Here is a 70,008-nt window from a genome sequence, read left to right as displayed (position 1 = left end):
CTAGAGAAAATCAGAGGCATGTGGGGCAGATAAAAAAAAACACAGCCTACAGTGTAAGAGGGAAGCAAAAGTACAATGCAGGGAGAGAGGCACAGCTACAGGAAGTTTAGTCAAATTCACAAATCCCCTACTACTAAACGGAAAAGAAAAGTACGTTCGTTCAACAATGTTTTCTTTGGTGGAAAAGCAAAGCAATAAATCTTGCTGCTAACGAGGGCGTGCCAACTTTCCCTCCCACCTAGAGGCTCTTATCAGTTGAAGTGTTTTGGGTAAAAGTGTTGCATGTTTCACTAAAACAGTTTTTGTTTTTTTTAAGTTACGTTACTTTTTAAGAATATATGTTATAGACAGTAACATAACTGAAGTTAGGAAGCAGAAGGCATGTTAAAACTACCGTGAAACTCAGCAAGAATAGCAAGATGATTTGAGATCTACGCTCCTTAGCTGACAAATCTGTACCCCAAATACAATGGTAATAGTAGAGGAAAAGGAAAAAGCGATGCTAATCACAACAGAACTTTTTTTACTGAACTGGCCTATTAATATCTATATCAAATACCTGCTTAGTTTTACGCCCATCTGGGACAGCAATGATTAGAATTGAGTCCGTTCATCGTGTTCATTTATTTTGAGCAGAGATCTGGGCTCGACTTAAAGTAATGTAATCAATAATTGTATACAGTCGGGATGGTTCTACCTTTACCTGGAGCCTGCTTACGCTAAAAAGACATAACGCTGCTGTTAGAAACTGGGCGGTGATGCTTTGTGGCACAGGTGAGCGCGCGCACTGTGGCCACCACATGCACTCACCTCCTGGGGGTATGGTATGTACCCAGCGTAGGCCAAGACGAAAGTGCAAAACTTGTTAAAATCCTCCACGGTCCTTCTCCTCCGGTACGGCGGACTGAAGTCCTGCAACACAGCCACGGCACCGAAACATTAGCTTCATCAAGCCGACACATCCCGACATGGCGTTGACACGATCGCCTCACAAACTGCCACTCGGTGTTGGCTCGGTGTGACGCGATAAAACTGAATGAAACCTAAAGACAACCCGCCGACAAACACTGGCCAAAGTGTTATTAATAGCGTAAGGACATTTCCCCCTTCGCTGCCGCCGTGAATCCTCCGACCAACCCCCACCGATTAACCTAACTAACAACGACGGCTAGCGCTAGCTAGCAGTGGCATTAGCTTTAGCTTGACAGCGAATTAAGTGACTGATGCTAAATGGCTAGCAGATGGCTAGTGTCAGCGGAGTTGTCAGCAAAACTAAGAAGTCGTATTTTAGTCGGAGTTGAAAACTTCGTCAAATGGTCACAAAATGTCACATAAGCATCGGTGGTATCCAACTGACAGATGGCACCGTTCTAACGTTTAAATGGTCGACCGTAACGTTAGCATGCTTTGCAAGGGTGATGGAATGTATTCTTTTCGGTGAAACGTTGAGCTAACGCTAGCTTTAACGGCAGCAATATTACAAAGTTCCACGTGAAGCAACGACAATGACTCACTCTGACAAATAATGTCAAGATTTTGTAGCGATGGTTTACTGCTGAATGTGAGCGTGTCTTGATGGATAACGCGTGCGTTGTTAACGTGTCAAATTAGTAGCTAACGTGTCAACATTAGTACAGCAAGCTAACGCTAACCGACCAGCAGCTGCTGGACCGTGAGGTGACAACCTCGGGCAAGTTTGCTAACATAACCCTTGACTCCAAACTACTCGCTGCAAAACCGTCAAAGCCACACATATAACACTTACCTCAGATTGAAATGCATGGGATGTCGATGGGTTTATGTCACCCATCCTTACGTAGTACTCGTCTACCTGGCGTTTTGTCGAGAACCTGACAGGCGAGGGCAACTGTCTGCACGATGTCACCGTAAACACGGAGGGGATCTCGCCTTTGCTTGGCAGATAACCCAGTTAACGGTATAGCTAACGTTACCGAGGCTAAAACTCGAAGCAACAGTGTTCACTCAGTTTGCCATCAGCGCCAACGATAACATTAGTTGGACTATCGGCGTGAACAACCACCGAGCTAATCGGCTAAAAGTTGTAAAACGTGCCTCCCGTGAACGGCGAAGGTTGAGAAACGTCCCTACTGTATTTTCACCGAATTGTCCGATAATGTCTTCGTTAGAACCAGTTTACTGACTGCTGCTGTGGGGGAGCGGTTCTCGTCGGCTGTCATCAGGTACCGTCCCTCTTCTTCTTCTACCTCTAATGAGCGACAACGTGCAGCAACGCCCCCTGTCATTTCTAACTACTATCATATATTATAATATTTCTTTTATTGAAACTTTATCTTTGAATGAAAAAACGTGAAGTTATTTGTGTTAAAAATACAAGTGGGGGAGAGGTGTACGCGTGACTGATATGACAGCAAGCGCCACCAAGACAGAAATAAAGAGAGACATTAAGAGTAGTATAATGGAAAGCTACGCAGAGAGTGTTGTGCCTCACTACCCAGTCCAGTAGATGGCGGTAATACGCAAGTGCTATTGAAATCCAAAGAAGAAGAGACAGAACGGAAGCGCCTTACGTTCACGTGCACGCTCTACTAGGAATTGTTTTAAGGCTTGCGCGCGCTGTTCCCAGTAGTTCGAGAAGCTAGTGATATTTCGATAAAGCAAAAACTAGCGAAAATGTCGAGCACCAGACTCGGAGCGTTTCGGAGTTTTTTAACGGAGAAATTCATGAACTTGGCTGTGGAGTTATTTGAAGAAGTGGAAACTATTGTGGAGACGTACTACGAGGAAAACAAGCGTCAGAGGACCATACTACAGATGGCTCTGAATCCACAGATACAGTTATCAAAGATAGGTTTGTCACTTCAACAACAAGCTTACTAACGATGTACAACCTTAAATAACTTGTTAAATAAGATATATGTGCGCGCCAAACATAAGCGATTAGGGGCAAACATTTTAAGAAATATGACTTCTAACTTGCAGTTGTTAAGGTAAGATAAGAAAATCTTTAATAGTTCCACAGTGGGGAAATTACCTCACACAATAGTACAGATTAGAGAGAATACAGCGACAGAACAGTTCGTGTTGGAACAGTACAATGCAGTACAGTACAGGTAGCGTATGAGGTCTATGGGAAGCTTATTGCACAATAATGAAAAGGTCTTGTACCGGTTTGCACAGATGTTGCACAGCAAACTTGTTGCACATTGTGTGAATATGGAATAGATATGTAATAGTGCACAGAGTTTGCACAAATATTGTGCAGAGCAGATTACTAGGCAACCACTGAAGCAGTGGGTGAGTGAATGTAGTGGGACATGGTTATCAGTTCTGGTTATACAGTCTGATAGCAGCTGGTAGGAAAGGTCTGCTATATCTCTCCTTCACACAGCGAGGGTGGATCAGTCTGCCACTGAAGCTGCTCCAGACAGTGAGTCCTCCAGTGGGTGAGAGTCCTGGTCCAGGATGGATGTAAGTTTAGCCAGGACCCTTCTCTCACCCACCTCCTGCACCATGTGCAGCCCAGGACAGAGCTAGACTTCTGGATGATCCTGTCCAGTCTCTTCCTGTCCCTCACTGTGATGCTGCTGCTCCAGCAGACCACACCGTACAGGATGGCTGATCTTCAGTGTGGCCCCCTCACTCCAAAAGACTCAGTCTCCTCAGCAGGTAGAGTCTGCTCTGACCCTTCCTGTACAGTGCATCTGTGTTATGAGTCCTGTTCAGATGCACAGCCAGGTAATTGTAAGAGTCCACTCTCTCAATGTCCCTCCCCTGGACGTGCATCTGTGGGATGACAGCAGACTGTTGTCTGGGGAAATCCACCATCATCTCCTTCGTTTTCCCTGCAATGATCAGGAGATGGGTCCACAAAGTTCTGAGTGAGTCCCCTGTACTCTGCATCGGTGATCAGTCCGATGATCGCAGAGTCATCAGAGAACTTCTGCAGAACACAGCTGTCCGTGTTGTGTCTGACACCTGGCACCGGCTGGATGGTGCTGAAAGCACTAGAGAAAAAAAAAAAACACGATCCTCACAAGTGCTGCCGGGCTTTTCCAGGTGGGAAAGAGCTCGATGTAGGAGGAAGATGACAGCGTCGTCTACTCCTATGCCGTGTCGGTAGGCGAACTGCAGCGGGTCCAGGTAGGTTCCCACCGCAGAGCGGAGGTGACCCAGGACCAGTCTCTTCAGTGTCTTCATCAGGTGTGATGTCAGAGCCACTGGTCTGAAGCTGCTGAGGTCTTTGGCGTGCGGTGTCTTGGGCACTGGTACCATGCAGGAGGTCTTCCAGAGCTGTGGTACCACCCTCAGCTTGAGGCTCAGGTTGAAGACATGCTCCATAACTCCACACAGTTTACCTGCACAGGACTTTAGGAGTCTGGAGTTGATGCCATCTGGTCCGGCTGCTTTCCTGGCTTTGATCTTCTTAAGCTCTTTATTCACCTGGGTGTTGGAAAAGGATAGGGGTTAAAGGAGTGTCTCAAGGTGGTGTGTAGTGGAGGAGTGTTTCTGGGATGAGTCGATGGTCTGCAGGGCTGACGGTAAAAGCCTTTGTGTAAAGTTGTGAAGGACTGTGGGGGATGGTCCAGCGGTGTGAGGTGACAAAAGCTTTGAAGGCTCCTCTGTCTGTCTGTGTGTGTGTGTGTGTGTGGGGGGGGGGTAGGTCAAACCTATTGAAATGTCAGCTCTAGACCCAGCTCAGGTATTAACTCTGAATTAGTGAATTAGCCCATCTTTTAACAATCCAAGGCGAGGTCTTTGTTCCTGGGATCTTGTGCAAATCGGCCTTGGCAATTCAATACGAACACACAAAAACTGACAAATTGTCATATATAATTAAGTGTACATTTGTATCTTCCTCTGTTTACTGAAAACCAACGTTCTCATTTTGGCATTGGTCAGTTTTGTTTTCTGACCTTATTTGACCAGCATTTTTGGTTACTAACTTTTTTTTTTTAATTCAAAGTGATTCAATATCGATGTCTAATCTATAGCTGCTGAATATTAGTGCTTTTCTTTTTCCTTCTGGCAGATATTGGTCAACACACTGGAGCCACACCTAATGTCAAAAAGCAGCCACCACAGCTGAACACATTGGTGCAACCAACAAGAGCAGAACCACTTCCAAAAAAACATAAAGAGGAACAAATTGAAAGTGACAAAAACTCCAAAGCCGATGACTTGTTGACAACTTGTGTGCAAAGTGACCCAGGAGAAGAAGAGAACATAAATATGCCCTACATCGTTAACTCCTTCCACATTCCAGCGGAGGACCCCAAACCTGATTTTACAGCCAGTCATTCAGGTGATGAAGAAGTAATTTATGGACACAAGGACATCTTAACAGACTGCAATGTAAAAAATGTAGATGTTGTTGTAGAAAGTTTATCTCTGTGTCAGAGTGAAGGGGGAACAACTGAATGTGGTGAACCTCAAAACAGTCTTATTTCGGAAAAGACCAAGGTAAACGACAAAATGCTGTTTTCTTATTAATTCAACTTTAAATAAAAGTGCCAACAGTGGTTACTGTGAACCTCAAGTGTGAAATGCTTTCACCTATATCTGGTTTAACAGTCGAAGCATCTTTCTACCAAACGGACACCAACAAAACCCTGCCTGCAGGAAACCAAACTTGAATTACCAAGGTAAGACTATAATAATGATTACAGTTTTTAATAATGAGCTGCCAGTGCCTCTGTCTTTTAATACTGTACTCAGAGTTAAAATTGGAGAGTTAAAGATTTCAGAGTAGGAGAAAAGATTAAGTGTTGGTTTTATTTCACAGTGGTGTTGGTGAATCTCCTCAGACGTTTAATGATGCTCGGGTCACACTGCGCCCAATTGTTCAGTTAAAAAGTCTGTGCCATCGTTCTCCACATGGGCATTGTAATGGTAGGTTTGTCATTTTAACAACAACCTTACTAACAAAGTACAATGTTAAATTAACTGTTAAATTTCAACAACACAAATGTATGTGTAAACATAGGTAAAGTGAGCCTTTGACTCTACCGGATGCCAGCTCTTAGCTCTTTGCTGCGGTTGCTGGTTCCTTACGGGCAGCCTCGCCTTCCTCCAAACCGCGTTACTTGTTGGAGCTGTACTCTGGCTCATACAACTGACCACGAATATCAGACTGTGCTGTAGAACTCACTGTCTTCTAAACAATCTACAGTGGTACATTCAGCCATTGAATATTAGTGCTGTACGCATATGCAAGAAAAAACAATGGCGGACTGAGAAGTTGCGCTCCAGCAGGCTGGCCCCGCCCTCTTTCAGCATGGTCCCGCCCCCTCTGAGTCTGACCATTGCTGGGGCAGGTACGGAGGAGCGGCGTATTCTTATAGATTGTGTCCTGGCTTTTGTACCTGGGACCTTGTGCAAATTGGCCTTGGCAATTCAATATGTACACACACAACCTGTTAAATGGTCATTATGTAATAAGGGGTAATAAGTGTATATTTGAATCTTCCCCCGTTTACTGGAAACCAACATTCTCATCTAGTCATTGGTCAGTTTTGTTTTCTGACCTTATTTGACCAGCATCTTTGGTTACTAACTTTTTTTTTTAATTCAAAGTGATTCAAGATTGATGTCTAATCTATAGCTGCTGAATATTAGTGCTTTTCTTTTTCCTTCTGGCAGATATTGGTCAACACACTGGAGCCACACCTAATGTCAAAAAGCAGCCACCACAGCTGAAAACATTGGTGCAACCAACGAGAGCAGAACCGCTTCCAAAAAAACATAAGGAGGAACAAATTGAAAGTGACAAAAACTCCAAAGCCGATGACTTGTTGACAACTTGTGTGCAAAGTGACCCAGGAGAAGAAGAGAACATAAATATGCCCTACATCGTTAACTCCTTCCACATTCCAGCGGAGGACCCCAAACCTGATTTTACAGCCAGTCATTCAGGTGATGAAGAAGTAATTTATGGACACAAGGACATCTTAACAGACTGCAATGTAAAAAATGTAGACGTTGTTGTAGAAAGTTTATCTCTGTGTCAGAGTGAAGGGGGAACAACTGAATGTGGTGAACCTCAAAACAGTCTTATTTCGGAAAAGACCAAGGTAAACGACAAAATGCTGTTTTTCTTATTAATTCAGCTTTAAATAAAAGTGCCAACAGTGGTTACTGTGAACCTCAAGTGTGAAATGCTTTCACCTATATCTGGTTTAACAGTCGAAGCATCTTTCTACCAAACGGACACCAACAAAACCCTGCCTACAGGAAACCAAACTTGAATTACCAAGGTAAGACTATAATAATGATTACAGTTTTTAATAATGAGCTGCCAGTGCCTCTGTCTTTTAATACTGTACCCAGAGTTAAAATTGGAGAGTTGAAGATTTCAGAGTAGGAGCAAAGATTAAGTGTTGGTTTTATTTCACAGTGGTGTTGGTGAATCTCCTCAGACGTTTAATGATGCTCGGGTCACACTGCGCCCAATTGTTCACTTAAAAAGTCTGTGCCATCGTTCTCCACATGGGCATTGTAATTGTAAGTAAAAAAAATATATATCTTTCTTACAGAAACATGTTTTTTGACTTCAACAACAATTTGACTAATGCTGTTGCTAACATTAGTTTGTCATTTCTGTTCTTGTGAGCAGCAGCAGCAGCAAACTGCCTAAAAGTGTTAAATGTTACTTTACATTCTGGAACTTTGTTGCATTTCCCAGCTAGAAGGCTCATTCAGGTCAAGTACAAGCAACGGCAAAGGTATGTGACGCTGGATGATACTGGAGAAAGGTTGGACTTTCTGCAGTTCCATAAAAAAGGTTTGTTTTGTTTCACCCATTCAAAACAGTGTTCTTCTGGCTTCAGTGTTGCAGACTTGTTATTTTTACATTAGTGTTTGCTTAACAGGTTAAAAACTAAAGAATTTTAAAATTAGTCACGTCACTTCTTGGTGCCAATTAGTGATATATGTGCAACTCACAAAGTCATTCTTTGTACGGCAAGGATGGGCGATTACTTTTAAAGCACTTTCTGATTTATCTTCTCTCTTCCAGTCATTGAAAGGTTTTCCCTGCCACCAGAAGCAGACATTGTATACAAGGACTCAACAGGGACACAAATCAATGAAGAAATCTTCAGTGATCGTGTAAGACAAGGCTACATGCTGTTGTCTGTTTTTTTAAATAATGGTGAGTTTTATTCAAATGTAAAATTTGGTTCTGTCGGTTTTAGGCTGATCACCAAAATATATGTACTTGTTTCAATACATTCTGTTCCATTAGATCTCTCTGACACCTTGAACATTACAACGTCTGAATCAAGTCACAGCAGGTCAACTTTAACCCTGGATGAGATCCCGAACAAGCGACAAAGATTAAACGATCCATCTTTTGCAATGCTTGCAAGACAGGTCAGACCAAAGTAATTATACCAGGCTTCTAAAAAAACATTCAGGTTCAGTCTGTAGAAAGTTTTGAATGGTTTCTTATGCTTTTTTGTTAGTTGGTTGAGGGTGTGCTGAAAATTAAGTCTGGGGGTGAAGAGATACTACAGGAGTATCACGCTACAGACACTCTTACAAATGCCACAAGAAGAAAGATGGTTAACATACTGGTGGCTCACATGACTGATATCCATGGGTATTTGTCCTGCAGTTTTTTCTTTTTTGGCAGTAAATACCTCTATGCCTATTGTATATATGATATTACTAATTTGATATCTCATATCAGGCTTATTCCTTCTAAATCAACCAAAGAAATGTATGCTCTTGGGATAGTGACGCTGTTCCCCTCCCTCAAGGATCCAAATTCCATAAAAGGTTATGTAAGTGTTGCTGTTATTATTTGCTTGACACTTTCATATCATACTTAAATGTCATGGCGCTTAAGTTGTTTGTATATCATTGTCATGGTGGGGGAGAATAAGTTTCAGAGAATCCAAATTTGATTTCAGGAATACTTCTATGATGCCACAAGGAACACAGGATGCATCACCTTGCGTCTGAAAACAGTCAACAGGAAGCGTCGTCAAAGCTCTGCTCTCCATCAAACAGTTTTGCCATCAAACAGTTCCTGCAATGTCCCAGAATGCCAGAGGGACACTAATTTAAAAGGACAACTCAATTGGGATGCTTGCATTGAGGCCATTTCTTTGCTCAAACAAACAACAGAGTCTCTGATCTTTCAAAAGATGAACGAGACATTTCAGCATCGACGGAAGCTTGTTGGTGAATCAGACAGAACTGCTGATATCTTCTCCATCTTCCCAAGATTCCTAAATGTAAAAGGATTGGTAAGTTTGAAATAATATATCCTAGTGGCTTAAAAATGATGATAGTCCATAGTCTGATCGCTTCTTTCTTAAAGGTGGATCAAGATTTCACTCTCCTATTTGGTGATGAGACATCCTCCATGTTCCTTGAGAAATGGGACATGTTCTTCAGGCCTAATGTCATAAAGCAGGCTAAGACACTCACTTCCACACCAGAGTTGAGGCAATTGCTACTAATAGCAGAAGGCCCCCCTGGAAGTGATCTTGTTGGTACTAGAAGTGAGTTGTATTTGAGACACTTGTTTTAAAACTTGCTTTAATCAGAGTTCAAGTTGCTTATTTTGATAAAAAATGAAAACAAATGATGTTTTTTATAATTTATTTGTCCTGGATATGGCCACAAATTGTTAGATTTAGACTTGAAATGTAAAACTAATTAGAATGATCGCTTCATTAATTCCTGTATCTTTTCACCCGCAGCCAGCGACCAACAAATGTCCTCCCTTTTGTTATTGTTGCATCTTCTTCCTCCACCACCAGGAAAGTCACAAATAAGTGCATGCGATGCAGCTCAAAGACTTGTCGTCTTTCACAAGGTAATGGCAACACAATCGTTTGTGTCAATTTCTTAGCTGTATATCTGTGCGTTACTTACACATATGCTTAAATTCAGTATCTGTAAATTTGAATATTGTGAAAAGGTTCAGTATTGAAGACCACACTCTAATCAGTCACTTTACCCAAAACACCTGCAAAGGCCTATTAAATTCAGTCTAGTTCTAAAGGTCACACAATCATAGGAAAGACTGCTGACTTGACAGTTGTCAAAAACGTCCTTACCTTCATGCTTCCTGCTCCTGAACAACTTGAAGGAGATGCAGATTTCCTTTTCCAACAGGACGTGACACCTGGTATTCCTGTTCTTACTTGCCTGACCTTAACCCTATAAAAAATCTATGGGGTATTGTGAAGAGGAAGATGCGATATGACTCAACAATGCAGAAGAGCTGAAGGCCACTATCAGAGCAACCTGGGCTCTCATAACACCTGAGCAGTGCCACAGACTGCAACCTTTTGATGATGTTCTAATTATATGACCATCACCTGCATATAGATGCGATTAAAACCAAGTCTGGGGATCACAAATAGCCCAATATCAGTAGTTGGTTAATGCATGCTTAATAAATTATGTGTAATGCTCATTGTCTGTATTTCACCCCTAGAAAATTCAGGATTTCAAGGAGAAGGTCAACAGCCAGACACGTCAGTATCCGTACCTGGTTGCTGTTGGATTTGTTAGGAGTAAGATCGACAGCTTCTACATTGCCGTGGACAAGCATCTCATCCCTTGTCAGACCAACGAATTCCTTGTAGCATTCGATGAACTGTTCAAGGCTCACTTTGTGTTTAATTTGCCTTACGATGCTGCACTTGTGAACTTTTACACCTTCCTACAGACAACAGTGTACAAAATTGACTGCCCAGAGGCAGCCAGACACCAGACAGAAGCTTTAACATAAGCATTCTACTGCTTAGACACGCTAATCTGTTTTGTCAGAAAAGACATCCCACCAGTCAGCAGTTTATTTCGCATTTAAGAGTTCAACATGGTGACTACCCTTGACCTAACTGCAAATTAATATGTTCTCAGCACGGTTGTAGTCTTGCTCGCAACATTCTTATTGGTCACACTTCAGTTGGATGTTCCTCCACTGAATTAGTTGCAACATCATTAACATGCCCTTATTCTGGAAGATCAGAATAATCCCCGGGATCTGTCCACTTTTTCCACTGCTTCCTCTAAGAATGGTGTCACTGTTTTTTTTAAGATCTAACCACCAAAGACTCGTTTGCACCCATTGAACACTTTAGCCTGATGTCTTTTAATGCTTCAAATAATAACCATAGTATTTTCACCTTCTCTCTTGGCATGATGGGTCATTTGAAGCGTTTGGTTGTTGACCACATTATTTAGGTGTAAAGAAAATGTGTGGAGTATGAGGTTTGAATGTTTGAATGGCCATGTGGTTTAAAGATTATTTTTGAAAGGTTTTTGTAAACCTAAAGACATTTGCAAATAATCATCAGATGTTCATTGCACATCGCTACATACATAATGAGAACAGGCCAATAAAAGAGGTGCTTTGTTATGACCTTTAACAGCAGGTGAATGTATTACCTAAATGATGGTTGGTCGATGTGTATTTATAATAATAATATTACTAATAATATTATTATTTACCTAAGTTGCCCTTTTTTATGTAAACTTTGCTGGCTTGAATGTGAGCATGACTGTGAAGTCACTCAAAAAAAACAGTTTCTTTTCACAACCACACGTCAACGTTCGCAGTATTTCTGTAGTTGTGAAGATCGACTTGTTTCAGTTTTAACAGCTGTAGAACCTTTGCTGTAGAGGTACTGCGTGTTTTCCCACGTCCGGCCTGTGGGGGCGCTGTTGTCACCGTCCATGTGGGGCAGGAGCGGACCTCCGCGTAGTATCAGGTTTTTCACTTTTTTTTCGCAACTGCACATGAACAAGAAGACGCCCCCAGTTAGAAATGCTTCGTCATGTTTTACTCTTCAACAATCATTAGTCAGCAGCGCCCTCGGGAGTGACCGGATGCTGTTGTTTTGAAATGCTCAGATCGCCTCACACACAAACACGCGCTGTAGTCGAGCCGGAGTCTCCACGCCGCTCCACGCCGCCTGCGTTGCTGCTGCTGCTGCTGTGATCATGGCCGTAAATAAAACGCACGTCAGCATCGGCTACGCGTCGCTCGGGGTGCTCTTTGGCTTCTCGGCTTTCCTCGCGTGGACCGTCGTGTTCGGGCAGCCGTGGACCGCGGCCATGGGGGGACTGTCAGGTGAGCGGCGCGGCGCGTCTGCAGCTCCAGCCTTCACATCACGCTCCTCATCCACGAGAAACGAGTCCGTGGTGAAGCACAGATCACGGGTCAAATGCTGTTTTAACCGGATTATATTTTTATAATTGAAGAGCTCTTTGAACAGTATCTTTTTTTTACTTTTAAGACAATTGAAAAGGAAACAAACTGTGGAAAACATAAAAAATTAGACAAAGGCTAATAACTAGACGTAGTGTAATATGGTGACATGTTAAGTGAAACATATGTAAAGAATAGTGTCAGTGTTTTGTATATTTTATCCCAAATATAAATGATGAGTATTTATATTCTTGAACTTTTCCAGCTCTTTCGGATGTTTTAGTTTACAAGTTGTTTTTATTATTGCGCTCGTTCTTTTTAATAGGAGGCACTAACTGCCTGCATGGCATAAAAAAACACAGCTGCAGGGAGATGGTTGCTAATGAAGCAGAGTCGTGTGAAATGTGCTAAAAAACACCAGATCAGGTGTTTAAAATGTTTGATGTGGAGTTTTAAAACATCTCATTGGATTCAGATTTACAGTATTTCTAAATGTTTAAAACACATGGTTAAGTTGACCTAGTGCACAGTCATGTAGTTGTGTTGGCCGAATCAATGGTTGTGAACTTTGAGCCGTGGCCACTTGTATCAGGCCTGTATCTACAATAGGACATCGGCAATCATCCGCTCACAGGAAGTCCAACAATCAGTTTAGTGGTGAGTTTTATTGCCATCGCTTCCCAACGATCGCACTGATTGCTCTCTGGTGATTTTTACAGTTTCCTCAAGTAACAAATGTTCATATGAGCGCGCGGGCTGACACCTGAGGTCACAATCTGCTGATGGGGAGAGGGCGCCCAGTGGCTGGAAAGGTCCAAGCTCCACTAACAACATGAACTGGGCCAGTTTAATAAAAAAAAAAAAGACCTCATCCATCCTTAAATTCCGGCTGCGTTGCTGCTGCGCATCGTTCGACTTCAGGCTTTGCTGTTATGAAGTCACAGAACCTCGTTCTCCTGTTTGATCCCCGTGTTGCTCCCCGCCAGGCGTGCTGGCGCTCTGGGCCCTGATCACGCACGTCATGTACCTGAAGGTCTACTGGACGACGTGGCTGAAGGGCCTGAAGTTCTTCTTCTTCGTTGGTGTTTTCTTCTCCCTGGTGGCAGTCGTCGCCTTCGTCGCCTTCCTTTCTATCGCCGTCAGCAGCAAAGAGTGTAAGTGTGACATCATCGTCCGTGGACAGCTGGAAAAATGAGCCTCACATCTTTCCCACTAGTGACTGCGCTGTCCTGTATTAGTCTTAGAGGCGCTAACGTGTGCGTCTCCTCCTCCCGCAGCCCTGACTGACCCTCGGAGCCACTACCTGTCCTGTGTGTGGAGCTTCATGTCCCTGAAGTGGTCCTTCGTTCTGGCTTTTAGTGCCCAGCGCTACCGCAGAGAGTTGACAGACGTCAGTATCCTCAGTGACGTCTGAGGGCGCTCAAACGTCCCACATGCGCTTTACGGACTCTTCAATGCACTCACTGATCTACAGGAGTCAGGTTTTTACAAGATCTACATCAGCGTCTCCCACAACCTCCGGTGTTTATTCATGTGCAAAATTAGTTGATGATTCGGCCACTTTATGGACATACCCCATGTTTATTATGGTCCTGATTTTATTCTCGTGCACTTTCACTTCCTCGGCGTCATGCCCAGTCACAAAAAAGCCAGTGTGCTCCACTTGAACCATGACTCAGTGAAGGACTCTTCAGGTGCACTTCCAGACAGTGGCCTCTAGAGGGCGGGCTTCTTCCAACAATTCCGTTACGCGCACACCGAACGTCTGATGAGGTACTGGAACTTTGTTGGGCTTTTCCATCACATGTCGCTCATGTGTGCGCGCATCATGATGAGTCCACCGCTTTAATGCTGACGCCCGTTCATGCACTGCAGACCCGTGTGTCACTCCTGCAGCTGCACCAAGAATGATGTAAAGAGCCAATTCTCATTTTTTGTATCAGTGTGGGGAAAAAATTGAGACAGAGGCCTGTTTATCCTGCAATATATCAGACAACAGGTTGTGTAAGTTCATCAAATGGATTCGTGACATGTTTTAATTGTTTCATGATGAGAATATTTTCGCTGTGTTTCCCATCACATAACTTTGAGAGAGTGTTTGTAAAGGAGTGAAAATCTGAGAATCACGTTAATAGAATATGCTTTTTGAAATCTTCTCTGTGCTGCTGTCTTTTTGCAATGCAATTTAAAATAGTCACGCCATTGGCTAATATCTGATCCGCTTTCATTTAAAGGAACGCGTCAGCATCTTTTACACTTTCTGTTCCTTTAAATACTTTCTAATTTCAATGGGGACACATCAGCATAAAAACAAACTGCATTTTTTTCATTGTCTTGTGACTTTCAAGTGCAGTAAATTCCTTGAGCGTCAGAAAGGCAGCTTGTTCCGCCTCCCTCTCCCTGCTAAGCTCAGATCAGGAGGGTCAGTGTTGGGCATTAGTGTGGGATTTGCGCCATGAGAGGAATCAGCCACTTTTCCCACCCACTCGAACCACACTGATGAAGTAAAAAAAAAAAAAAAATCACACCCACGACATTGGGATCGCTGCACGAAGCACTGGGCAACAACCTGAACTTTGAAGTCAGACAACTATTCCATATTCCCCGTTTTGATATGTGGGGCCGGGGGCAGATGTTTTTTTTGCCTGACACAAGGACTTTGTAATTGATGTCAGAAATATGCGACTAAAATTTAGCCGCTCTAGGGTTTAGTGCAATAGAACTAATTAATGATTTGTTTACAGAACGATATCCTGTGCAGAAATGTTTCTCATATTGTGCAGATGTTGCCGCGACCTCGCTCATTTTTCTCTGGAAGCGCGTGCGACTTTGATCCTCCCGAGGACAGTGTCGTTACTTCACGGCCTTTTGTTGCCTTCCTGCATCCTTCCTTTGCGTTTTAAGGACATTTTTTTCCGGTGGTGCTTATATCTTAATTGCATAAGACTGGTTTGTTTGTGAGCCCTCGGAGCCACGTAGCATCAAGGTAATTGCGATGTTGTGGGCGAATCACCATGGCAACGTTTTTTATCTGGCTCTTATAAACATCGGCATTAAGAAACTGCAAAACAATCCGGCTCACTTTCCACTGAGCAAGCTGGAGGCTTTGGAACCGAAGGCGTCCTATTAAGTTTATACACCAGCCCGTAAAATGAGCATGTGTGTGTGTGTGTGCGCGCGTGTGTGTGTGTGTGTGTGTGTGTGTGTGTGGTATGTAAAGAGGAGGAGGGGTCTCGTTTTATTAAATTATGGGAGTCGTTTCTACTCAAATCAAGGAAGGAAGTTGTCTCAAGTGTTGACTGGCAGAGTCAGAGTCAGCGAACAATAGTTGATGCAAATGGCTCAAGTGTCCTGAACATCCTGCATTAAACACTCCAGAGCAACAACAGCTGAATGTGGATCCGTAGCAAACAACAAGCGCCTTGATGACATCACAGCTGGGGTATTTGTCATAATTAATGAACGAAGCAACCGGACTTTGTGAACATCCACCTGTTTCGTAGCAGGATCATGTAGTCAGGCCTGATCGTGTGAAAGTGGTTCTCGTTCTACATTACTCAGTATTTCACTTTCTACGTTAATACGGCGTTTTTTGTGTCGTTGTCGTCGGCCGTCGTCACCCTTTTTGCCGCCCGTTCAGACCGGCGAGCGGCTCCCGGCTTCGGACGCAAAAATCTGAGCGTTGGTATTAATATTCCAAAACGTGAAGTGTTTGATCTATAAAAAGCAGCACCGGGAGGAAAGAAAAGCTAAATGAAAAGCAAACATCTTGAAGTGGTGCAGAACCAGATGGCCTCGCTGACATTAAGAAGCCTCCCTGGCATTTTAAGAAGGCCGTCCCACAATGATTTCCGAGGAACTTCCGCAAAGCGTGGTACAAAGCCCACAGATATTTAAGCAATATCCATAGCAATTTACTGTTTTATTTACAAACTGAAACATATGTTTCTAGAACGCTGAACCCCCCCCCCCCCCCCCCCCCCCCCCCCCCCCCGTCTCTCCTTATTACCACGTTGATTTACTGCCGCAGCCTTTCTCCCGCATTGTTTTCCCGGCCCTTTTCCCGTTTTTCGGCATCTGTCCGTCTCCATCATCCTCAGGCCGACGCTCCTCGTCGGCCCGTCGGACCCCGGCCCGTCCACGCGCGCTGCCTCCGCATCCCCCCCGCATCCCCCCGCGCATGTGTGTGTGTACGCGATGCCGTCTGCGCCTCTGGGACCAGTGAACGCTCGCATCTGAAACATTTTAGGGAGACACATATTTGCTGTTTTAAAGCACAAAGGGATACGCCATGGCAGAGGCTGTTTGAAGTGGCTTCACAGGGGGAACCAGAACCAGAGCGCGGGATTTGGGAAAGCATAAAGAAACGTTAGCACAATGTAACTTTGGTAAGGTCATCTAATCTAATGGAAGTGGGGATTGATTCAATGTGAAGGCGCAGCACTTTGAAGCGGGCTCCGTGGATGGTTCCAATGCAGCGCTCTTCTCCACCTAGCAGACAATGCTGCTCTGTGCGTCTGACAGAGCAGGGCTGGATGCGTGATACAGCCCAATCCCAGCGATCCCACCACCTCCCAGTAAGCGCCGTCTGAAGGGCGAGGCTGGACACGGCCAGTGGCCCTGAAGTGAGGCTTCCATCACATGACGCCGGTCTTCTGTGTTCTGGTCACATGGTCGGTTCTGATCCGGTGACTCACCCGGAGCCGCGTGGAGGTTTTACACCTAACAGGTTGATTTTAAACAGCCGACTCAGCAGGGAAAATGACGTTCACGCAGGTCAGCATGTTTTTGCCTGATCTTTTTAGATAAGTCACTACATCAGCTCTGTCTCCCACGTGCAGAGATGCTGACGCCGTTATTGGACGAAAACAACACTCAAGCAAACAGCTGCTGCGGGATGGGCTTTAACTGGTACTGGGTTTTTGACCTCTGACCTTTACAAACCATTTTAGAAGTGCTTTAAGTTTCAAGTTTTTGTGGATTGGTATGTTTATTAATAACTAAACCCTTACTGACATTTATAAACTTAACTTAAAAAAGTTTAAAGTGCATTAACAAAACATCACTTTAATACATAAGTATGTTAGTTGCCACTTACGACCTTGATTATGAAGCGATGCTCTTTTCACAGTGGGAGCTCTTTAGCCTCCATGCGCCGCTTCCTCACCTGCTGCTCAGCGCCCAGCAGCCGCTCAGCTGGGAGCTGCACTGGGAGCTGCACTGGGAGCTCCACTGGGAGTTCCACTGGGAGCTGCACTGGGAGCTCCACTGGATGCTGCACTGGGAGCTCCACTGGAAGCTGCACTGGATGCTGCACTGGGAGCTGTACTGGGAGCTCCACTGGGAGCTCCACTGGGAGCTCCACTGGGACTGTTTGCAATGCGCGGCGCTCAGACCCCAGCACTTAAACACTGTAATCAGAGCCAGAGCAGGATATTGGCTAAATTGCACATGAAAGCGGGGACATTTGAAGGAAGCTTGAGCGCTAAATATTATGATAAATCACGGTCTAATGCGAGCAGATAAGCCGCAGCTAGACAAGAATAACACAGGGGGGGGGTTCCAGAGCGGGGCCACGACTGAAGACCTGAAAAACGCCATTTTACCCCAAGGTCCATTCAGCAGCTCTCCGAAGCTTTGAATCCAATTTGCCAGCTGTGATAAGTTTAAATGAAAAAAAAGGACCCGTAAGAGCTGTTCATGTAAAAGCAAAATGACGCTTTTCTTTTCATGTAACTAAACATGAACTGAGCAAATGCAGACGATGACCAGATCGCGCGTCCGCTGACCTGAGCGCTGGGAACCTACACACCTCCATCTGCACTCTTTGCACCTCGTTATTAGCTGGCAGGCCTCTCCCCCCTTCATGCCGTCCAGTCGCATCACCACCATCCCCCACCCACTCATACACCTTCACCCCCCCCCCCCCCCCCCCCCCCCTCTCTAAGTGGATACCCCACAGGAAGGGCTTCTCCAGGGGGGAAATGGGTCCCAGATGTCTGCCTTTGTGCCACTAGGCTCCTCCGGAGGGATGGAGCCGTGGTAGGATGGGTATGGGAGGCAGGGGGGAGGCAGCGGGTGAGGGGGGGAGGAGTGTGCTGTGTGCAGACATCACTGGAGAAACGGCGAGGGTGAAGGTGAGCAGGAACTCAACGACTTTGGATTTCTAAACACATGACCCGGGGCCGGCTGGCGTCGCCCTCGCGGTGCATGACGGTACTTGAACCGACGGCGCAGAAAAAAAAAAAAAAAAAGTAAATGATTTCCCCCCCGAACTTCAAAGTAGAAACGCGGCCCCTCTTCAGCGCCGTATTTCAGTTCTGGGCCAAACCATATGGTGTAGAGACAGAAACAGACAATACACGGCTTTTCTTTGATAACCCCCCCCCCCCCCCCCCCCCCCCCCCCCCTGTCCTCCCCCTCATGTGTGCGTGCGCGCGTAAGTCAATATATATTGATATATACTGATACGTGTATGATCTATTTTCAGCAGCAGAAATGGTTGATTATAACCCCCGTGGAACTAAAACGAAGAGGCGAGCCGGCCCCGAGTGTTTAGTGAAACATTATGTCAAGAGTCTGACAAGGAAATGAAATGTGCAACATCAATCAGCCTACGAGGACAGAGATCAAACGGGCCTCCACACTCCTGCATCTGGTTCTGTTTGGACGGCCTCACTCTTTTCCCCCCTTTTCTCCCGCTCCTTTCTTCTTCTCTTCTTTTCCCCTTTTCTTATTCTTCTCCCATTCTCTCGCTGCTTTTCTTTTTTTTTCTCCTCCTCCTCTGTTCTCCAACGTGCCACGACATTCCTGCCGGCCTACTTGCCTCGTTAGCTCATTTTTTCCATGCTGGTGGCACGGAGCCACAATTTTGCTGAAAGTGAGCGGCAACTCCCGAGATTAGCCCGCGCAACAATGGCTTTTGTGCCGTCTCCCAGCGGCGGGTGATCCGCGCGTTGACTCGGCTGGGTTTGTAACGCAAACCTTGGCTAATTCACTGTCTCTGTCCACAGCTTGGCTTTGATGGACCAGATGAGTCTCTCTCTTCTCTCTCTTTTTTTTTTTTTTTTTTTGCTTTCAAGTTGATTGAACCCAACTGGGATTGAGCTCCTTTCCGTTCGGCGTCGCCGTTTGAATGAAACATAAACCGGCGCAATCACGGGGCTCATCAAATAGCTCCTGAGCCGCTCTCTGCTAATACCACCCCTCCAACGCCGCGTCAATCACTCCCAAGTTGTCAGCGAGGACCCTGCAGACGACTGCTAGCGACCTGTAAATCTGGGCCGACGTCTTCCTTTCTCTTCACACGAGGCCTGTGTTTAAATGACTTTAACGTTTGTACAGAAATCGATATTCAGACGTGTTGAAATGCGCCGCTACCGGTAAATACCGTCGAAAAGCACGGGCATTCCCGAGCGGAAAACCCCCACAGCATTTCTCTGAAGTGATCACTTCCAGTGAGTCACCGGTGTCGTGACGCATGAAGGTACAAATGGACAGTCTTGTGAAAACGATTGCGAAGGTGCGTCCGGGGGCGAAACCTTAACGCAAAACCCAGGGCAGCGCGTCGCCCTTTTGAAAGGGGCGACCTCCAGACCTGCTGCAGAGCAGCGGCCGCGGACCCAGATGGGTGGAACATGTGTGGACGGTGCCCGGAGGCCATGGGCGGCACAATTAGGTGCGCTCTCACCTCTGCAGGCCGGGGTCGGCGGGCCACTGGGGTCAGGGGTTATTCAGGGTCCTGTCCACGCGGCCTTCCTGATCCGACCGGCCGAGACGGCCGCAACGGGTGGTGTCAGCAGAGACGTCGGGGGCGTTTGATCAGCGGGAGCGAGCGGTGATCAGGTGGAGAGCGACCGGGGCTCCAACGGATTTGGTGGGAAAAGCCTTTTGTCGGTTTGCGGGACGTCACGTTCGGTCTCGGCGAAAGCGTGAAATGGGTCGAGCGGTGAATTCTCGGGCCGACTCTGTCCACACCGTGACCCGAGGTTCTGCAGGTTGTTTTTACAGTGTGCCGTTATCAGCAACAATCCTGGCAGACAAATGTTAGGGTGAAGTCACGCGTGTTCTTCATGTTAAGGGATAAAACGACTAGACTCCGTAAATCACGTGCCATGATGTCACGTGATTTACGGCCTCTGTGTCGCCTGTTTATTTTAGGGATGTGCTCTAGAAAACAACACACCGTCCGCATCTAGTCCTGAAGTTGATAGGAACAAAAGGGTCGAGTTCCGCCCTTATAACGAATCGATGAAGGGGAATCTAGACGCGAGGCTGTGCACAGACCTTCACTGCAGCTCAAATCTGGAACCCATAAAGCCTCAGACCTCTCTGCAACATTAGACGCAGCCCTTCTCATTGGCTGGAAGTGCCACTTACCCCCTTCCTCCATCGCCTGCCCAGCTAACGCACACTTCCTGCTCCGCTGCCTGTCTGGGGCCGGACCACGCCCCCGGGAAGCACCCGGAGCCAATGGGAAGCGGCGCGGCGCTCCGGGGTTAGAGTTGGGCTATAAAAGAGCCCAAGGTGGACCTGCCTGTCAGATGGTCCGTCCGCGTTCTGCCCGTCAGGTCGAGAGGGGGATGTGAAAGCGAGCCGCTCGACAAGGTCCCTCGGAGAGAGGCCCCGTCCGATGGAGCTCCTGCGGCCGTAGCTCTATGTGACGGAGGAGAAGACGTCCGTCGCACAAGCGCGTCCCGTCTGTGTTTGTGGAAGCTGCCGGCGAGGCCCAGAGCAAAGCCCCACCATGAGAGAAGAGGTGTCCTGCACCAACTCCCCCGAAGGCGGGCTGGGGGCCAGCGAGGAGGAGCCGGAGCGCGGGTCCAAGAAGGGCCCGGGCGCCCGGAAGCGCTCGCCGTACCCCAAGAAGGACGGCCCGGTGCAGGCGGAGGAGAGCAGCACCGGCAGCCCCAGCGGCCTGCTGCCGTCGGGGCCCAAGAGGCCCAAGAAGAGCCCGGCGGCCGCGGTGTCGCTGGCCCCCACGGCGCTGGGGCCGCGGCCCGAGCAGCCCTTCGAGGACCTGCACTCGCAGCGCGTGATCGCCAACGTGCGCGAGCGCCAGCGCACGCAGTCGCTGAACGACGCCTTCGCCTCGCTGCGCAAGATCATCCCCACGCTGCCGTCGGACAAGCTGAGCAAGATCCAGATCCTGAAGCTGGCCTCGCGCTACATCGACTTCCTGTACCAGGTGCTGCAGAGCGACGAGATGGACGCCAAGCTGGCCAGCTGCAACTACCTGGCCCACGAGAGACTCAGCTACGCCTTCTCCGTGTGGAGGATGGAGGGGGCCTGGGCCATGTCCGCCAGCCACTAGGACCCGACCCGACCCGACCCGACCCGACCCGACCCCACCCGACCAGCGTTCTCTCTTCCACCCTCTTGTGTCCGCGTCTCCGCCCCACTGCTTCTGTCCGCGTTCGCGCCCGTTTCCTCCGCTCTGAAGCTCCACTTTTGTCCCCGTCCCTCCACCTTTGCGCGCGACCCGCTCAGTCCGTGTGTGCGTCTGTATTAACGTCAACAGTTGAATCGATGCAAGTCAGACTCCTCGCGAACCTCCCCGATCTCTCCCCGCTCCCGCGTACTTCCACTACTTCCAATGCTCCCCCACGTCCTGACCCACAGCTTAGTCCAGTGCTGCTGATGACCCACTGCAGCCACCAGGTATGAATCATACATGCAACACACACACATACACATGCACATGCACACGCACGCACACACACACACACACACACACACACACACACACACACACACACACACACACACACACACACACACACACAGACGCACACACGTTAATCTCTGCCGGTAGTTATTTACTATTTTAACTAAAAATAAAATCTTAAAATCTTTTAGCTCAACAAGTAAATACTGATAATGCTCTAAAAATGCTTCAATATAAAGTTTACTGACACATTTAAAGTAAAATAAATACATTAATATAATAAAATTGCTAATTGCTATATTATATCTATATATGTAGATATTTCTATGTACACATCTATGTATATATACATAGTGTTGTTAACCTAAAAATAAAAATCTAGCAAACAGCCGTAGATGTAAACAACACTACTATTGATTCACTTTTATATTTAGTTCTAAGCAAATTAATTTAGCTTCAATTTAGTTTTTAGTTATTGTTCTGATGTGAATATCATTTGTTCAGTTGTTCTATATTTTATTCTCAATAACTATAAATGTTTACTTTATACAGGTTTCATAAAAACATAACATGGTGTTTATTGTTTTGGACTGTTGTTTGTTGCGCTGATCATTATTTAGAGTTTACATTTTTAAACTATATTCTAAAAACAGGTGAATACGTCTCACACTCTGGTGATGTGTAGCTTATAAATGACAGTGGATAGAAACAAGCTTCAGAAAAGGTTATAAAAATTAGGTACTGTTCAAGAACTGAGATTTTAGAGGACCAAACCTTTTCAATCAGACAACAGCAAGTAGATGTAAATAAAAGAATCGTTGAACCTTTTTATGCTTCGTCCTTTCGTTCAACTGTAGCAACAAAAAAAATGTTTCCAAGCTGAAGCCATGAACACAGTAAATACACAAACAACATTACTAAGCAAGACGAGAGCAACGCTTTTATAGAAAAAGCCTCTTCAGGAATGTTGCTAGTTTGACTTGATTAACTAAAATGAACTAAGAGCACATTATTATTGTAATCTAAACTCTTCAGCTCCAGTCTGACAGAGCTTCAAAGTGTTTAAGACAAATGTTTTCCTCCAGAATCTGTAGGATCGACTTCACACAGGGTCTGTTTTTCCTTTTTTCAACCATTTTAACAGACACCAGATTCCTGCACAGGTACAACATGAAAGGAGGGAAAGAAAGGGAGAGTGAGGAGAAAAAGTAGGGGCCCATCTCTCTCTCTCTCTCTCTCTCTCTCTCTCTCTCTCTCTCTCTCTCTCTCTCTCTCTCTCTCTCTCTCTCTCTCTCTCCCCTGCAGCCTTGCCCTCTCTCCTCAGGATCTTGTATCACGCAATCAGGCCCCGCCGAAGCCCAGACAGGCAGGAACCTTTAGATTGGAAACAGTTGTGAGGTATTAGGAAGGTGTGTGTACCAGGGCTGGGGTCAGGCTCGTGGGCTTGTGTATGTCAATGCATGCACTCGTGTGTGTGTGTGTGTGTGTGTGTGTGTGTGTGTGTGTGTTTCGATCACATCTGCAGACTGGTAAACAGGAATCCTCTGACTTTATCTCGCTCGTCCTCCTGGCTTCCTTTTAAGAGATTTAGATTTGCATTTATTCAGGGAGGCAGCCAGGAAGTCCCTTTCAAAATAAGATGACGACATGAGAGGTAAGCGGTACGATGACACACCATGAGGTGTAATTGGTGTTTCCTGGGCTGCAGCTGATCCACTTTTAATCAGCTACATGACAGGTCAAGGTAAACACACTAGTAGTGCATCCCAAGTACAGTAATACTACATGTGATATGTATACGTTACAGTGTCCAGACACACGCATGCAGCTGCTGGACATGTGCTCACTGCAGGTGTTCCACTCGGCCGTATTATTAGGTCTCCAGTGGCCCCTGCAGCAGATGTTGAAGACTCCAGTCGGAGTGGTGCATTCAAAGCCAAGGGCCCTGCACGTGGACCAGCGTGTCCTTGAACACAACGCAGTAGTTATTACCCACCCCTTGCCTGCTCTGCCTGTTATCATCAGCTCCGCAGGGGCCACCACAGCCAGTGCCAGAGATTCAAGGTCTGGTACCGACCTGGCTGTTTAATTTTAGGCGAGAGATGAGGTTAGAAAGACTTGGGGGAAACTTCAGAGACGGAGCGTGTGGACGAATATGTCTATTTAGAAGGTCGTACCGGATAAAAATGGTTTGTGTGTGTGAGCAGCCAATGTGCAGAGCTTTAAACATGTAAATAGAAGTTTAAAAGTTTACAACCTTAAAAGTCGGTGAGATTTTATTCTTTGGTCATTTATCCCAAAAGTCCATTTAACCTCAGGTGTACATGAAGTGCAGGTACAGGTTTCTCTGACTGTTGTGTCCTTTCAGTAGAACATGCCAGTGTTTTGTTGAGAGGCTCCGGCCTCGTACGTACACAAACGCACCGCAGACATTTCAGGGATTTTGATGAGCAGGATTTTAGGACATGTGGGTGTCTGGCTCCGACTGAGACTGTTGAATGGGGCGATTGTTTCTGCTGGATTTGGAAAATAACAATGCTCTCTGTCCTGTTTATTCTATAATCAAAATGCCTGTCAGTGCTTTCTTCCTCTGCCGGAACCTCTGGCTCTGCTGTGCTGGTGTTTGTGTTTTACACAGTTTGGACTGACCAGCTGTTGGATGCACTTCTGTGCATGTTGACTCTCTGGTTATGTCTCTGGACTGATCTGAGACCAGATGTAAAGTCCTCTGAGACGCGACAGCATTTTTAGAAGCTTTAATGTAGAAGTTGTGGCTTCTGAACGTAATTTTTATTTTTAGAGTGTCCAATTTGGGGCTCAACACAGGTGTGTGTGTGTGTGTGTGTGTGTGTGTGTGTGTGTGTGTGTGTGTGTGTGTGTGTGTGTGTGTACATTTGAAGGCTGCATGTGCATTTGTTCGCATGCATAAACACACAGTGTTGCAGGACCAGCTTCTGGTTTGACACATAGGCACCAAAACGACACATAAAGCCCCAAATGCATCAGCATATCATCGAAACAGAAAGTTTAATGTACCGTACAGTAAAATCCTCCAAAAAAATATTTTAAAAATCTCCAATAACCTTGATAATTTTACACACGTTTTTACATTTTCCTGTAAATTTTAGCTCAATAAACTTTACAATGTAGGGGCAAATTATGCAAATGAATGTCTGCTGCAAATAAAGCGCAGATATGATATAGTTTATCGTATAACCAGGTGTGAAGCGCTTTTTTAACTGGAAATAAAATCATTGCCCGTTTACACGTAGACACACGCATGCCTCCAGCATGACCTCACCTATTCTTCTTCTCTGCTTGTCTTTCTGTAAGTGTGTAATTAGGGCCGAGCTGAGGAAGGTCCAGATTCAGTGTTTGCTTGTTAGAACAGGAGGAGCTGAGGTGAGGAGCTGTAGGGATTTTCCCACTTTCCACTAAACAAGAGTGTTTGTTGGTTTTTACACATGTTTTAAAACCTCAACACAACTAACAAACCTTTTTTTTTTTTTTTTTGCGTCACCGCCACACGACACGACACAAAGCATCTCACCTGAAATCTCACCCTTTTAACGTCTGTGTTTCTTCTCTCTGCAGAAAACCAACAAACGTAAAAAAATGACTGGACCAAAGAAGAAGAAAACGATTCCCGTCTCAACAGTCACCTGCACGTTCTCACCCCCTCTCCCTTTTGCTTCCGGCCTGTCTTTGTGTGGACACGGGCTTGACTCCTGACACTGAGAGGTGTTCCTGCAGCTTGACTCAAGGCTGTCCCTCGTGTGTTTCTGAAACACGGGTGGGAAAACGCGATAGTCCAGCGAACATTTTGAACGACGAAAACAGACAGACAGACAGACAGACAGACAGACAGACAGACAGACAGACAGACAGACAGACAGACAGACAGACAGACAGACAGACAGACAGACAGACAGACAGACAGACAGCTGGCCTGCGGTGACAATGAAACAAATGGGCTGCTGGTTCGAGTGCCTTGGGTAACAGCGCCATAACCATCAAGCACCCGATTCCTCGGATGACTCAGTGCCAGACAGACATTAAAATGACTAATGATAATGGCACAGCGCTGGTTGGAGGGGCGGTCACAGCCAATGAATGTTTACAGCTAAAATGCTAATAAGCTAAACGCTCTGGCTCTAAAAAGACTTACAAAGAAGAGCACGAGGAATCTGACGCAGATCTTCTGCTTTGTTGTGCTGTAGCAACTGGACGACGGCTTTCTGTGTATTTTGAAGTTGGTGAATTTTGTGTACGCACACTGTATTACTTTCCATCTGCTTATGCGTTACATTTAGCTTTGGAGAAGAAATGCCAATGGGAAAGTGTCTTAAACCACTGATTAGAATTCAGCCGCTCAACTTGTTTTTGATTTCAGTGTTGTAGAAAGTTGTACTTTTAAACGTTTGTCTTCTTTATTCTCCAGCTTAAAAATATCTTTGCAGATTAAAAATAAAAACAGAGTGCTTGTTATAAAATGTGCCAACATGATGATGAAGTGGTTATAGCCACATTATAGAGGTTTCATTTGTAAGAATAACTAGTTTGGTCCTGTTGTACTGTGTTGCATTTGCTTTTGGTTACTTTTATTTTGTCAGTTCCTTTGGACAATAAAATTGTTTCTTGATGCTAAATCACTGCAGTAATTTTGTGATCAAAGGAATATTTATACATCAACAGCCAGTGGTGTTGTTAGGAAACGTTTGGTGCTGTTTAAGTACCAACAATTAACTGAATAAATAAATAGAGTTTAATATTTAAAAAAAAAAATATAAAACAAAATAAATAAAACTCTTATGAAGATGCGTATAATTTACCTTTATTATGTGATGTTTGGAAACAGAAATAGTAGAAAAGAGACGACAAAAGACAAACTTATATGTACAAACTGTACAACAACCAAACAGTAAATTAAGAAAAAACTGAATAAAACAGTTTTAATTAAGATCCACATTGTTGAGGTTAACTGCACACAGGTTGGTCAGAATCATACACGAAGGCACAAGGCTGATAATTTGGTCTCTAAGAATGTGTTGAAGCATTGTTTGAAGTCAAATACAAAAATAAGTCATTTGTTTTAATTAAGACAGAGGTGAAGACGGTCGGTCAGGTCAGTGCCACGACTGTCCTATGTCAAGATGCTAGAGTGTCCTACATGACGCGGAGCTAATACTGCTCCACGCTCTCAGTTATTCACATTTTCATTCTGTTAACAGAGACAGGACGGGTTTTCATTTGCATACACAATGAAACATAAAGAAAGAAACAAACAGAGCAATGTACGGTATTAAAAAAAAATCTATAGCACCGTCAAAATTGTGTTAGACATGCAAAGAGCACTTCAAAGACACGGAATCTGAATGCATAAATAAAAGTCATTCAGGTTTTTGCTTTGTGAAATGAATTTGTTTATGTATCTGTCCTGTGCTTTTGATGCTGTTCAACTGTTTGGATAAAAAAAGAAACATTCACAAACTCCTCAAAGACTTTGAAGTTCTTCCAACCATGCCAATTCAGGACGGCACATTGTTCTCATAAACTTTGGTTGCGCTTAACCTGTGTCCAATTGCACTGTGTGGATACTCAGCTGTCTCACTGTTATTGCTCCATTCTAACTGCTGAAATGTCATCGCTTCGTCCGGGGAGCAAAACACCCCTGACGCCAACAGTACACGGGACGGTGCTACAGAAACGACCAATGTCAGCTCAGTTTGTCCTTGATACAAAAAAAGTTAATGTACTGTATAAAAGCGATTTATTAAACACAGCAGGAATGCTCATCCACAGGTAAAAACACTGGTCCTTTAAAGAAGCGTGTCAGACTTCAGATATTAAGACCCGAGTCATTCTGACCCTCATGTCCTGAGGGCCGTAAGTGCACTTTGTGTGTGATTGATAAAAATTCTTTGGATTTGACTCATCTGAATTGTTTGAATGAGCCTCCTGACAAACAAAATCTGCATAGTCACGTGTACAATCATTTCTGAGTGGTTGCGCTGCACTGAGGCATCATGGGAGATGTCTATCTTTGCTGACGTGGAAAGAAAATTTCAAAGAGAAACGTTTCCCCTCCAGACGGACACTCCGATGACTATAGAGGTATTAGCTCTTCATTGTGACCAACGCCACAAATACAAAGTACAGTGTGTCTGTACGTGTAACACGCGTTTCACTGAAGGCCGAGGTGCCTTCTTCTCTCTGCCGGGGAGCAAAGACAATAACTGCAGCAGCTGCTGCGTGTGGTCACCCGGCAGGCCAGAAACAAGCAAAAAAGAAAGAAATGCGTGGATATACAAAACAATATGAAACATATGTAAGTCCAACGTCAGTCTAGCTTCACTCTGGATTACTGGACTCTTATACTACAACAAAAATGAAGTCAAATTATTGATGAACTACAAATACAAGCAAACAAAATCTCTAATTGTGAACATGCGGCCTCCTCCTTCTCGTCCGGTTCACGTCAACAACGGTACAGTGCAAAACGACCAGAGAAGGTCTTTTCCTTCACCGGATCTTTGTCACATGCAGACAAATGACATCATCATAGAGGGACGCACATGAAGTGCGTGGAATACGTCTGTTCTCCTTCACAGGCACGTCCTGCAGGGACGACTCCTTTCCGCCAGCAGGACTTTTGATCTGGCTTCAAGGTTTCTGAGTGGTCTTGTTTAGGTCCCGTGGGAGTGTTAACAATGTGAATGTTTAAAGTTGCGAAGCGGAGTTCGCTCCAAATGCTTCAAGAGCGCAGGTCCTTCATTCATCTGCCTCTGGGTGTCCTCCATTTCAGGTTAGTGAGTGACGTGCCTTTCAGGAAAAGACATGTTGAACGGTGCTCCTCAGTGTGTTTGAACCAGACTGGTCAGCAAGTAGTAGGTGGAGGTGAATACAGTGGTAGCACTGAGGAGGACATCTGGTTCCAGTGATGGTCTGAATGCACTGCTGTATGGGAGTGTGTGTAAGTGTGTGTGTGGGGGTGTATTTCCATCCTCCATGGCTGAAGACAGCTGTCAGGAGACTCTTCTTCAGAGGGAATCGCATGTTTCTGCCTGTTTCCTTTATAAACAAGAGCAGCGTAAATATTTGATGACATCGCATGTATGTGATGACACATCTCTGATCCATTTTTTACCTGCAGAGTCGTTCTTACCTGTCAGATATCAGGGATCCCATTGACAGTGAGGCGATGGCGCTGACGGCCTCGCTGTCCGAGTCTCGTCTCAGCCGCCGCCTCTGTGCCTGCAGGTAGGACTGATCCACTGTGGCGGCCGAATCCTTCACACTCTGCCAGTACTCACCTGCAGGAGGCAAGGGGATGGAAAAGAGGCAGAGGAGGAAGGAAATGGGAGAGAGCAAGATTAATGGTCTCCGTCTTTGGTATTTCAGTGTTGTTTCCATCCTGAATGGTTCCTTGAGGGAAAATGCCTGCACTGCATTAATAAAAGCACTACTTGGTGTTTGATCCACTGGTTGTAACTGTTTGATCTGAATATAAGCACTGGCTGTGATATAAACAGCCTGTGGCCTAAGTTTAGATCCATGTTGATCATTTTAAATATGTAAACTCAAGTCCAATCTGCTCTCAGGGTCTCCAGGCTCGAGTCTTGTGACACACAGTGGAACTAAAAATCAATCAGTGTTTGCAAATGTGTTCATCTAAGTGTGTGCGAGTTCTAGCTGCGCATGCAACTCACATACATTTCACTCCGGGTCTAAATTATGGGCTTAACATTCTTGTGGCTTTGCAAATATTTTTAATTAATCTAATTTGGTTGGGATAACATTTGTGTGCAATCAGGAGGGGATGTTGTGAAGGTCGTGTGCCAGAGAAGTGTTTGAAGATAATTGGAGCCAGGGCGGCCGTGTGTGTGAATGAGTGTGTGTCTGTCTGTGTGTGGGACGGCTGGAGGGAGGGATGGGAGACAGGGATGTAAAGGAGGAGAGGTAGCCAGAGAACATAAGTGATGATGAGGCAGCGAGAGGGCTAAGTGTCAAATAATGAGATTTAAATGATGGAAAATAAAAATGTGAGGATGAATGGCTGGACTCCTTTCACGTCAAAGGTTACTTTTGATGTTTCTCCCTGTCTGAACAGGCTAAAGATAGAGGATGTTGTTTTCTGTACAGACTGTACAGCAGCACGGATTCACTTGGCTTGCGGTAAAAACGGTGGTATGAGTATTGGCTGGTGCAACAGTAGTCTGTTTCTTTGATGTCATCCAAACAGCATGTACTTCAGTCTACGTCCAAGAAGCAATAACAAATAGGCCGATAAATAAAATTGTGCCGATATGCGTTGGTAGCCTGTTTATTGACTTCAAATCAATTGAGGAAAATTTCTTTTCTTTATCTTATTATTCGGTTATCTCCTCATGTTCCTTGCTACAATAAAACATTATAAAAATGTGTATGTTTGTATTTTTTACAGTGCTATGCTAAGGAGTTAGCGCTCACCCTGGACCTGGATGACTCTCTGCAGCGATCGGACGGCGTTGTCACATGGCTTCTGGTCCAACACAGACTGGGACAGTGGCTCCACCTGACACGCAACCCAGAATAGGTTACACTGTGTCTGTGGAAGCATGCATATGACGTGCACACACAAACACCTCACCTCCATGCCCAGCAAGGCACTAACGCAGGCCTCAGACGCGTCACAGACAGCCTTGAGGTCGTGCCCCCCCTCCAAAGCCAGCACCACTCGACCGCCGGCCAGAGACATCAGCTGACGGGTCAGGAAGCCAAAACCTGACAAGATCCAAACACGTTTAACTGGATGTGAATGTTGGTTTTGCTTAAAAGTACTGTAAAAGTACTTCAATGTGAGTGTTCCTTTCAAATCTGAAATTGAGGAGCTGACTGATTCTTACACTTGGCTGTGACCTTGTAGCCTCCCAGTGATGAGGAATGGCCTTCGACAGCATCAAAGCCAGCTGACACCAGCACCACATCCGGGGAAAACTTGTGAGCTATTGGCATCACCACAGTTCTAATGACGAAAAGAGGAAACAACATGCTGTAAGCCAACACTGTCAAATTATTATCCACTCAAGCCCTGTGGCCGAGCTGAAACTGGAGCGCTGCGTATCTAGGAAATCATGTTTTTAACAGGTGTTCATAATTGTGTGAAAATATGATCTGGGTAATGTAACAATCTTGGGCACGGAAGTCACTGTGGGATTGAGTCAATATCAAAATAGACTGAAAATGAATAGTTACCGTAATGGACAAAAATAAAGAGAGAAATGAAGAAAAAATTAAACATCAAAGTCTGTTCTTGGATCAGGTGATTGATTTGCAACTGGCACACATGAAATCTGTGTGTGACCTTCTGGATTGCGAACTGCAAACATTTACTTCATTGTAAACTCTCTCTATTTAGAAAATGATCAAAGATAAATTATCAAAGGCCATGTTCCAAGTTCTTCATCTGTGGTTTTGATCCACTCCTGGTAAGAAGCCAGCACTAGAAGGTGGGTTCCACACAGGTGTGAAACTGTTTAAATGAAAACCTTCCCAAGATATATAACGATGGAAAACTGGCCGGAGAAGAGACTCGGGTGAAAACTTTTTGCTTATCACTATAGGCAGGTGGTTAACGCAGAAGAAGTGTCAGTTGTTGCAAGTGACACAAGCAGATAAAAATGAGAGCCCGGACTCAGATGCCCACATAATGTCCACTTTCCCCACTTCTACGCTCTCGTCCTCACTTCCTCCCGTCTCCTGCTGCCAGTTATTTAGCAAGAGCACACGTCCCATGCCGCGTTTGATTCTCTCTCTCTCAGCGGCAGTTCAAAGGCGTTTCTGTGCGTCTGGTTCCTATTAGGAGCTCGTCCCTCTTCTCACGTCACTGACAGCCAGCCATCTGGGATCCATTGGGCCTAATTACGCCGCCTTTGGATTCCCTAACAATGCACCCCCCACTTCTTCTCCAATGCTCTGCTCTCCTCTCCCCCATAATAGTTCCTCATTCGTCAGTAGCCACCTAGAAATGCACAGGAAATTATGTGCATGCACCCATGCATACTGTGCATTGCTCTTTGTTTGAAAAATCCATGCATGTATGTGAGCTACTGCTGCTACTAGCTACTAACTAAAAGTCTGACCACCTTGGTAATCCTTCCTACATATTCACCCTAGCTAAGCTTTCTCTTATTGTATGAGTGTCTCACCGCTGCCTTCAACCACAGTATTTCCCCTGCCACAAACACACACCCAGAAACGGAGACGCACATCATCAACAGCCGCAATCTGGGTAGTTTTTGTGTTCCATCACGGAGAGAAACACACACAGAGTCTGGAACACCCTGTCCTCTAAATCATGTAACGACATTCAATTACAGAACTGGCACCAGACTAGATACTTAATTGCATAAACATAAATTCATGATGCATTAAATTAGTCTGTATAGCATGTTATGCGTTTAGTCGCACCAGTTATTCCACAGAATGGCAGCAGCATTCACTGAACATAATAGCATAGTGTGTGCTATTATAAAATTTCTTTATCAGTTCTATAAAAGGTCTTGCTGTAGCTTTATACATCCAATTATATTTTAGGTGGAGATTTTTTGTCAAAGTTAGTAGGTGTAACATACAGTTATGTGGTGTTACACATGATAACACTGGATATACCACAAGCCAGGTGGCTGCTCAGGAAACGATATTTTTTTTCCTAATTAGCATCCAGAGCTCCAGTAAACACTGGGCCTATCGGGTCTATGGCTTTTACCAGTATGGGTTAGCTCATTAGCATCTTTTCCCTGATGACCAGCCCACCCACTGTGTGCTGCGAAGCGCCGTGTACCATGCTCACATACAGTATGATTTAATCATCAGTTGGCAAGCCCATGTTGCTGACAGGAAGAGTGGGAGTTCATTTCAGTGCAGAGCAGAACTGAATTCATTCAGGACAATTAGCTCGACTGTGTGTAGAAAACAAAGGTGATTAATACTAGTGTGTACAGTAATACTAGTGTTACTGTAACAAATTTCCCCAAATATGAAGAAACCAGCAATAATACAGGTAATGGGATAATACAGGTAATCTCTGAACAAAATGTTACAAAACCCTTCAACCCGTGTCAAACATTCAAAACCTACAGGTTTTACATTTTGGTGCGGATGGAGCATGGTTCCAAATATTTAAATTGTCTTAAAACAAAAGTCAGACACACACACACACACACACACACACACACACACACACACACACACACACACACACACACACACACACACACACACACACACACACACACACACACACACACACACACACACACACACACACACACACACACACACACACACAGTAAGAACACGGACAAGTTGTAACAGTTTCTCCTGTTTATAGTTGCCACGGACAGAGCGCTTCCTAAAGCTCTTACAATGGAAGTGATGGGGGCCAAAATCCACAGAGCTTGTTCTGTGCTAAATTAGATTCAAATGTGTATCTAAAACTAATGTGAGGCTTAAGCAGTCTGAGTTAATCAAATCAAATGGATGTCTTCAAACGCTAACTCTGTTTAGTATAAAGTTCCCTCTTTGTGTTTCTCTGGACAGTGTTTCCCTGCTGAGCTGCAAGAACATTGAAAAAGAAAGACTTTCATACTAAGCTGCAACTTTGGATACGGGACCCCATAACATATTAGAAAACATCTCCAAGCATCATGTGGGAGAGATCTCTTACATGCAATTAAGAAAAAATAATTTGAATTAATTGAACCTGTTTAGAGAGTTTAAGTGAATATAATTATAGTTTGAAGATTGAACCTGTTCTTTAAACCAATTACAGTGTATAAATAATAACATTAGCATCATTTTGTCTTTTACGTTTTACATTCTGTTTGTATTAAAGTTTTGTTGAATAGAGTTGCTTGGTGGAATGATTGTACAATCAGAGTAACATAAATAACAGCCTTGACAGGAGTGTAACACATAGGACCAACAGAGCTGGTGGTCACTTTTAGTGGGAGCGGAGTGGGCTGTCCAGATTAATTGGCACTAGGTCATCACATGCAGCTACAGCTGTGGTTTCTTATTTTAACACAGGCAGAACAAAAAGATAAAGAATAAACATCCATTTGAAAAGGATAATGGAAAGCTGACTCTTTATTAAGCAAATGAGGAAACCATCAATCTGGCAGTAAAATAACTGTAATGCTTGACAGTATGAACCTGTGTTCAGCAGTAACACCTGCTCAAACTACTCACATTACCTGAATGCAGCCAGGTACTCTGCATCACCCATGGGAGGGTGCAGCCCCCCTGTCCATGCTACGTTGACGTTGAAGCCCTCGCCTGCACCTGCGCCCACCTGGGTGACGGTATAGAGAGGGAGGGAGGGAGAAAGAGAGTCTCTGTGAATGTCAAGAAAGTTTACGAGTCCCAGCGATAGCTGAGAAACTGAGTGACGATGACAGATTTGTGTCGGATTTTCGCAAAATAAACCCGGCTGTTGCAAAACCTTGCGTTGCAGCATTCGAGGGAAAGTCAGTGCATCTCTTTAAGGCAACACCAGGGAGTGATTATGAGTCCTAAATGAAAGACGGATGGCTATTAATTCAACACCGCTGTCCCTTCATTTTGATTTTGATACAATTTGTCAAATGGCCTTATAAATCACTTTAAACCACAACAGAGCTACATGAGTTTATGGTTCCCAAAGCTGTATTCTATGGCTATACTGGGAAATAGTTTTTATTTGGCACCTAATGCCTGAATCACGTACTGTATAAAATGTAGTATTTTCATATTAGAAAACATTAATATGTTTTTTGTTAGCTGTACTGAGCTTGGCGTGTACTGCCACAGTGCCAGCCAGAGCTGATGCAGCTTCTCTCTCTTTGACCTCACGTACTTGGGGCAGAGAGTGAACCCGAGGCCTGGGTCTTGGAAAGGAGGTCTAAGGATTCCTGCCTTTCTCTTTGTAGTTCTGCTAGCAGCCATTTAGCTGTTCTCTAAGCCCTTCACCATCAGTCAATGTGTCAGTTTGAGGGGAGAATGAGCAGGGTGATTGACACTCACTTGGCAACACGGCACGGTAATTTCCTTTGTGTGTGTATATGTGTATGTGTGTATGTATGTGTATGGGTGTGAGAGGATGTTTGAAAAAGCTGGAATGCTGATGAGCATCGCAGAGAGTCTGTCTCCATTCTTCACTCAGTGGACGAGATGTTCACAGGGCAAACAAAAAACACATGAGGACTCCTGTCCTCTGCCAACTGGTAATATACCCACATGCACACGCACACACATGTACTCAGACACACACACACACACACACACACACACACACACACACACACACACACACACACACACACACACACACACACACACACACACACACACACACACACACACACACACACACACACATAGCTGCACACATATACAATTCCTGCTTTTACTCCAAGTCTTATGCTCTTCTTTCTCTCTTTCATGTTTCGGGAGTTGCTGGACTAGATTATGCCTTCACTGGTTTCCGTGTGGTACTCGGCACTCTGTTATGGCTATGACATCACAACCCTACCCCATGGTGCGTTATATACCTACACAGGGGACAGCCAGACTCCAGAGGTTTACCACACAGCTCAGTGGACGTTGAGGGGCCACTTAAGGCAAAGCCACATCCAAGCTAGCCGAGCGTTTTATGTACCGACCCTCATCAGGGGTTTTTATGGGAAAACATTGACTATTTTATCCTCATTATTGTGGGGGAGGATGTCAGAGTAACAGGAGGAGATGTGGGGGAGTGGATGGGTGGTGAATGGCACCGTGGGATGGGGTCAATTCCTGTGACTGGGGATAGTCATCACTATTGGTTTCTGGTAAGACCGCAGGCAGAATTCATAGGCATCTCAATTTCCTGAATGCAAACATAAGCATGCCAATCCACAGTACACATCCTGTTGTGAAACTCTGACATGTAGAGCCCAGAAGTTTCTTAAATAAACTGATCTCTGAAAACAAACCTTCAGCGTATACACAAATACACAGTGTGAGCACCTCACTGAGTTTAATGAATAAACACGCTTCAACCCAGCGTTTGTAAAGTTAAAGTTGAATACTTGAAAAGTGCGTCACACTTGCAGAGACAATGTGGGAGTAGCTGTAGGCAGCAGTGGGCTAGCCAAGGCGGTGTTCAAAGCAGCACTTGTTTGAGTGCACATTATGAATGAAAGTTACAATTAGTTTTAAAAATTGCCACTTGAATAAAATACAGTATGTGATCAAACTGTCATCTAACTGTGACAACTGATCCAAGGCTCACTGAGAGACAGGATTTGCTACTATTAAAGCCCTTGTACTGTACATGGCAGAATATCATGTATCCGTGCCATTATTCTCCTGTGCTGTGTAGATTCTGCAGTCATGAAAATCAGCCATCATGCCCAAATTAAAGTTATAATTGGGGCTTTAAATCAAGTAGATTATTTCTGGATTTATTGTTACAATCATTCTTCATGTTTTGACAAGTAAATGCAGAACACAAGGTTCTTGAGCTCCCTAATGTCCCAACGGAATTAGATAATTGCCAAATATTTCTATGCCAACATATCAATCTTCACATGGGACAGTAGTATTATATGAACTCTAAATATTTTGGAGTCAAAGAGAACTCAGGATTACAGCTCAGGCTTTCCATCCTACTAGGAGACCTTGTGCTGTAAATAAAAGGATGTGTATTGTGTTCACAGGTACAGTATCTTGCAGACAAGACAACATGCAGACACAGACAGACGTGCCAAAACATCACTATGACGACGTAAACAAAAGCAGGAAAACACAGTAATGCTGGGAAAACTGTTGGGTAACTACCTCATTGGGATGCCCGCTACCGGGAAAGAAGTTGCCATCGTCATAGCGATGTAGAGAGATGTACAGAACACTTGGGTCGCTATAGAAAGCCTCCTGGGTGCCGTTGCCATGGTGTATATCCTGGACAAATAGCAGACGCCAAATTAGTTGTTGGTTCAAAACTGTCTAAAAAAAAATAAATATGTTTATGATATAGTATATGCTATTACTATGCTGTACATAAATTTGAGTTTGCTGAAGCAGACAATAATTACTGTTTGATTCAATACAAGTGAAAGCACAGAACCGACGCAGGCTCATGCAGTACAAACTGTACACACCATGAACAAAGAAGAACACCGGCTGTAGATCAATACCTGTAAAGTCCTCTGATACGCGACAGCATTTTTAGAAGCTTTAATGTAGAAGTTGTGGCTTCTGAACTTAATTTTATTTTTAGAGTGTCCAATTTGGGGCTCAACGCAGGTGTGTGTGTGTGTGTGTGTGTGTGTGTGTGTGTGTGTGTGTGTGTGTGTGTGTGTGTGTGTGTGTGTGTGTGTGTGTGAGAGAGTGAGAGAGAGAGAGAGAGAGAGAGAGACTGATTGCTCAGACCACACGTGGAGACCAGATATAACTGAGTCTAAATGAAGTAAAAGACAAATAGGATGGCTACTGTGCAGGGTTTCTCTGCTCTACATATGTGTGTGTGCTGCTGCGCATGTGGAGAACAGTGGCAGGGGTCATGCAGTGGGACCTTACCCAGTCCACGATTAGAATCTTGCTGACATTGACTTTGTGTTGGAGCTGCTTGGCAGCGATGGCCACGGAGTTGAAGAAACAGAAGCCCCTGTGGACAAACAGACAGGAAGAGAAGCAGCCACATGTGTTGATCAGGACATCTTTAATAAATTATTATTAAAGAAACACCATGTGGACCTCAGGAATCTCTGAACATCCTCAGTTATCTGGCATCACATGTTGGCTGTTCAGTCCAGGCTGTGACATTCACAGCACTGACTCCACTGTGCAAGTCACAGCGGTGAACTTCTGCCACGCAAACATCTACGGCAAATACTTGAGAAATAGGGATGTTTCATTTGAAGCTGTTTTGTATTTCATCTTCCATTGCTGACAAACAATGATAGCTTTTCACATTACGGCATTATGCTGAGTCTGAAATCCTGCACTCCTGAGAAATGCAGAACCAACAAATTCGGTGACAAACAGAAAACGAGCCTTATCATAAACTTCACTCCGCATCCCAAATGATAACACAGTGCGAATTGCTAGCAGGACATGTGAGATGAGTTCAAAGAAATGAACTCACAACTTGGCGCAGCTATTCCCTCAACCCTCTATCTACAGTAAAGGTATGCAAAAAAGTGTTGATGTATGAAAAACAATGGAGGAATGTTGAAAGTGGCAGTGTCAGCATCAATCGTAAACTGTGAGCATTGTGCGTGCGTCTGTGTGTGTGTGTACAGTATATCTTGCTATATATGCTGTCCAAATACTGCTCATCAAGAAAAGCCATTATCATCCCATAAATAACCAGTGACATGCACTGCTGAGCACACACATGCGGCCCCAGCTGAATGTGGTTACTTGGCTAATGCCTTCTATCAAACACTGAAACAAATCCATGCACACAAATATGCACATTTACACAAATACACACCAGTACAGTGTGCACACACACACACACACACACACACACACACACACACACACACACACACACACACACACACACACACACACACACACACACACACACACACACACACACACACAGCTCCTTTGAGGTGCTTCATTTAGCATCTTGAAAGCTTTGGAAGTAACCAAACACAGGAGATTGTTTGCCCCAGGGTAGCGGACAGGTAGCAGACATCATACACATTCATACAGACTGAGATGGAGTGAGCGCTCAAACGTGTAGCTAATCTGTAATAACTCATTTGAAGCACTTTGCAGAGACCTCCTGGCTCTTGGTATGTGCGGGTGTGTTTGCTCGCACGTGTAGCTGCAATCTGCTGCACTTACAGAGGAGAGGAGTGGGTTGCATGGTGTCCGGGGGGCCTCACCACTGCAAAGCCATTCTGCGTGACAAGAATACAAGCCTTAACACCTCGCCACCAGCATTACAGTGGGTGTCAAAGAACGCAAAACTGCATATTGTGCCATTTACTGCACAATCTGTTTCACAGGAGCCAATATATTTGGCAATAAAGACGCACCTTCAGCTCTCTTTGTGCCACTTTCAGTGCCAGGTCTGTAACACATCCTGCGGCGATGCGAGCAGCTGCTGAGGTGTGAAGTTCGTTCCAGGTTGTATCAATATCAACCTGTGATGAGAAACATGAAGTCAGTTACAGATGTTTAGTGAAGGGGCCAGGTTAAAAAAAGTTAACTACTGTTTCAATATTGTCTGAGGGTTCACATTAATCAAACTGAAATTTGCTGCCAGCTGCAATTATTTAGACATTTCAAATAGTGGTATAATAGTGGTATATTTAACATATGCATTTTATTTCAGATGAAAAGGTAACTTTAGTGGATACTAACTGATTGCTGAGAAACTTATGTTTTCAAGTCCACTTTCTCTTACTGTACTTGCCTCTGTTCTTAGAATTATCCTCTTTTTGTGGCAAAATTCTTTATACATATGCTGGGTTTGAACAATGAAATCAGAAAATCTTTTATATTTAATCAGTTTGCAATCTTGTTCCAATCAGTCCACCAAAACCCAGGCGGATGAGTTGTCATATCGATTGACATGTGTCTGCCTTTCTGCTCCTCTCCTCTCCAGAACCAAATATACCAAATCTTTTGCAGTTCTTCTAAATGCACACTCAGGCACACACTTTCCCCGAGCTCCAGGACACGTTTATACTCTCCTTCTTCCTTTCACTTTCTTCCACACCTCACGCTTGTACAGGCTTTGATTACTAAATAGTTTAGTACATTTTAACATTATAAGTAAATTAGTGTTCTGTGGTATTATTAGCCTAATTGTGTATTTAGGCATAATCATGTAAGGTTTGGTTGTATAGCAGTGCAAAACAATAAGTGGAGAGATGGGCTGTGATTTGTCCTCCTGTGTGTATTTGTGTGTAGGCGTGTGGCACTCACCCCAACTCCTCCACATGGTAACATCACAAAGATTCGCTGAGACAGAATTCCTAAAAGACATCAAATATGGCGTGGTCATATCACTATTATGACTATGTTACTGCATTTGTAATGTATTCTTTTTATCTTTACCAGCCAACTTGCGGTTGTCCAGCTTGAGCCGGTTGAGCGGGTTGGTGCCGAATAGAAGCACATGTTTTTCTGAATGGACTGACTGCAGTTCTTCTAGCGTGGCCTTTCTACTGCGGATACGCTAAGTACACACACACACACACATATACATTTATATTATATTTATTATTATATACAACACTGTCTCTGGAGGAAAGCACCTGTCACTAAGTATAGTGTACTTGTGCTTTTCTGTGTAAATATGCGTGCACTATACCTCACACTGATTTCTGAGACCTCTTTCGTGTAGCCTGGACCAAATGCTTTGAATCCTTCCAGCATGTTCAGGGTGTCGGCTGTTGTCTCCACATGTACACTGGTGTTTTTGCATCTGACCATCATAAACCAAACCTAGAACCAAATACATAATGTATAGTATAGTAAATTCATTTTACATTTACTTCATGGATTTCTGGATTTGATGTTAAAATTTTCCTTTAGGAAAGGTGTATCTCACCTGTAGTGAAGCGAAGCTGGGTATCTGCAGCAGGATTCGATAATGAGAGAGATGGTATAGGGGTGGATGGATGAGGAGGGGGCAATGAGGTGGATGCTGGGGAGGACCGGGTCCGAACCAGAGGCTGGTGTGGCCAGATTAAGGCAGATCCACTCAGGGGATCCAACTGGAGACCTGGTCTAAGGATCATGTGTCTCTGTGGTTCCGAGGAAAGTAATTGAAAGAGAAAAACAAGCATGAAGCATGTAATAGAATATTAAATTAAAACAGCACCTTTCTCTGGTACATTAATAATATAAAAAATGTAAAAATATAAATACTGTTTGTGTAGAAAAAAACCCCCAGCAAACCCGTGCATAATGGCACAACACTTTTCTCTCCTTTAAATGAAGCTACAGCGCCCTCTGATGTCAAAAACATCACTTTAGCAAGTAATGCTAGCATTGTAAAACAAAGAAGTTTTATAGAAATTTACTTAAGAACAAGTACTACACTATCCTTTTGAAATGTTCTATACACACACTACAAAAGTGAGAGTTAGTCTAGTCAGTACCTGACTGTTGGAATGTGAAGCCTCAATCAAGCTCTCCCGTGAGGAGGTTGTGGACTCCGTGCCATAAACTGAGTCTGTGCTGGCGGTGCTCTGTCTCCTGCGGTAGCTGTCTTCACAAATGGAACCTGGTTCTGAGCTGCACAAAGACCCGGGCTCTGAGCCCGATCCCGATCCAATCTCCTCCAGGTCCATGTCCTCTGACGGGATCTGTGTCAGATGAGGCTTCTTGATTAAATTGCTTGTTAGTTCATATAAAGTAGACGTTTTACAGCGTTTACAAGTCTTAAAAGTTTTACTGTTCCCTTTAACACGTAATTGTATAATAGAGGCAGAACAAAAAAAAAAAAAACTTTTTTACCATACCTTGCTGAGGTGTGGCTGCTTGAACCTTTCCATTCCGCTCTTGTGGAATGGCTGAAGCAGTTGGTGGTGGTTGTGGGTGTAGCCGGGGTTCAAAGTTAGGGATGAGTGGCTGTAGGGTGGCGGCTCAGAGCGCGTTCTCTCTATAGGTTTGTGTAAAGACAGGTTGACAACACCTTCTCTTCTGGAGGAAGAGGACTGGTGATGTTGCTGTTGCAGTGGAACAGAGCTTAACCCGTGAACTGCAAAAAATAAGTAAATAATAAATAATAAAAATATAAAACATATATATATATATATATATATATATATATATATATATATATATATATATATATATATATATATATATATATATATATATATATATATATATATATATATATATATATATATATATATATATATATATATATATATATATATATATATATATATATATATACTTTAGGAACAAAAAATAAAACCCAATTTTTAATGAAGAGGGCATTAATATCAAGGGGCCTGTAGAGGGCACCCTTGTGTTGTACAGTATGTGATATTGAACCAAGATAAGTGTAATCATACATTCAGGTATTGCTGTAATGCTCAGTTTCATTTAGGTATCTGTGCAATATCAGGTTGCTCTGACCAGATTCTTTTTATGCTCTATTTACAGTTATGTGACTCACAGGAGACAAATTGAGAGTGCACTAGTCCGGTATGTGGTTCCAGTATGAGCACAGGTTGCAGATGCTGCGTGAAAGCTGGGCTGCTCCCTTCCACAGGCAGGTAGAGTTGATTTAAGGCAGGTACTGCCAATGGCCTGGCTACCTGTAGGTCAGCCTGAGGAGAGTAAAGAATGAAAAAGGTAATTGGATGTTGAACTGCTACAATGAGGAAAAGTTCTTGTTGTTGCATCTTAAACAAATTAAGCTAAATGAATTGATGATTAATGTATGCAAAAACATTTTTGGGTGCAAAGTAAGAGAGAGATTGCAACAATATGTAAACAACTGCATTACTTATTAAGAATATATGAAAGCACCAGAGAGGGTTTAAGAGGGAAGTGAAAGCCTGAAGACACCACACGTTTCTCTTAGTGATGAGTGTTCAGACTCTAACTTAGGGCTCTGGACATTATGGGCTTAGTTATACATACATACATACATACAGTATATGTATATATACTTACAATATGAATGTATGTTCTTGCTAACTGACTTAAATTGTTGCTTGTAATTTTTGTTGTCTGTAGCTGTTAATTTAAGCCAATTTATACTGACTGTGAAGGGATCCCTAGAAAGTATCGTTGCTCACCTGTGCAGGGAGTCCAGCACTAATGTTAGGCACGGCGGTGGGCTTGGGGGGCAGGGCAAAATGTGTTGAATTGCCATCCTTCAACAGCAACCTCTGGGCCTGAATGAGCGAAATATTTCATTATATCGATTTTTTGTAAAGATAAGTCATACTGTACATTATATTCTTGCTACTACATACAGAGAACATGGGGTGATCTGCAGGATCTCTTACATAGGAACTAAATGTAATTGCAAGATATGAAACAACACCAATGATGGTGATACATAAGCCTGTTGCATGTAAACAGTTTTAATATACAAGGGCTTTACCTCATGAGCCACTGAGAGGTTCCCGTTATCTGAATGGAGGCTGTCGTTGGGTGAGCTGCAGCCTGATGCAGGGTTGCTACTGCTGCTTGGGGAGGAGTCTGGAAGACAAAATGGAGAGACACGCAGAAACACATGACATCCACCACTATCACAACAGATGTGCTCATACTGCACCAAAGCATACCATGTACCAAAATAAATGTTTTAGAAAGACATTAGGTTATAGGTGTTGTTAAGACATTTTTTACACATATCATATTGTCAAGTAAAACATATGACAATCAAATCAAACTTAAAAATCAAATGTAGATACTTTACCCAGAGTTTCTGTCCTGTGCTTGACAGCAGGAGGGGCACTGATCTTACGCTGCAGTGGGCTTGGCCTTGTACTGATGAGCTTCTTTATCTTCCACTTCAGAGTGGGCTCTGACACTACACATGTACACACGTACACAGACATAATTAACATAATCTGGTAACGTTTAGCTCTGGAACTCACAGACTTTAATATAAACTGACTGCTTTGTATTGTACATCAGCAACAGAGCATTCACATACCATGCACTAAATTTCTATTAAAGCAAGCACAGCTAAACATAGCAAATACCTTCTTACATCATCTCCGGTAAATACCATAAACATGCTCTATGTTTACATTGGTCGGACTCCAATAATCCTAAACAAAGCAATCAATGAGTGCCTGACTCAGACAGGATAAAAGACAGCTTTGTGTTGTCAGTGAGCCAAAAAATAAATAAAGTACAGGAGGGTGTGTGTGTGTACTGACACTTAAGGGCTCTAGGACAACGCAAATACATAAAAGGTTTTTGAATGGTTAATGTGTCTAAAAGAAGAATAGAATGAAAATGAAACCACTCCCACTCTTATTCAGACAATGAGCAAGCCCTGCTCGACATTCTAACAGTGTACCTGTGTGTACATACCTTTGTTAAGGTTATGTAACTGCTTTGTGATTGTGTCTCACTGTTGCTTTTGTTTTTATGACTGTTCAGGTTCCCTCTGCTTTTGTAGCCTTGGTGCCTAAGGACGGTCTGTGGTTTCACTTGAAAGGACTGTTCTGCGTATGGCCATTCTCTACCTTATTTTTCCATTCTTTAGCCCAGAACATGTAACATAATCAGTTTCCTGTGACACTAAAGAGTATTACATTGAACAAAATACCCCCACTGAGCTGTGCAAGTAGGTGACTGAGTCTAACTCGAATTACACAGAGGAGTCCACGAGACAAAAGACACAGAATGAAAAAACACAAGTGACGTTCACAAGTTTAACTTCATGGTGGGAGCCCCCATCACAGACACACACAGCTTGAGGGTTCTCACCTGTTCTACGCAGGGCGAGGTCCTTGCGCTGGTCACAGGCTGAATCCTCCTTAGGCTTTGAGGACACGTCAGGGACTGGTATCCTGGGTACAACAAATATTCTCATTTTGCTGAACTTATGCTGGCTTTATATATTGTTTACTCATGTTCAGTATTTTCTGTTTTTATACGGCAGGTGTGTTGCCAGATTTTCTCTCACCTGTATCCCGTTGAAGGGCTGCTGTGGTTGGGAGTGACCCTGTCATGGGTGGGCTGACTCTTCATGATTATATGTTCCCGTAGCTTTTGCTTTACCAGGGGACTGGCTACAGCACCTGCCAACCAATAAATTAACTAAAAACCCAGTATGCAGTAATAACTGTACAATTTAATATTAATACTAGTAACGTTTTCGGATCTTCCTCTTTGTTTTTTTTTACAATGATGGTCTGACGTTCAAAGTTGAATTTTCAAAATAAGTTCAAATTTATAGGAATCTACATCATAGCTATACTGGAAATCCCCATACTTTTCACTGCAAAATGACTCACTGTCAACAAAACTATGGTCTCTTAGCAAACCAACAAAAACACAGTGCATGTTAAATACAATTTATAATACTCACTCTGTTCATTTTTACTCTTTCGTATCAGCTGTTGTATCTCTTCTCTTTTCTCTTCTTCCATCTCTCTTTGTCTTTGTTCAATGCTGTACTGAATAGAAAAACATGAATGAATCCAAACCAGTCTTTTCTTTTTGGGCTATGCATATAAGATTTACACAAAAAGAGACAAACAGTGTTACCACCACAACCTCAGAGAAACAAATATCTCTTTATGACCACAGAACCATGCTGAGTAAGACTCCTGACAGAACAAAGATGTTCTACTGTAACACCGAGTGTGCCACGGCAGTCAGCTGATCCAAGATTACATCAATCAGAATCGATTGCTCAGAAGGTGGTCTGTTTACAGTAACCTGACCTGCTTTCTATTCATTTCTGCTGAGCATTCACCGTGGAGAAAGGTGTGCAGTAAAAGCAGCTTGCCTTCTTGAGGTTGCTGTGGCAGGAGAACCATCTGTCTCTTGCTCTGTCTGGCCTAAATCAAATACTGATGTGTTGGTGGGCTTGTGTTGCCAGATGTGGCAAGACACAACAGAGGCATCATAATCAGGTCATGCTCAGACCTATGAAGTGCCTGATTATGTACTGAATACTGGTGATACAAAAATACCAACGTGCTGATTATGTTTGGTGCTCTTGAAGCATTTCTATGCTCCTTTTCCACTTCCATCATCCCAAATATTTTTCCTTACCTGCAAGTGCTGCTGGGAAAATGGGGGGCAGTGCTGAGAAGCAAGGGAACCCAGGAAGAAATGAGAGCGGGGAGCCAGCATGGCTGGATCTGGGCCTGGGTGCAACAGCCTTTGGGTCACACTTAGATCCATTGGATGCACCCAGTGTCTGGATAATGAAGTCTGATTGCTCTTGATCACATCCACTGAAGGAAACAGAGACAGAGGGAATAATAAACTGACAATTCACAGATCACTGTTTAGTTTACATCTAACAAACCACAATATTTCTTATTGCCAACACTGTCCAAATCCAAAGCATGTATATCCACCAGTGATATTCATTTAGGTACCTTGCCTTCAAGAGAATTTTCTCAATGCATTTTTCCTCAATGCAGGTATTGAGAAAAGCAAGTGAGAGAGGTGTAGCTATATTTGAACGTAGTATAGTTAGAGAGCATTTGGGTCAGGTACATCAACCTTTCATCTGGCTTCCAGGTTTTGCTAAAATGATAGCAATAAAAAGCTAAATTTAGCCCAAGTGAAATAACACCTGAGCAAGCCTCAGTGTCCTAACTAAAGACATATGTCTTTGTGTAGATGGAGAGTGGTGTGATTTTGATCTTTTTTGTAATCCAAAGGGTCCTGGAAAGATCTTATTTTCCACTACAACTATTTAACAATTTAACATATATATCAGAATAAGAATCTGATGGCAGGGCCTATAAAACATAGGACAGACAGTAAGTCAAATGATAACTGGAAGTGAGGCATATATCTACTGGTAAAATCCATAGAAGCTGACAGATCATCTGATACAGTTATTATGTTTCAATGCCAAAGGAACCTGAAACCAATAAACTTGGTGGGGAATGTCTCAGTACAAAGAAGCATCCAGATATAGTACAGAAGGATACACCTTGATCCCTTTGGGGCAGAGGGTCAGTAGGAGGGATGAAAATATGTGGAGGATGACTGAACTCATGCGTATGACTGAGAGCGAAATACAGTATGACTCAACATTACTCACAGAATTCCTGTAACGACCAAAATCAAAAACAGCTTCAGTGAAAAGTGTGTTGGTTTAAATGAAGCAGGCAACTAATACAATATTATCAGATCTAACTCGCAGCGGTGCAGCAAAACAGCCTCAGGCAAACCTCCACATGCTGCACCCAAGTGCCACCGAACTTCCCTCCTGCCTGAGCCAGACATTACACACCCAAGCAAAATGAGTGACAGCAAGGGAAATAATCACATCTGTGAAGGAGTCTCATGAAGAAAACACTCCCAAGGCCTACACAGAACAGAACATAGAAATGCAGATGGGGAGCTTATAAGTCCAGATTCATTTACAGAACAAGATAACATTGCAGTGGTGGGTAAACCTATACCTACAATTTAAACATGTCTAGATCTGCACAGTTCTCTCACCTCACTGGAATCCTACCTTGCAAGGAAGACAGCTATGTACAGTATGACATAAGGTTCATTAATGAACTTAGTCTGCTACAGTATGATTGTTAAAAAAGAAAGCAAAGGTGTGACAGGAAGTACCAGTTGCAGCAGAAGAATCAAAAGAATGCCTGTGTGTTTTCATAGGAAATCAGACAATCACTAGAGAAATAGGATGGCGACGGGGACTAAAATAATCTGCACACACACACACACACACACACACACACACACACACACACACACACACACACACACACACACACACACACACACACACACACACACGAAAACATGATTACCAAACAACTCGGAGCCCCTGAGAGGGAGGAAACGTTCAGGAAGTCAGTCTAACTTCTCGTCTAAACAGAATAGAAACACCTGTGGTCTAAGTTTTCACTAAGAGAATACAGAGAAAACCAAGCTGGAGCAAGCACACAGTAAGCGCGTCAGGGACCAGTATTTACTGCAGGAAGCACTGTGTGCTCAAAGAGCTTAATAACCAAGGAACACAACAGCACAAATACATTTAGCCAACAGTGTGTTCAATTATCTACTATTTCAGCTCTAATCCAAAACTAAAAGATCCAAATCTTAATCTTACTGAACAGAAATGTTGTCAGTGAAATAAAATGAGCACGAGCGTGTCTAGATAACATCTGTGTGCAGGCTTCTGTCTGTCATTTGAGCGTTGTGGTGCTAAAAATAGGCAGGAGATGAACTTCTGGTTTCTGTAATAGCATATTTGTTTCACAATCATCATCCTCTTTCTGTGGGCCTTCTGCAGCACACTACACACTGAAGCACCAACACACACAGGCACCGCGCATACCGTATACACACACATGGATGCTTGCATGCATGAGGTCTACTGCTGCAGGCACTCGCATAAACACGCAAAAACACAGACCCACACATACAGAAACAGTGACTTCCTGTTTCTAAAGTTAGCCTTCACCATAACATCCTCTTGGTTCATTTAGGCAAGTACAAGCTGCTATTTTGGTTGAATAGCTTCACTGGCTCATTGCTGCAGCTTGACAGAATTGCAGTCCTTGGGTTGCGTATTTAAATCCACGCTGTGGTCCTAAACTGCACATTGTTTATTGTTTGAGTGAAAACCACAATGGTATTGGAAGGAGTGAGCTCTGCAGCGCTCAGGTTAGGTTTTAGTTACTATCTGTGATCACAGATTTGGGCAACAGTCTTGAGGTTTATGCCTCGTTAGATGAGCAACAAAGCAGAAAGAGCAGCAGTTCAGAAAGAAAATGTTGTAAACCTTAAACAAATGTTATTGGTGTAGTCAGATATCAAACACACACACACACACACACACACACACACACACACACACACACACACACACACTCACACACACACACACACACACACACACACACACACACACACACACACACACACACACACACACACACACACACACACACACACACACACACACACACAGGCCAGACTCCGCAGTGATGACCACCTTCAGTAGTTCCCCACTATCCATGCTCCATCCTTCCTCTGTCCTTACATTTATAGGAATCCACAGCTGTTGAGGACATTCTGTCCCTCTGCTTCCGAACAGCTGGAGTATCAATCTCTGTATGTGTATATCTATATATGTGAGTGTGTGTGCGCGTGTGTGTGTGTGCTTTTGTGCTTCCATCCTCTACACGCCAAGGTATTAATAGCTTGCAGTTGTTTCTTTTGAGCATACACAGCAGGTCTTTGTGTTTGCATAAGTAGTATCTGCTTGTGTGACAGTTGATGGTGAGTGTGTATCAGTGCATCAGTGCTGGCGTGCACTGGTGTCAGTGTATTAATAGTGCCCATTTGTTTCGTTTGAAAAAAAAAAAACAAAAAAAAAACAGTGTGGCTCTTTGTGCAAGTTTCAGTGTATGTGACCAAGCTGGTTTATTTTTAGTGTCACCTGTCAGCAAACAGTTGTGTTGTTCTGTGTAATGATGCAGGTGCACATGTTTCAGGACACAGTGTTTGTGCGCAGCAGCTTCTCAACATATTACTAGTACCACATGTGTGTTTGAATATGTGGCAATTGTGTGAGCTTGTCAGAGTATTAATAGGATTCCCAACTGCCCACAAAAGCTTCTGTGTGTAAAATTTACTGTAAGTGCTGGTAGCTGTTATTGTCAACCTGATAAACCATTACCCCAACAACTAATTTATTTAATTAAATAACAAAATGATTTAAGCCCAATTGCTTTAGTTTAGAAATAGGAAAAACACCAAATCTACCAATTAAAAAAGTTTTTTTTTACCTCAAGCAGTCACATTAGAATAGATTACTGTAATAGCACAAGATTCCTTTTCCACATTTATTTGGTTCTCTCACCATAAGTCATAAGTAATGTTTTGTACTGTCTCTGGCACTCTTTAAACTCATTAGTCAGAAGATCAGAGGTCAGACGGTTACAAGACTCCTCTTGATATTATATTCCTACTGTGCCTACAGTGTCACATGATAGCATGCCCTTTAGTGTGATTCTCCAGCTTGATTTCTCACAGTCAAAACAGACGGACAATTGTTGAAATTCTTTTACTAATGTACGTCTCCTGTGGGCTCAAAAGAGAATTTTTTTGAAGGGAGAAAACAGAGCTAAATAAGGGCCAGGATACTGTCATATGGCTAACATGGGACTGAATCTGTCCTGCCTCAGGAAAGACAAAAGGTAAAATGCTTCACAAAGCAGCTGCTGCCTATACTGTAGGTTACAGGTACTTATCATTTTTTTAAATATAAAGTGAAACTGTACAGTGACACATTAGACCTAATACACAGCCTGATTCATTAAACCACACACAAATGATTACTATCACAGCCCCATGGACAATTTATGCAAATTTAGCCATGACTTACTATTTGACCTGGCATGAGCATACTTTATGTGCTTTATAAAGAACAGTTGCTAATCATCCATGACAGTGATGTGTACACTGTGTCTCCACCCATACTGTATGCTGATGCTGTAATGGCATGAACTCACCTGAGGAAATGTTTTACCGCCCACACGTGTACATACGTTATTAGTTTTAATACGAAACAACCCAACACCTGGCGAAAGGGCGGTTGACTAAAAAAGCTGGTTCTTGTGCTCACTTCCTACTGTAAGTCACCAATGTGTCATCAGTATACTGGCCCATAAACACACTCGAATGATTCACAAACTTAGCAATAATCCTGTTGCTGTTTCTGAGGAGCTGAGTGTATCAGCAGTCAGCTGAGTTGATCTTAAATCAGGAAGAGGAAATGTGATCTGGGGCTCTGGCCAGTCCAGAACACTGTCTCTATTGTCATGCATTGCTGTGGCTCACACAGGGAAAACACTGGGGACTTTCGAAGGTTATCTGTCCTGGGAAAAGGTCAATATTCACTTTCATCTCGCCTGTAAGACTCATAAAAACATGAGTCAAAAAATGAAGTTAATCCAAATCCAAGTGTTCTAATCAGGGTTTACTCAACTAAAATTAAAGCATAGGGAAAGGAAGATGAATTGACTAGTAATGAAAGATCTTACTGGTCGTCTTAGTCATTGTTGCAATAGAAAAATATTTTTAGATATATTAAGATCCTAAACTTGCAGGCTTAATGGTAGAAGGCAATCAAAAAGCTACAAATCTTTCTTACAGCTGAGAAGATCAGAGACTTGTTTGTTACTACTGATTTATTATAATTAGTGACAAAATTCTTAAATTACTTGAAGCAAAAACACCAAACATTTAGCTATTCCACCAATTTTATAATCAAGACAGTAATTTATTTGTATTTAAATAAAAATGTGTTCAAGTGATTAAAATACTTAAAATATAATCACTTAATACAATATTTAATTAGTTGATTGATAGTTAGGATTAAAAAATAACAAATCCTATTAATAATATGTGATTGTAAATGGAAATTCTTTGGTTATTGAGTGAGATTTGGCCAACACAAAAAACCCACTATTAATATTTTGTAGCTCTGCTTCCAAATCAATACTGGAGATAATATAATCTCTTTCTTCTCTAAAAGAGAGAAAACCAGACATTTGAAGGACAATAAGGGTAAATTGTTGGTGGTGGGCATTGTGGATTATGTTGGGAAACCCTACACAACAGCATGTAAACCACACAGAACATTAATCACGAAGAACACACTTCAGATATTTATTATCCTTGCATGTGTCTGAGTCTGAATCTCTCCTAGATGATTATACACTATAAACTGCAAGGTGAAACTCGACTTCATACCAAGAGTACAGTAAGCCAGCAGAAGCACCACAGGTGGCTAGCAACCACATGGCAGTGCATCTGTCTCATATGAAGTGCAAGAAGTAGCAGAACTTACTTAACAACTAGTTAAGCCAGAGTGAGTCACAACTGATCACTGGTGTTGGATGAAGGATGTGACTATAACACATAGAATGTAGCAAAACCCCACAGGCAGAAAGAGAAACTGTTTTCACATCCACACGTATGCATGTACAGCGCTGTATATACTGTACTATATTGGTGCTGGAAGTTTCACCCATGTAAGGCCTGTTTATGCTGTGACAAACCCACAGGCTGTCATGACCTGAGAAGGGATGCAACCTGTGATCACTTATCGCGTCGAAGAAAGTGCGGGTGACTGATCAAAGAGATATATTCTTGTAGAGTCTCACACGCCTGCATTGAATTCGTCATCAGGTAGACTTTTTACTCAGTAAACACTAACGATCACTGCTTTACATAAGCACATTCATAGAGATGACAAGAGGAAAAAATTCGGGAGCAATGGAGAGAATTAGACGGCAACAGAAATGGGGCAGAGGAGTGTAGGTGGGTGGGACCGGTACCTTTTGGCATGGCACACATGAAACCCATGTAACTGTATCACAGAGGCGATGACCTCATCCTGTCCAGAGACGGAACCAACCTGGACACATGAGATCATCTCTCCACGCATGGCTGCTGCTGCCGCCGTGTGTGCGTTTGCATGTTGCGGTGACTGAAGGTACCCGTGTAGGAGCTGACCCATTATACGACCTCTTCCCACAGTACAGCCCTGCACACACAGCGACCCGACCCGCAGCTCCGTCGGACAAGCGAACGTTTGTTGCCTAGTAGTGAATGAGTCAAACTTTTCAATGACGTTATGGGTAGAAAGACATCCAGCAGGAAATGTGAGCTCAAAATGAGGCTTTAACACCATAATCACACAATTATTAGCCCTGTTGAACACTTTTAAGTTCTTTAGCGATGCTTCCTGTTGGATCAACTACAGTATCAAGGCATCTTGAAGAGCAGTCACCTAATTCGGCAGATGATTATTATTCATCAATTAATACTGGAACAAGCTTAGTCAGTTTTTATAAATGGTTGTGTTTTTTTTTTCTAAGCGTGAAAATAAGGAACAACTTAACTTCACTTAAAATACTGTACGAGCCAGGTGTAGTTTTACACCTGCTCAGTTTGGACGCTGGCCAGATCAAGGCTTCCCTGTGTGAAGACTTTTAATGTCAAACCCCCAAAACAGTTGAACATTGTAATATTTCACATAGCACGAGCTCGTGTCGCCTGCGTGAAACGTCGCTATGTTTGTAGATGGAAATAACTCTAAAGTGTCAACCGCACTTGCTAGCTGTGCTGCTTCACAGCGCCTGTTAGCCGTCAAACGTCGCCTACCTTATGGAGATGGAAGTTCAAAAGCGAAGCATTTTCACTTTCATGCGGCCCCTGAGAGCAGCGTCTACGCGTCGGCAGCACCGGACGCCCGAAAGAAATCACTCCGTCCAGGAGTCGCTCCTCTTCATGTCGCGGCGCCGTACGCGTAAACTCAACCGTTCGCTCGTCCCTCCCTCTCGTCCGGTAACAGTATCCGAACTTCGGTTCCGACCGTTACCTGTCACCGCGGCACACGCGCAGTGAAGCAAACTCTGCGGTTTACGTTTGCCAGTTGCGTAACTGAGCGGCTGCCCGCCGCCGCCGAACCGAACGCTGCTCTCCGCTCATCTGCCTCCTCCTCGCTGGGAGTCAGTCTGCCGAACGCCGCCGACGCCGCCGCCGCGACGCTCGCGACGCTCCCGTCAGTGCGCGCGCCGCCGGCGCGAGGGCTCCATCTGCTGCGCTCAGCGCGGCAAAGGATGCTGCGCGCGAGTGTGGGCGTTCGTGAATGTGCAGCGGGAGCCCTGAGGTGGAAGTGAGAAGGAGCTAAACCGTAGCTGCTAAATTTAAGTTGGACCTTAAAGTGTGTTTTCACCCACTTTCTTTAACGTTTAAATGGACAGAGTTCAGTGTGAACACGCTACGTGTTGCTACAATCTAGTTTAAATGTAAAAAAAAAAACACAGTTAGCTGTATTTTCTCTGGCCCAATATAATACTATGGTTAAGGTACCACATTATGCTGTAATGGCGCTCAGTCAATACTCACACTGCTGCCTGGTCTCATATGATGTCTTCCAAAATACTCTCTCGCTGTCTCTTAATGTTCCACATTGGATCACTGGGTCTATGAAAACACCAGCTATTAATACTTTGGGAGTCACACCAGTTTTTCATGTGACCCAGACCAGTTTGTTTTTCAGATAAATTGTGTACCTAAAGGGAAATTATGACCAGGACACATATAAAAAACGCTGCTTTCAATAATTCTCTGTCTAATTCCAATAACAGCACGTGTTTCCCTTGTGCTCTTGACAGTCACAGGCCTAAATGATTTAAGATACCTGCAAGCAAATTGAATTTCATAGCTATCACTTTGAACATCACATGCTTGAGCAGATCTTCTTTTCTTTTTGCAGATGTACTTCAGACGCCACTCAAAATGTGAATCTGTTTATTATGCACTTGCTTATTTGGGTTTGAATTATTGCATGTTATTGGGTCGTTTTTTTTAAATTATCTCATTGTTCCAGCTCGCAGTGTTTCTACATTGTGGCTGCCATTATCACACATGCAGTGTAAATGATGGTTAGGATGTGAATCTTTGGATGTGTACAGTATGTGGTTGTGTCAGAGTGATTACACCCCCAAAATAGAATACAATGAACAAGATGCACATGCACAGACATGTATTGTTTTTCTAACCAACATCCAAAACAGTAAAGAATTAAAAATACACCTATAGTACAGCGAAGCAAGGTGGAGCTTTGTGGCCAGCAGGACCCACTTCTTCCTCCAGTCACAGGAAGCCCGGAGGAATGAGAGGAATGCAGTCAGGCAGTATGGCGATGGAGGGAGCAGCAGTTGCAGGGCAGATTGCCAAAAAGCATGAAAAATAACTGGGGGAGCCAAAAGAAGATAGCAGTAGTGAGAACGAGATTAAAGTGTGGAAAGGGGCTGTGATGCAAACAATCAGGCCAAAGCCAAGGTTGGCAGGTCTCCAGCAGCCAACACACACTAATGGACTGCACCAAAACAAATGCGGTGGCGGCTGTGGCCACTGCATGGACCGCTGGGGTAATTGTTGTTTGGTTTATTAAAGCCTGAGGTGCAAAGATGATGTGATGGAACAAGTCACTGATGGAAATGTCACAGTGGACTCATGGAACGTCTGGAGTCAGTCACAAACAAAGATTTGTTGTTTGTTGTCAGTTGTATACAACCATGCATTATTCTGTTTTACACTTGGGTTGTTGGACCCTAATTGCACCGTTCCCTCTGTTCCAGTGTTAAAGATGCTTTCACTGACTTTTCACCTAAACCAGAAATCCGCCCCCCGGCGCCGTGACAAGAAGCTCGTGGAGGAAAACCAGAGGTGTCATTTCTTATGTAAAACTGTGGTTGTGGAAATGCGTATTTCGTTTCTCAAAAATCCTCACAACAGAAGCCCACTGCACGCGCTCAGGTAGGGCGCGCGCCGCTCGCAGCCGTGCGGTGACTTTGAAGCGAGGCGGCGGCGGCGGCAGCGGCTCGTCTCTGAACCCGTTCCACTCCCAACAGCGAAGCCGGGTCGGCCCACGGAGGGGAGAGGCAGCGCTCGGCGCTCGCGTCGTTTTTCAGGAAACCGACTGTGATGCTGGAAAGCTCAGCTCCGCGACGCCTTCACACTGTGCGCTCACGGGTGGAAAAAGGCCTGAACGCAGAGTTCAGAGGAATGTGGACGGCTTTGAACTGCTGTGACACTGCTTTCGGATACTATAGAAAACTACATCCACCTACTTGACTTCACTAAATGCTTTAGTGGAGTTTGACTCTATAGTAAATTAGAAGCTTGCAGGTAAACACTTTACTTCACTAGGGTGGCAGGTCAGTACAGTAAATGACTGCAGCTACTGTTTGTTATCTAAATGTAGATAAATACATACTATTGGCCATTTATTGGATTGATGTATAGTTTATCTCTTCACAGACCATGAATCCCTTTTCAGACCACAATGAAGGGAGGTGATGTTTTTCTTTCTAAAGGATTTCCAACAGCAGTCAGATGCCCCTTATGAACGCTGACAGTCTTTTACACTAGCTCATAATGGCAACAGGAGGTCCCCCTCTCTAGCTGTGCCCACCGTGAGAGGACGAGCCCAACTGGAGCTGGGCTGGAAGGTGTCACCGCAGCAACCTGCAACCGTTTCTCTGCTCCTCGGTGTGTGAAACCTTGTTTTTCTCTGTTACTGTCAGCTGACACCCACTCGGTTTATTTTCGACGCCCCGGCAACAGCTCGCCCTCGCTGATGCCGTGTGAACGGGTGACCCTGACATGGGGAGAGTTATGTCCCCCGAGGGCCACCTCCAGCTGACGGGGGCCACTTAACCTGCTGCCCCCTCGACCCCCGCAAACTAAACAAACCCAGTTTGATTATTGATCATGGTGACAGAAATATAGACTGTCAGTTTTTTCAGGCTTTATATGCACTTTTGCCAATTGCATATCTTCAGCTGTAGAGTAATTGTAGTATTAAGTAATCTGTCATATTATTTATCTATTATTTGATGCTTCATGGTCTAAATGTTCCTCTAAAAGTTCTTCTTTAGCTCCAGCACTGTTTTTAAAATACAACTGTCAATTTAATTATAAAGTGAACTGAAACCAAAGAAATATTATTTTTACCTAAAACGTCTGAGTCTATTCTTGAATCTGTCCACCGTGCACGAACCACACTTTCACTTGAGTGATCATGCGGAAACACCAAATACCTAGAACCTAAGTTTGGACGCGGCGGTATCTGCAGTTCTTCCCTCCGACCCGCGTGGCCTTGGTTCATTGTGTGTCGATGTTCTGCCCAGGTGTGTGTCGTTTCATTGACTGTGTGTGGGTCCTCCCGGGGCCTCGTGCTTTACCTGTGTGCTCCACTTCCTCCCCCTCCAGCTCTATACAGTACAGTATGAGTCATTAGTTCCTGCTCTGCACTGACGTAGTTTTCATAGTAGTTCAGAGGTTTGATTATTTGCAATTCAATTGTTATTCGCTGCTTCGTGCAGCGCTTTTCCTGAATGTACAATTCTGCATTTCCAGCCTCGCCGTGATTTTTCGCTCTGCACTTCAAATCTAATTAAATTAAATTTGCGAATCAACTTGACATCTCTCCCGATTCTTCGCGCTCTTCGTTCGGGCCCGTCGGCTATCGCGATTGTGACGATTCCCCCGAAAACACTTTTGTCCAGTGATCTCCGCTTGTCTTTCCGTCCGTCTCGTGCTCCTTGAAACTCAGTTTCATTACTGCAGCGGCGAGGCCAAACAAAACCATGTCATCATTACACCCCCATTATTTTTGGAGAGGAAACAGAGCAGTTAAGGTCTGATTTATAGCTCGACAAACCACACAGACAACTCTCTAAAAAAAAAAAGGAGCAGCATGGGAGAGTAAAAATAGACTGAAAGTTCAGTGTTTATGACACGAGAGCAGGCAGATACTGAGGCCGGCGGTTCATCGGCAGCGCAGAAAAACAAGGAAGGGAGAGTGGGACGCCGCTGGAACACGCTGCACGTTGCTTTCCATTTTTAACAGCTTCTGGGTGATGTGGTTTTAAACATGTGATAGTGAAGATGTGATGGATGCGGTTGGTCACGATTTGTGAAATACCCTTTACTCAAGCATAGTTTGACAACTCCACTATGTCCCTGTTGTGTCTCACTTTCGAGGACGGACCCTCATTTCAGGCTTTTTCTGAACCCATCCCCTTCCTCACGTCTGTGCCTCCTCCTGCATTGCTTGTCTGTTGTCGCGTGTCCGTTGATTCCATGCACTAATAGTCTTCATGGACGGACTAGCTCTTCTGGGTGGATGGGTCTGTTTCCAATTTTCTCCCTTTCCCCCGTCCGGAGAAACAACACTTCCCAAACCAAACAAATAAGACCAAAAAAAAAAAATGCATGAATGCTCGATAATCTTCTACTTCTACTCACAGTTCGTCTCTAAACGCTCATATTCTACACGAGACTAAACGAGACCCCAGAACAAACCCAAACCTTCCACAGACCAAAGCAAAACATCTACCAGCAGCAAAAGTCACGGCAGAACAGAACAGCTGAATGAAGACGCTCCAGTCTGACTTCAGCAAAACTGGAGGCTTCACTTTAAAGCGCAGTGCTTCACAGAGGGACAGCACTGAGGAAGACGCGCGGCCGTTACACAATGACTCACACATCCACGCGTGAAGTCCAAATGTGTGTCGTTTCCTACCACTTTCGGGTGCTGACATCCAGGGAGGGTCCCTCCGCGCTCCCACGGCGCTCCAGTCAGTGGCAGACGGACTGGGAGGCCTGGGGAGCAGCTAGATCCTGCTGTGACAGCACTGGAGCCCCACGGTGCGCCGGCCGAGAGCTTGACACCACGGGCTCTCGCTGCCTTCGCTCCGTCTTTCACTTCCTCCTCATGTGAACGTAACTATCTCTCTCCTCTCATTACTTATCCGCTCCCTTCGCGATCTCGCGCTCTCTCTCTCTGTGAGAAGACACGGTTGCTCGGCCACATCGCGCTGCTTGGGGGGGGGGGGGGGAGGAGGAGGGATGTGAAGCTTGAAAGCGCGTGTGAGAGACGGAGTAACAGATTATGTCGCTTGTGTCTGACACACAATAGCAGGAAGTGTTGTCCTAGGACACACAACACAGTTGCACTTTGCATTTCGAGCAGTAAAAGGCATTTTAACTACATATATTGTTTTGGCCTATTCTTATTATAGCTCATATACTGTGTGACCTTCACCAGTTGCTCGAAAGAGGCAGAAACCCAGTTATATTTTTCACAGGCCTCTATCTATAGGTTGTTTGTATCAATGAGCTTTTTTAAACCATGACTCTCACTTGTGTGTAAACTCACAAATGGGGCATTCAGTGTGATTACTGACACAAGGCACCGCATTTCACCCTGACAATTGCATTTTAGGCTGAGTGAAGCGAACAAGGCCGATACGAGCGGGATGTTACTCATTTAGGAGATAACAATCCAACGTTGTTACGTGCTTTAACTAAGTACAGGGCCTTATTCCAGTGATCTTATCTTAGCAACAGGCTGCTGAGCCGCTTCAGGCGTCCCTGGTTTGTAACTTCATGTGAGACATTTATTTTGAAAAAAAAAAAAAAAAAAAAAGAGACACCTTTATGTATGTGTTTCTCTAAGTACAGTAACGCTGGTAAATGAACGCTTCCCCGGAAACACGAGCGGAAGAGACGAATCGGTGCGTGCGGTTTCCTCGCAGATTTGTCAGTAACACAGCGGGAGATTCATTCATGTAAAAGGGACGACATCACAAGACTGAAAAAGGCTGCGGACGGTTTCATGCAACTGGAAACGTCATGGCGTCAAGACGGGAAACCACTTTTACGTATATGTAGATTATCCATAAAGCTCTGCCCAGTTTTGTTTTATAGTGAAGTAAAATGGATACGCGACCTTTTACAACTAATTATTACTTTTACTTTTACTTATTTGATTCATTTAAATAGCCACTCATCATGGCTGAAACCAAAACAAGGAAATGCTGAGATTTCTTCTGCTAAATTGAGAGAAAAGCATCATTTCTTAAAACTACTCATAGTTTTTGGTTGCATATATCAAATGTGGCCCTTTGCTGCTACTTTCATTACTCATCAAACACATCGCCACATCTTTTCTCTGCCCCGAGCGTTTCAGCAGACATAACAACGCTGCAGACAAACATAACAAGTCAGCAGCAGACACGCCAAAATCCATTAGTCGGCTTGAGTTGAATTAACCTGCGCTGCTCGCTCCAGGATTCTTCTGCCCGCGAGTTAAAAAGGTCAGCAGGCCTCCTGACCCCCAGCCGCTGTGTGGTCTCGCTGCCTCCGCTGCTACGCTAGCAGCTACGGATTAGCTTTCTGGTTCAAGTGTAACTTCATCCTTTGGGAAAACACACTGACCAAAGGAAACTCGTGTTTGGGGTTGGGACCCTTCGTCCTCGTGGCAAGTGAGACGGATCCTAAGGCCGTTCTCAGTTTCTCCTCAAACAAACTGTGTGATGGAACGAGGCTTGTGATGTTTAAAGGTTTCAAACGTGCGAGCCAAAGTATGTAACGAATTTAAAGAAATACTTGGCTGTGTTTCAACATTTTTCAACAAACCTCTCCCAGAATTTCAACTCGAGAACATGTGGGTTTTAACCATCTAAAAATGGACGAACCCAGTTTGCGTAATCAGTGGGAGCCGGGCACCGAATAGCTACAATGTCTCTCTTCGAGCCCCGAGAGGAAAAGGAGGCAGAAAACATGTCAACATTGATAAGAAGCAGGTTAGAAGTCCTTGAGGAAAACAATTGGATCAGGATCATCACACGCCACGCACGCCTTTAAATGACCCTAAAGATCAGCGGCAGGAGGAGAAGAAGGAAAGGGGACCGGCTTTATCTGCCCGAACAGGGGAGACACATCACAAGAAGCGGGAAATACTGGAAATGTCTTATCAGCATGTGAGCGACTTTTGTCTTTTTATCCATTAGCTGCTTCAACTTTCTGATTGCTCCTCTGGACTTCTTTTAAAAGAAAAGAATCTGCTGTGTGCACAATGTTTCACAACATTCCCCGAACCCGGCCCAGAATTTCCACCTTCCTGCCCCTCATTACTGTATGGAAACGTTCCAGTGTAGAATCCATATGCCATTTTGGGAAATGTTTTAAAAACACATTTCTTTTGAAAAGGTTTCGCAGATGAGGGCCTCAAACTTTGGTTTGGTTTAAAATATATCTCATGATAATCTATATTTGCTCCTGTCAACAAATCAAAGAAAAGAAGATCTTAAACTATAGTTTAATGTCCCTCAAAATGGAACTAAATCTGTTTTAGTGAAACATAGTGGATCTAATAGATTTGTGAGGTGTGTTGTCAGGAAAAGGCTATTGAAAAATACTAAAGTGTTTTATTTACAATCACAAACACACTTAAATATGGTCACAGACCCGACTAAACCTTCAGTCTCAATATGCATCATGTTGCATGAAAGGTTTTTAATTACAAAGACTTTAAAAATTGTAAATAACCAAATTACACTGGATAACAAAGGCTGACGTCCACTACACGTGTCACGATAACCTCTTGAAGAAAGCCACCGACCAACTGTGTCAAACGCACATCCAAGAACTCTCTGTTGTGCTTCTCAGTCGGCGTGAGCTGCAGTCCGGCCTGTCTCTCACAGGAAGGGAGAGTTTCCTGAAAGGTCACGCTTGTTCCAGCCAGACCAAACACTGGCTTATTACTTTGTTGTCCGTCGCTCCGCAGCCTGTTTTTGTGTTGCGCTTTTCCTTTGTTTAGCATTCCCAACTATATTACCTGAGCCTTTGGCCAAAAAGACGGGGAGGGGAGTTTAAAGGGCGGCAGACAAAGGAGTGGGAGGTTAAGCGCTGCCAATATGAAGGCAGTGTTCGCACGGTGGATGCCGTGATTAGGCCGCGATGGGGCCCCTCAGGTCTCATGCTAAAAATAGCGGGGATAGGAAGGTGCTGGTGGGACTGGAGGGAGGACTGGGGAGACGGGACGAGCTGGGGCCGCAGTAATTGGCCAGAGACAAACAGCGTGGGGAGTGTGTGTGTGTGTGTGTGTGTGTGTGTGTGTGTGTGCGTGTGTGTGTGTGTGTGTGTGTGTGGCTCTCCTCCGTGCAGCTGTACTCTGTCTTCAGGCTCCAGATCCTTCCCCAAATTGTTACATTGCCTCTCTTGCTCATTCTCTCACACACGCACGCGGAGCAGGAAGGAGTGTAATGGAAGCCTGACAGCCAGAGCCTTAAAGAATGAAAGAATGTGCAACATGAGGCAAGGGAACAGCTGTATCAGGGGGAGGGGGGCTGTTGATTCACAGTAGATGGGGGGGGGGTTAGCCACAGAGGGGATAATGACAAATGGGGGGAAAAGAAACCCGCTCTGACAGTGAGAGTATGTGAGGAGGGTGGACGTTTCTGGAAGTGGAATCAACTAATTTATCGGTTCAAGTCAAACGCGGGTCCAAATCAACCTCCCAGCGTCCTGGCTCGGGCTGCGAGCGCAGCAGATGTGTCGCTCAGCTGTTGCAGAACCGAGAGGCTCCTCTGTGACGAGCGGCCTTGGAAACGCGCGCTTCTGAGACGACGAACCGCAGATCCAGAGCGTGGGAGGCGGTGGAAATAATGTGAAGTCAACCTGGCTGTGAGGGCACTTGGCGCCCGGACCTGCGGTCCCGCGTTAAAGCCGGGATCCTGGAAAAGCGCTCGGCCAAGGAGCAGAACAGCACATCTGTTGGTTCTGTTTTCTGCCTCTTTGTCACTGTGTTTTTATGCTAGATAGCATCTGCACGCGGTCGACGGGGGCCCCTCCCATGTTTAGAAGATGGGCTGCATTTTTGCTCGGCATACACATACTGTGGAAAGAGAAAATAGCACGAAGGAACATATATAAATAAATAAATCAGCAGCCACAAACGCGAGATGCAGCCGTGGGTACCGCGAACGTAATGGTGCTACAAACACGCGTGATCACGCAGAACGCACGGCCCCGGAGGAGACGCGAAGCAGATGTGATGTGTGCGGCGCGTGCGCCAACGCGAGCGTTTCACAGCTCTCCTGCTCGTGCCTCTGTCGACACACACCTGGATCCCACATGCAGACTTTGTGTAAAGAGTTAAGCTTTTTTTTTTTTCTACCTCTGAGGTTCCACTTCTTGTGAAATCCCCTGCTCTTCGTATCTCTACTGAAAATACCACCGTCGCCGTGGTTTGAGATGACACTTATCGCAGCATCTGAATTGTGTTTGTTGGTGTGTGTGTGTGTGTGTGTGTGTGTGTGTCACATCAAGGCTAGGGGGCTACATGTCACAATGCACCTGTGCGCTGGCGGAAATGCAGCTCCTGCGTCACCGCAAAAAAAAAAAAATATATTCTCGTCGGCCACCTGTACTGTCTCACTCCGTCTTGTGACCTTAATACTCGACTGCTGCTGTGACTACAGCCGTGTTTGTCTTGAAATGAGTAAAAAAATAAAAAAGTAGGGTTTTGAATTCACCTGTAAAAACAAAACGTTTCAATTTACCTTCATTTGTTACAGCATATGGAAGTAGAGGCCGGATTAAGGATAACTACTGTCACACCACTCTCATTATGTTGTTTAAAGACACAATAAGACGCTTTAAGACTGTCTCGACTACCTAATACTGTTTTATTCAGCAAACCAAGCCGGCCTGATGCTCACAATGCTCATCTGCTGGATGTGTAAAACAGACAGCTGTTTCCTAACAGCTGTTTGTATGGTTGCATTATGGGTCTCCGTGATAGCGGTGGACGTCGGACGTCGGACGAAATGTCAACGTGTGGCTAAAATCCGTACCTGAAGTGTAAAACACGCGCACAGAATGTCGGGAGTGACAGCTTCGGACCCGTGAAATGTAACTTCATCAGCAATTCCTTCAGTCAGACTGAAAATGAAAGACCGACTATGGGAAATGCTCTAAATGCATCATACGTGAAGCTTGCTATGAAATACTCGCTCAATACAACTGACTGTGTATTTGCCGTAGTCTGGGTGCTTCTGTGCAGTAAGTGGGGCGCGTGACCACAGGTCGACAGGTGTCCCCCCCCCCCCCCCCCCCCCCCCTCGGCCTCCAGCTGTGATCAGAAACGCTCTCTGCGGTTTTTACTGAGAACACGTCCCGCTGCGGAGGCAGAGGCGCGAGCTGAGCCTCCGCGGCCCGAGACGTCACCGTGTCACGCGCGTCTGCCCCCCATCGGCCCCGCAGCCGGCGTTTAACCGCGTCATTATTATTATCACGCACGGTAACGACGCGCGAGCCACCGGGGGATTGTGCGGAGTCACAGAGAACTCTCTCGGTGCGACCACGTCCCCGCTTCGGTCCCGGTAGAACGTCTCGTACCGGAACCTGCGCTCTGGTTCATCCACAAAAGCCGTTCATGTGAGTTGCGGCGCGTCTCATGGCGTTGTGTGTTTTTTTTTTTTTCTGTGCCTCTGATCTCGGCTGAGCCCCGAGATGTTGCCTGTTCAGGAAACCACAGAGACACTCGGCTCGAGGGCCACAGAATGACATTTAAGAGCGAATTCACACAAACACACACGTTCGTGTTCGTGTAAGAAGCATCGACTCGTCGGGCGAATTCTACACACAGAAAACAGTCTCTTTCACGGGTTCTCTTGATATGAATGAGCAAATCGCAGCATCACGATTGAGTTGTTTCACCTTAAAATAATTGGTTTTGCCTTCACTGCTCAATGGGTGCAGTGCAGATGACATCACCCAACGTGATGGGGTCGTATTTAGTGTTCCGTCCACTCAAGGCACTGAGTGTAAGGTAAAAATATGAACTGATGCAGTCACGCTGCCGGTAAACTCAGATATAATCTATAAACACCTCAAATATGAATACAGAAACTTCCTCACGGTTTCAAATCACATCTACACTTTCCTCATCCTTCTTCAGGCGCGTGAATGTTTCACACTCACCTCGGAGCACGCACCTCGTCACTACAGGAACCCCTGAACTGACGGTGAACTGCACCCGAACGTGAATCCAGAGCAGCAACAGCTTGTTCACGCTGTCTAATTTCCCCAGTTTTCATCACCAGTTTTAGGAATGAAACCAGTGGCGTTTGCTCTGTTTGCAACTGCCGGATCAAATGGGACTCGTGACTTTCAGCTGACTGAAAGAAGATGTGTTACTGGAAGAATGAACATGGCCTAAAAGCTTTAAATCAAATAAACGGTTTCATTCACATAAACGTAGCGTTGACATTAGCAACACAGAAGTAAAAGTAATCATTCCGTTACTATTCTAGGCCAATTTTACAACGGAGACACACATAATTTAAGTAAATTTGACTTTTTCATACTATAAATACATATATAAACAAAACAGTTCATTTCTGTTGGAATCAAATCAGCACTTCCAGCCTCCCATTTTAACTCTAAGTGCATAAGGAAATCAGAGCTATTAAAGAAACCACACGACTGAAGTGGCTGAAAAATGGATAAACACCGTGGTGTGTGTGTGTGTGTGTGTGTGTGTGTGTGTGTGTGTGTGTGTGTGTGTGTGTGTGTGTGTGTGTGACAATGTAAATATACGACACGGGAAAACACGAAGGAAATGTTTGGCTGTTAATATAACTTCAGAGATGTTATTTTCCAAGCGTGCGCACGCACACACACACACACACACACACACACACACACACACACACACACACACACACACACACACACACACACACACACACAGGCCTCCGAGCGCTGGCTGGAGAAAGCAACAACTGAAAACCAAGAGGCCGAGTCACAGGAGCGTGAGGACGTGTCTCTCGCTGCGAGCGCTCGATCTCAGACTCTCTCACATATCACAGGTTTATTGACGTTCTATATTTATGTATTTTTTCCTCCATCTCCACCTTCTGCTCTGTGAGAGCGGAGAATGTTATTCCGCCCCACGGCGGGCCAGAGAGCGGGGAAACATCCACAGGCCGTGCATGCGTTCCACACATTCTGAAGCGAAACCACATGGTGGGTTTAGGCCTAATGATATTTGGATGACTTGCATGAAGGGCATCCAACGTCCAATCTAGACAAGTGGGCACAGACGACACACACACACACACACACACACACACACACACACACACACACACACACACACACACACACACACACACACACACACACACACACACACACACACACACACACACTTCACATTACTCATCTCACTGCATTTTTGCTCTGTCTTTGGCACTCGCTGGCTGTTTAGGTTGAAATAAAACCCTCGCTCTGTGTGTGTGTGTGTGTGTGTGTGTGTGTGTGTGTGTGTATCTCTCTCTCTCTCTCTCAAACACGTGTACAAGAGATATGCGCGCAGAAAACAACACGCCCTTGTTATTACTGGAAAGTCACAACTGACATCGCTCTGCACGCGGCCGTGTGCCAGCTGAACAGCCACGTCGGGGCGCATAAATGAAACGCTCCTTATTACGGTTCACACAGTGATGGAGCTCTGTCTATCAGTGGGCACATGTGCCGCCGCGGTGCTCGATGATAATGTGAGGACACCGCCCAACGTTAATACCCCGTCAGACAGAAATAAATGCCTTTGAGATCCTCCCTATTGTGCTAGTACACGTAATCATAGCCTGAGACGCTGTCCTGGCGTGACCCCGGTCACTGGACCACACCAGGAGGGTTCAGAATTAGACAATCCAGCTCACTTCAGCTGGAGAAGTGCTGTAAAGGTGCTTTAGAAGCGTCCAGACTCATGATTCCGTGCATCCCTTCGGCCGTCCCCACCTCCAGCGGGATCCCGTGGATGTTTCAGCAGCTTAACGCTCCGCTCCCCCGGTCACGTGGGGCCGGACGGGTGGAGTAAATTGGGGTTTTGCAGTATTTAGGCATTTTTCTGCTGGAAACAGCTGCCTGCTGGACGCGCGAGCCAAAAGCACTAAAGTGCTGTAAAGCTCCGTCGCCCTTTCCTGCACGAACGCTGCAGAGACCCTGCTTCTAGCTGGAAAACCCTCCTGGGGAGGAACTTATGATGTCATGCTGCTGCAGTCTTGGTCAACCCGCTGCCCCAAAACTCCTCCAGATGACATCATCACCTAGACTCCCAATGATAAAAGGCTCAGCATCTGCAGCAAAAGGCTGGTTTCATTCAGATTAAAGGAATGCAGACTGGTCTTAGAGCATCATATGTGCTGTAGGTGTGCGAACTCCCTGCACCGCTGCCTGTGCAGGCTGTTATTGGAGCTGTGTGTGTCAGACTCTCACCTAAGGGATGTTGCTGCAACCAGAGCGTCTCCTTTCCTTCATCTAACCTTGTGCGCAGACGTAACGGCTCAGCAGACCGCACCAGCGCAACCTTATCAGCAGGCAAAACAAGTGTCCCTGCTCCGTACCAGAGCTGACAATTAACTGTCGCACGATGACTGGATTTCTCTGATAACCTTTTATTTGTCTCGCCACTCGCGCAATCTTGTCCCATACACGGGCGGCGAGCGCGACGTGCGCTGAGGTGAGCTCAAATCTCTTCTGACATATGGTGCATATGTCAAATATATCTTGATATGAGGCCAAGCTGTGCGCGTCGACCAGCGCGCCTGCACTCCCCTGCACAAACTGTATCTTTGTGGTGGGGCGGTCCAGTATAACCCACAGGACACTGCTCTCTGGCTGATGAGTGTCGTACCAGAGGTACCAGAGGTCATTAGGTCAACGGCGCTGTGCATACGGTGAGAGACAGCGCCCTCTGGTGGCGCACATGCGAATATTTAAAGCCTCGAACTAAACATTAGTGGAACTGACTTTGTGGGGAATGGGGAATAATTTGCAAATAGATGATCCACAATGAAATGTCATTTAAAAATGTATGCGTTAAGAAAATGTGCAGCTTTATCTCATGTTTGTTCTTTTGCCACATCATTCTGTAGGTTTCTTTAACTTTAAAACCGGGTCCATAAGGACAAAAAACCTGCAACATTAAACTCAAATCAAGGAGAAACCCACTGCTATGTACAACTGTTTATTGATTTCCAAAAACATCTGACAAAAATAACATTACATAAACACCAATTTATAATAGAAAAAAAGATCTTTGAAAAAAAAGAAAAAAAGATAAATTGCAATTACATTAGAATTTCGGTGACTTAACATTTTTTGATAATTGAAGCCATATCATGCTTAACTACATAGGCAGTTCATGGCTAGTAGATTTATCAGTATGCATGAGTTATAAACATTACATTAAGTGCTTTTGTTGGTTCAGGCATATTTTAGTGATTTGGGTTCACAATGCAGAGTCAGAATTCAATGCCAATTCAAATTGTATTTTTCCATAAAAGATCAATACACGTGGCTGATGAAGTACTAAGTAAGAAGCCAATGTCACACTCAGACAACCCTCCCAATCACAATACGCTGGGGAACATCTGAAGCCAGCTTCATCAACACCCTCCCTGCATTATAAGGGTCCGTTATGGCACACAGCTCAGGACAGAGGTGCCCATGGCGACGACGTTCCTCAGTCCCCAGCTATCAATAAAAACTCTCTACTTTCATTCAGTGTTTACCTGAAGCAGATTGACATGAATAAAATATAACTTTGCTTAAATTCACCAAAGTGAGCAGTTGCTTAATTAATACAACACTTAAATTCTCAAATGGAATTAGTTTTTTCCTAATAAACCTCACTAAGTTGGGTACGTTTGGAAAGACACAATCTTCCAATGAAGCCTGTCCGGCCGATGCGAGACGCCGATTTGGACCATGTCTTCACAATGTATTGTCAATAACATGCAACTTGGTGATGCTCAAAACGAAAGCAGCATTGCATGGATACGGAGGAGTTCACCTCTCCTGACCCCCCCCCAATGTCTGAGGGGGGGCGGGTGGTGGAGATGAAAGGGTGCGGAGGAACCGAGGGGACAGGGTAAGGATCATGTATTACAGAGCGAAGGCCTTGCTAACAGTAACGAGTGGAGCACGAACACGCCGGCCTCTACTGCCGTGAGTCCTTCGGGTTGTTTCCTCCGAACGGCTGCGTTCGCCCCCCAGGCGCTCTCGTCGCCAGGTTGCCCTCCGTAACTACGCAGACGCGGTAGACGTCAGCGGCCGAGAGCCACGTGGATATCCTCAGGACAGAGCAAAGGGACCGAGATGCAGAGGAGGACGCCACTACTGGAGGAAACGCAGCCTAGTCAAAGCCCCGCTGGTCAGAGTGCAGGCACTATATTAAAAACACTCCTGGTAGTTTGTGCGTTAAAAAAGGCAATGCTAAGTCCAAGAGGAAGAACTGTACAAAAAAAAACTAAACAAAAAAAAAACAGAACAAACTATGAATGACTTCATTAGCTGGACTCTCCCAGATCTGTGAGATATCTCTGAGGTAATCAGTGAAGTATGACTCATTAGACAGCAATAAATACCAACATGAATACAAATATTACAAAAAGTAAAAACAGAGGCAAATGCTTAATGCTAAAGCAAAATCTGAGCTAAAAGAGGTAGGTTTTTTAGGTAGATTATGGTGTACATCCATTGTGGACACTCCTTTTGTAAGAACTACATGAAGTTTATTCCATTACAATCCCTGTCCAGAAAATAAAGAAAAAGATAAAAGAAGACTTGAAAGCCTTTGAATGGGAGGCGGCTGACCGGGTTCTATAAACAATATCATACAAGTTTTACAGACAGGATTTGTAATGACGGTTACACAGAAGAACACGAACTGTAAAGCTTGCTGGTGATAGTGTACCATGAGTTGGATATTGCAGCCATTGTTACTGTGTTATGTTGCCAGCGTAGATGGATCCATCGACACCGCGGTGGATTTCTGCCAGCGTGTGGTTTCCAAGTTCCAGTATATAAGCAACCACGTGGTAGAGTTCAAACGTACAGACTCTGAGCAGCTTTCAATGGTCGGACCAAACAGGAAACTCTGGGGAAGCGCTCTTTGATTCGGCCGCGTTCCCGACATCCACGTATCCACAGTCTCAGAATTCTGACGCCGTTTTCGTTGGACTCTGTGCGAACGCGTCCCCCAGACTTCTCCCGTTCGGCTCTCAACTCGCGCAACTCCACTTTTACCCTGTTCTGTTGCTGGGGGGGGGGGTCTCTCCCCGTGGCACCGGCACGCTCACCAACGCTCCCACTGTGTTAAACACACGCAAACGTCTACCCCAAACAGGAAGCAGGACGCCAAAAATCAAACCAAGACCTACATACAGACGTATGCGTCTACGAAAGAAAACACAACATGGACACTTTTCACAACTTTAAAAAAGTCAGTGTTCAGTAACCAAGCACTTCACACCCCTCGTCTGTCTGACAAACTATACATGAGTGGTACTGCCTAAAGACACTCAAGCTTCAACTCCAAAAAGTTCAATTACAGCAGGGGACACACATGGAATATATATAAATCAACTCTGTGTCCAACCCTGCCAGCTTTACAGACTGTCACAGTGACTAATACTGATGAGCTGGAATAAAGCCACAGTGACGGAGGTTTAACGACAACCCTTGCGGGCCGAACAATTTAAAGCAACAACTACCGAGTCTTACTCACGAGAGAAACCTGTCAAGCCCGTCGACACATACATCCTCTGCCTTTCACCATCTTCCTCTGAGGTCACAAAGTGGCCCTGGTCTGCTGAGATGAAGGAAGCTCTAGGTCTGACATCGGAAGCCCATGTCACCAATCGCACGTCTTCAGTCACAATGTAAACAGAAGACAAAGAGAAGCGTCCAGACTTCGTGCCACCTCTGCAAATGATTTAAGCCAAGCGTCGGGGGAATTCATATGCTTTTGGCAGGAATTAGAACCAACACTTGTTCAGGGGAAACTGCCTCGTTTAAACCCAAAGCATTCAAATTCTCTGGTAGTTTGGTTGATAAGCCATTAGACGCTGCCTGATGATGTAGAAGCCAAAGATGACTGGCAGCAGAGAGAAGGCATACGTCTAACACACACAAACGCATCTTCCAAAAGCCGTAGATGAATAGCATATATACGTTAGATTACATGTTGAAAGCATCCAAGGCCCTGGAGTCATCATTTAGGTGGAATATATCAGATGTAACTACCTCGGTGATCTATATGGCTTATATTAGAGAGCAGCACAGT

The 70,008-nt window shown here is 44.5% G+C and overlaps 6 protein-coding genes across 16 annotated transcripts in view; 3 read left to right on the top strand and 3 right to left on the bottom strand.

The window, feature by feature from the left end:
* phf13 (PHD finger protein 13) overlaps nt 1-2,279 on the bottom strand; it is a 5,564-nt gene extending 3,285 nt beyond the window's left edge. Inside the window, exons 1-2 of one of the 2 annotated variants that reach the window (XM_029150680.1) lie at nt 2,163-2,279; nt 811-912 (exon numbers count right to left, since the gene is read on the bottom strand). In XM_029150680.1, coding sequence (XP_029006513.1) covers nt 811-912; nt 2,163-2,264 — 204 coding nt within the window. In that variant the 5' untranslated portion in view covers nt 2,265-2,279. Of the gene's footprint in view, nt 1-810; nt 913-1,765 lie in introns of both variants that reach the window. The other variant, XM_029150681.3, reaches the window with a different exon arrangement.
* A 239-nt stretch (nt 2,280-2,518) lies between these two features.
* LOC114855495 (uncharacterized) lies at nt 2,519-11,443 on the top strand. Of its 3 annotated transcripts, XM_029150674.3 has the most exons (17): nt 2,521-2,830; nt 5,012-5,442; nt 5,554-5,624; nt 5,765-5,871; nt 6,622-6,894; nt 6,970-7,052; nt 7,165-7,235; nt 7,376-7,482; nt 7,664-7,762; nt 7,997-8,131; nt 8,225-8,352; nt 8,445-8,581; nt 8,672-8,765; nt 8,895-9,233; nt 9,308-9,491; nt 9,693-9,808; nt 10,436-11,443. In XM_029150674.3, exons 1-17 carry the CDS (start codon nt 2,653-2,655, stop codon nt 10,730-10,732), a joined length of 2,850 nt encoding a protein of 949 aa, XP_029006507.1. In that variant the 5' UTR covers nt 2,521-2,652; the 3' UTR covers nt 10,733-11,443. The 3 variants fall into 3 exon arrangements, with proteins under 3 accessions (XP_055365001.1, XP_029006507.1, XP_055365000.1); XM_055509026.1 differs by lacking the exon at nt 10,436-11,443 and adding an exon at nt 10,111-10,397 and having other exon boundaries at nt 2,519-2,830; nt 6,622-7,052; XM_055509025.1 differs by having other exon boundaries at nt 6,622-7,052.
* A 129-nt stretch (nt 11,444-11,572) lies between these two features.
* Nucleotides 11,573-14,310, top strand: LOC114855498 (heme transporter hrg1-A-like). Its single transcript, XM_029150682.3, has 3 exons — nt 11,573-12,076; nt 13,141-13,308; nt 13,432-14,310. The coding sequence occupies exons 1-3, from the start codon at nt 11,947-11,949 to the stop codon at nt 13,566-13,568; spliced, it is 435 nt and encodes a 144-aa protein (XP_029006515.1). The 5' UTR covers nt 11,573-11,946; the 3' UTR covers nt 13,569-14,310.
* Nucleotides 14,311-20,685: 6,375 nt separating this feature from the next.
* On the top strand, nt 20,686-26,470 carry LOC114855506 (twist-related protein 2-like). The gene is made up of 2 exons (XM_029150696.2): nt 20,686-21,814; nt 25,416-26,470. Exon 1 carries the CDS (start codon nt 20,901-20,903, stop codon nt 21,465-21,467), a length of 567 nt encoding a protein of 188 aa, XP_029006529.1. The 5' UTR covers nt 20,686-20,900; the 3' UTR covers nt 21,468-21,814; nt 25,416-26,470.
* Nucleotides 26,471-26,639: 169 nt separating this feature from the next.
* LOC114855504 (histone deacetylase 7-like) lies at nt 26,640-57,845 on the bottom strand. 3 transcript variants are annotated; one of them, XM_029150693.3, is made up of 25 exons: nt 57,607-57,845; nt 45,564-45,748; nt 44,872-44,959; nt 44,467-44,581; nt 44,268-44,350; nt 43,243-43,356; nt 42,925-43,022; nt 42,614-42,712; nt 41,986-42,139; nt 41,318-41,556; nt 40,955-41,161; nt 40,402-40,597; nt 40,162-40,295; nt 39,906-40,026; nt 39,774-39,823; nt 38,879-38,986; nt 38,685-38,740; nt 37,401-37,488; nt 36,663-36,782; nt 34,058-34,155; nt 30,707-30,825; nt 30,451-30,584; nt 30,291-30,375; nt 28,987-29,134; nt 26,640-28,892 (listed from the first exon to the last, which is right to left on the bottom strand). In XM_029150693.3, exons 1-25 carry the CDS (start codon nt 57,623-57,625, stop codon nt 28,862-28,864), a joined length of 2,889 nt encoding a protein of 962 aa, XP_029006526.1. In that variant the 5' UTR covers nt 57,626-57,845; the 3' UTR covers nt 26,640-28,861. The 3 variants fall into 3 exon arrangements, with proteins under 3 accessions (XP_029006526.1, XP_029006527.1, XP_029006528.1); XM_029150694.3 differs by lacking the exon at nt 57,607-57,845 and adding an exon at nt 52,671-53,094; XM_029150695.3 differs by lacking the exon at nt 57,607-57,845 and having other exon boundaries at nt 44,872-44,954; nt 45,564-45,703.
* A 9,045-nt stretch (nt 57,846-66,890) lies between these two features.
* The window catches only part of LOC114855551 (vitamin D3 receptor B), a 23,630-nt gene continuing 20,512 nt past the window's right edge, over nt 66,891-70,008 (bottom strand). For all 6 annotated transcript variants that reach the window (XM_055508937.1, XM_029150792.3, XM_029150795.3 and 3 more), the window contains one exon: nt 66,891-70,008. This exon is cut by the window's right edge and continues 2,196 nt beyond it. The gene's annotated coding sequence lies outside the window, so the exon portion shown is untranslated.

The sequence above is a fragment of the Betta splendens genome, chromosome 5 (assembly GCF_900634795.4).
Source record: "Betta splendens chromosome 5, fBetSpl5.4, whole genome shotgun sequence".
In the NCBI taxonomy this organism is placed as follows: Eukaryota; Metazoa; Chordata; class Actinopteri; order Anabantiformes; family Osphronemidae; genus Betta; species Betta splendens.
This window is presented reverse-complemented; position numbering and strand designations above follow the sequence as displayed.

Bases quoted from the DNA above. Each gene is read 5' to 3' on its own strand.
- LOC114855506 (XM_029150696.2), top strand. From the start codon at position 20,901: ATGAGAGAAGAGGTGTCCTGCACCAACTCCCCCGAAGGCGGGCTGGGG.
- LOC114855495 (XM_055509025.1), top strand. From the start codon at position 2,653: ATGTCGAGCACCAGACTCGGAGCGTTTCGGAGTTTTTTAACGGAGAAA. The intron at 2,831-5,011 runs GTTTGTCACTTC...TCCTTCTGGCAG, and splicing joins GATACAGTTATCAAAGATAG to ATATTGGTCAACACACTGGA. The intron at 9,234-9,307 runs GTAAGTTTGAAA...TCTTTCTTAAAG, and splicing joins TCCTAAATGTAAAAGGATTG to GTGGATCAAGATTTCACTCT.
- LOC114855498 (XM_029150682.3), top strand. From the start codon at position 11,947: ATGGCCGTAAATAAAACGCACGTCAGCATCGGCTACGCGTCGCTCGGG. The intron at 12,077-13,140 runs GTGAGCGGCGCG...GCTCCCCGCCAG, and splicing joins GGCCATGGGGGGACTGTCAG to GCGTGCTGGCGCTCTGGGCC. The intron at 13,309-13,431 runs GTAAGTGTGACA...CTCCTCCCGCAG, and splicing joins CGCCGTCAGCAGCAAAGAGT to CCCTGACTGACCCTCGGAGC.
- LOC114855504 (XM_029150693.3), bottom strand. The intron at 42,140-42,613 runs GTGAGCAACGAT...TACTCTCCTCAG, and splicing joins GTGCTGGACTCCCTGCACAG to GCTGACCTACAGGTAGCCAG. The intron at 41,557-41,985 runs GTGAGTCACATA...TATTTTTTGCAG, and splicing joins GCACTCTCAATTTGTCTCCT to TTCACGGGTTAAGCTCTGTT.